This window comes from Phoenix dactylifera, unplaced genomic scaffold (assembly GCF_009389715.1).
Source record: "Phoenix dactylifera cultivar Barhee BC4 unplaced genomic scaffold, palm_55x_up_171113_PBpolish2nd_filt_p 001093F, whole genome shotgun sequence".
In the NCBI taxonomy this organism is placed as follows: domain Eukaryota; kingdom Viridiplantae; phylum Streptophyta; class Magnoliopsida; order Arecales; family Arecaceae; genus Phoenix; species Phoenix dactylifera.
The window spans coordinates 50,683-122,771 of NW_024068440.1; the positions used below are offsets into that span (position 1 = coordinate 50,683).

The 72,089-nt window shown below is 41.2% G+C and overlaps 1 protein-coding gene across 2 annotated transcripts; it reads right to left on the reverse strand.

Moving 5' to 3' along the window:
• Window positions 1-8,106: 8,106 nt before the first annotated feature.
• On the reverse strand, window positions 8,107-54,626 carry LOC120107961 (zinc finger CCCH domain-containing protein 14-like). 2 transcript variants are annotated; one of them, XM_039121488.1, is made up of 4 exons: window positions 54,209-54,626; window positions 9,486-9,555; window positions 9,333-9,411; window positions 8,107-8,945 (listed from the first exon to the last, which is right to left on the reverse strand). In XM_039121488.1, exons 3-4 carry the CDS (start codon window positions 9,389-9,391, stop codon window positions 8,444-8,446), a joined length of 561 nt encoding a protein of 186 aa, XP_038977416.1. In that variant the 5' UTR covers window positions 9,392-9,411; window positions 9,486-9,555; window positions 54,209-54,626; the 3' UTR covers window positions 8,107-8,443. The 2 variants fall into 2 exon arrangements, with proteins under 2 accessions (XP_038977416.1, XP_038977415.1); XM_039121487.1 differs by lacking the exon at window positions 9,333-9,411 and having other exon boundaries at window positions 54,209-54,625.
• Between the last annotated feature and the right edge of the window lie 17,463 nt (window positions 54,627-72,089).

Here is a 72,089-nt window from a genome sequence, read left to right on the forward strand (position 1 = left end):
TTTCATCGGATCGATCACCGTTCTTCATGATGATCCATCGATCAGGAGCAAATCAGAAATTAATCATCAATGACGCATGTTTTAAATTCTCAACTCTTGAGAATATGTGTCATCATCTTATTAATTCTTTGGACGATTCATGGACACATAATAACATGAATGATAAGAATGCCCAATTTTATTAATTAATAAAAGGTTAAGTACAAATTTATATCCCAGAACTAATACAATGTGTCTGCCAAATTGGCTTCTAGGGCATACTTCTAACAGAAGGAGAAGAAGAAAACGTATAAGCAGGAGAAGTAGAAAAAGAAGAAGATTAAGATGAAGAGAAGGAAGAAGAAGAAGAAGAAGCAGGAGAGGAAAAAGAAGTAATAGAAGAAGGTGAAGAAGAAGAAGAGAGAGAAGAAGGAGAAGAAGAAGCAGCAGAAGGAGGAGAAGTAGGAGAAGGAGGAGGAGGAGGAGGAGAAGTAGGAGAAGAAGAAGAAGAATAAGGAGGAGAAGTAGGAGAAGAGGAAGAAGGAGAAGAAGAGGAAGAAGGAGAAAAAGAAGAAGAAGAAAGAGAAGAAGAAGAAGAAGAAGAAGAAAGAGAAGAAGAAGAAGAAGAAAGAGAAGAAGAAAGAGAAGAAGAAGAAGAAGGAGAGGAAGGAGAAGAATAAGGAGAAGAAATAGAAAAAAATATATAGTTGAAGAAGAAGGAGAAGGAGAAGAGAAGAAGAAGAAGAAGCAGAAGGAGAAGAAGCTGACCCAGCCTCCCGACTCGATATAGGTGTTTCACCTCTAGTTCTCTTGCGCTTAGAGCTAGAAGAACTACGCAAGCTAGACTCCACATTTATGCCTCCATAGTGGATCTCTCAGCTAAGAGGCAATACTCATTGAGTCGACATAGCAAGAAACATCAATAAAAGTCTTAATATTGTCATTGTTGGTGAGGTTTACTTGCATGTGTCCCCAATAATTAGGTAGGAAGCAAATGACAGCCTGCACTTATGGCTCATCAGTCAACTCGTGGCCTACAGCTCTCATCTCATTAATCATATTTGATAGTGTTGTAGAATGCTGCCTAATGGAGTGGTCGTAGCATTAGAGTGAACTAGTGCAACCTAGTGGTGGAGGTCCCACTTTGGTGGATTTAACAGCATCACAAACTGCCATTGTCTATCAATGTCTCTCAAAACATAGCACGATATCATTTCTCATGTTGCTTATCAATAGGATACAAGCAAAACAATCATTTCCCTTTTAAGCTTCATATGCTTCCTGGTCATGCTTATGCTGCACTGTGGTCGCAAACTTTGGTTCTTGCATTGGCCTTGTTAATGCTTCCAGCATGTCCCGCTCCTCCAGGAAAAACTGAATCTTATGATGATAGACAACATAAGCTTTTTCATTCAATTTCTTATTCTGATTGAGGTAAGCAATAATGAGACAAGAAAATAATATAAAATTGATAACTAGCATAGAAAACTAACACTACAACAAAATTGGTTTTCGCCCACGCTTTTTACAAGTATCGGCATTTTTCTTTCTAGCGCCTAAAATGGCCGACGTTTTTAAAAAGCGTCGGCAATATACGATGCTAATTAGCGTCGTTGTATTATCTAACCTAAGACGACGCGTATTCGCGTCGTCGAAAATCTAATTCTAAACAAAACCCAGTGGCCACCCCCCTTCTCCCCCATCCTCAATCGATATCAAGCCCTAGCCGACCCTCCTCCCTCCTCCGCCTCCACGCTCTCCAAAACCTAGGGTTTCTAGGGTTTTCTGAGCACCGACCCTTGTCCCCTCTTCCTCCCTCCTCTCCGGCGGTGGTGCTCCAGCATTCGGCATCCTCCGCACACTGGCTCCCCTCTCTCTCCTCCAACCGCTTTTCCCAACGAATCTCTAGCCGAAGGTATGGAAGAAAAATTTCTTATTCCATTCTAATTTTGTAGTTTTGATCTCGTGATAGCATTCTAATCTCTAAATGTTTTGACTAACTTGGTGAAATATAGTTTTGATTATCTTTTATCTCCTCCTTCCGATTTTTGTACTTCTTTAGATCTTATTAGTTGGTGGAATTTCGTGCGTGAACACTATGTTCTGTACTCATCTTCTGGTTGGAGAGGGCACATACAATTTTTTCTTAAAGGTAGCAATGTTTGCTTAAAAAGAATGTACTAAGTGGATCTAATTTAGACCAATTAGAAGATGGCTTTTGGATGCACCGAAAGCCATTTCAAGCATTTCTTAGTTTATCAGGAGGAGGTGGTGGTGGTGTATGGAATTTTGGAAGTCATAAAAGAAGAGGAATCTTTTCCTTTTGTAGCTATTGACTGACAGTTCCTGATTACTTGCTTTAGTTTGATTAATTTTCTAGTGGGATGGGATAAAAGAATGGATGCTGCCAGTTTTCTTGAGGGGCATCTCCAAGTGACATAGACATCTCACACACATTACACAACTAATCTCTAGTTACGATATCTTCTCTGGCCCATGCAACATGTAATTTGGTATAAATTGTTTGAATTTGGCCAAGGGGACTTGATTACTTAGCTCAACCCTAGGTCAAGCATTCTCGCAATGTTCAATAGAATATAATAAAAAGCTATTGAATTTAGAATTTTATTAGATAAAGTAGTCTTGAGAACAAAATGGAAACTTTGCTCTCATCTTATGAATCACATCTCAAATCCTTTCAGAAGAGCTAAGAAAAGCAAAGCTAATTGGCATGGGTTTTGCATGAATTGAGAAAACAACATTGCAAAGCCAACTTTTTTGTTCCAGAAAAGGATGAGGAATCCTATTCATCCATGCCCCACTCCACTCACCGTTCCCAAAGCGCACACAGACACACACAAGGAAAAAGTTCAGGTTTTACCCAAGAACTCTTTTTTCATGGAAGATTTCTAGGGAAAGCTGAAAGTACTGTAATTCATCACAAATTATTGGCACAGGCACATTGTTATGTCTTACTTCACAGTGACTTAATATCCGAGTATCGTAAGTCAGTATGGTTATAAGAAATCACAATTTACTGTCATATCAGATATAATATTCAAAACAAATAAATTTTACTCGTGCAGAGAAATTTTAGTGGCTCAGCGAAGCGCCAACAATAACATTCATCCTACCCCAAGGATTGAGCAAAGATGGTTGGTTGAGTTATTTTCTGAATGGTCATTAAAACAAGTTAGACGTTGAATTCTATTAGGTCTTTTATTATATTCTACGATCGAAACTTTGAAAAATTAATTATTACTTCTATAATTTTTTTTAGGTACCAACCATGATGGAGAGACATTGTTCCAATGAATTAATAGTCCTTGCTCGAAGTCTGAACAATATTGTCAACAGATATGATGGGTTCTTTATAAATGGTTTTAAATTTCATACTAAAAAATGTGAGAAATTTAGAAAAACCTAAAATAGTAGGGTTATGGTTGAGGCGGACGGAAAAATTTATTATGGTGCTCTAACAGATGTTTATGAGTTTCACACTAGTAAATTTATTATGGCGGACGGAAACTTTAAGATAGTATTATTTCGATGTAATTGGGTGGATATAAACTCATCTAGAGGTTTGAGGCAAGATATAAATGGCTTCACACTAGTAAATTTTTCAAGGTTGATACATACTGGTGTGCTATTGAAAGATGACCCATGTTTTTCATCTCAAGCTCAATAAGTGTTCTTTGTGCAAGACTCGAAAGATAAAGATTGGTTCGTTGTTATTAAGACTAAACCTAGGAACTTGTATGATATGGAAAAAGGGTTAGAAGAGGAGGATGATGAGACTTATACTCAGTGTATGCCTTTTAATGTTGTGATGAACTGAATTCTACTAGTTTGGTTAGGATGGATGTTGAATGAGAGCTAGCTAGTTTCTTAATGATAAGAAAAACATTTCTTTTATACATTAAATTATTTTGCAATTTTTAAATTATTTCTATACTTTTAATATTTAACTGTTATTGATTCTTTTTTGTGCATGCTAGATTATAACATGCCGCGAGGAAAACGTTTCAGAGATATTGAGTTTCAGCACACATCTGTGGGATCTACTTCTGATCGTTCCCAGCAGCCCGACGAGCCCTAACAGCCCGATGAGCCCCATACTTAGCCCAAGTCCCAGTTTGAGCACGCGCCACCTGCAGATTGTCCAGACACAGATGACGTGGACGTCTAGGATAATTTGATTTATAGTTTATATATTAATTTCTCTTACAAGCTAATTATTTTAAATCATTTGCCTTTAATGAACTTCTTATTTTATAGATGGATTGAGGAGAGTGAGGAGAACACGAGGGCCCACTCGAGCACAGGATGTGTGGACCCTATGCGAGGATGAGAAGATTGTCGTCCATTGCAACGAACTGGGGCAGCCCATCAAGAAGGCTGGAAGCATTTTATCCACTTTTTTAGGATCGGTTGTGTGGAAGGGACAGTTGTATCCGCTCAACTATACGAAATGGAATGAAATACTTCCTTCGTATAAGGTTGAGCTTCTTACAGTTATTGAGGTAAAGAATTGAAGTTGCTTACTATCTTCAATTATTTTTTGATTTAACATTGATATAACATTTTTGACTTTAGTGTAGAAAAAGTTTGTCCTTCCTGCAAATAGCCATGATTGGGTGCTGAAGTCCGTCAACCGCAAATGGAAAGAATATAAGATGAAGCTAAAGGAGGATTGGAAGCACGAGGGCATGACTGAAGAGGAGGTGGCCCGTGTTTGTCCTTCAGATATAATCTCTCATCAGTGGAGGGAGCTTGTCCACTACTGGTTTTCCGAAAGAGCTCAGGTTGTGTATATTTTTTCAATACCTTAAATTGTATTTACTATTATTATAGATTAGAAATTTATACGTTGTATAAATTACATTGTTTATTATTTTTTGGGGAAGATATATTCCAACATTGGTAGAGCTGCTCGAGCATTACAGACTGTTTCTCACACTTCAGGCTTCATGAGTTATGCGAGGCGTAGAGCTGAATTCGTAAGTTTTTTTGAAACTCTTTAAGTTTATCTTAAATTGTTCTATGATATAGCATGTATACTTTTGAAATATACTTTTTGTTGCAAATGGATGACAATGGGAGGGAGCCTAGTAGGGTGGAGTTTTATAAAATGACTCACACCCACCGAGATGGCAGCTTTGTTCGGAAGGAGCAAGAGATATAGTTGTATGTATTCATCTTTGACTTGTACAACAATTTTTTTTTTGTTTTATTATTGGCATACATTAATTTGACCTTTTCTTTTGAGAGATATAGGATAGGGCAACAAATCTTATTTCAGAGTACGTCAGAGAGTCATCATCATCCGACGCGACCAGTCATATTGAAGTTCATGTGCTCGCTGAATTGATGGGTCCAGAGCATTATGGTCGAGTGAGGAGTTACGGAGTTGGAGTTACCCCCACTCAGTTGTCTTCAGTGGGCATGTATACAAAAAATACCGGAAAAGGTAATAACACTGTAGAAGTTCGTCATCTTCAAGCAACTATTAAAGAGCTGAAGCAGAACCAAGAAAATTTGCAGTCTCAGCTTGCGAATATTTCATCCATGTTACAACGATTTCTCCCTTCTCAGGTAAATAACTATATATATTTGAATACTTTACATATTATCAATTATGATATATGAGTTAATGTATCACATTATTCCTAACTTCTAAGGTTTCTCTTTTTTTTTTTGTAGATTCCTGATATTTCAAACGCTCGTAGAGATGATGATGATGGAACTGAATCCCGGCCCTAATGCCTTCTAGACTATTTTTTATGAAGTTTGATATGTATATGTTTTTTATTTTTCAAAGTACATTGTAATTCTAAACTTATTATGTAAATTTAATCAGATATGACAATATTCATATTTCGAATGATCTGAATGTTTGTATCAATATAATACAAGTTCATATTGTTATAATGTGTGTTTCATAATATGAATTGGTATTTTTATTTTTTAAAAAATACAATTTCTGATGCTTTTAAGCGTAGGTAAAAAACGTTGTGGCACAACCCCGGCACACCTATGCCGATGCTTCAAACACTTACATTAGCGTCGGCAAAAACAGGATTTACTGACGCTTTGAAGCGTCGAGAATTACCGACACTTTAAAGCGTCGGAGAAAACCAGGAGGAAAACCGTGAGGAATTTATCCGTCGGGTATTTGCCGACGCTTTATAAGCTTTGGCAAATCCCTGTTTTTGCCACTCCGGTATCGCCGATTTGGCGACGCTTCGCTTTGTGTCGACGGAACTTTAGCCGACGCGTATAAGCGTCGCTAAAGATCGAAAAAAGCGCTGGGATAGGTTGGTTTTCCTATAGTGTAATAACTTAATTTTGCAACAGTTTCATGAATCAAACATAATAATCTAACAATGACTTTGAATCTTACATATTCAATCACCTCCCATAAATAATATCTAATTTTTATTGATCAATTCAATTATGCACAAAACCTAAAAATTAGGTGAGAATTCCCCAATAATTCTATCAGCCCAAATCCTCTCTCTCAATATGGCATTTCAAATCATCTTATTATGCACGCTTGTATTATAGAATTATGCATGCATTTAATCACATGATAAGCATACTAAAATATCTATTTTCATTAATTGCCTCAAACTGCATAAATTGCATGACAATCATCCCAAATAATTATTACATATATAGCACAATATTCCAGAGAGATAAGCATGTTATATATGATGAAAAGACATATTTTCCCAATTTTTAGAAATTAAATATGACAAAAAATATGCAAATATCACGTCATTCATTATAACAGATCACTATTCTCTCAGTTGCCTGATAATTTACCTGATATTAGAAAAATTAAAAAAAAAATCATCTCTATTGGAGTTAGAATGATTTCTTTAGAATTTTGTAAAGTGAAATTTATGAAAACTAGGACATGACACACCAGTTGACAAATAACTTAAGCCCTGTGGTTCATCCAGTCACAGCTTGCCACCTCTGGTTTTGTGATTTTCTTGAGTACGTTCTCAGTATCATGGATGCATTGGAATTTTCCCTTAGGACTTGGAGGGGAAAAGTCCTGCACCTTCTGCCCTATATCCATCTCTCTAGGGCTGGTTGGAACTGGAATTGAACCCTCAAACCTTGCCCAAGTGACAAAATGTGATAACGATCCAGGAAAGTACTGGATGGCCTTGGAGGTAGGAGATTGGGTCCCTTTTTTTCCCCTGTGCCGTAGGGTGATGTTATATATTGGCCCGGATTAAAAGTTATCAAACGATTTTTACCAGATAGAATTCTCCCAGCCCATTGCCTAACTTTTTCAAAGGCAAACCATTAACTGCTTTATCAGAGTATGCTTCTTTTATTCTTTTACTTTTTTTTAAAAAAATTGTCAGACCGAGTTAAGTACAGACAATCTGCGAGTACCTTACTGATATCAGACCACCTTGATTTGTCCAATCCTTAAATGTTAATCTTCACCTGCTCCATCAGATCCGAATCCAATTTTGAAGTGTTTCCAACTAGTTATGAGAGAAAAAATTGAAGGTCCTGCAGAAAAAGCATAAGTTGAAGGATGATCTTCATTTGAATATCAACAGACGGTTTAGCAGAGACGACCATCTGTGCAATTATCAGAAGTGATGTTTATTTAGCTTGACTACTAAGGACACTGCTTCAGCTTCCGTTCTCATGAAAGGACGTGGTTTGGAGTGCATCTGATTCTCATAAGTCAGGGTGTGGGATCAAGTTGGGATGATTTGATTGATTATGGAGGGTAGGCTCAGTTCTAATAGAAACACCAAGGGAACAAACGGGAAAGGTCCATTACTGTAGTCACAAAAATTTGTGACAATGACTCGCATAGTTTCCACTTAGGTTTAGTTTGTGGTCTAACTTCCAGCCGCAAAGTAGAACTCCAGTCCCGTTTTAAACATCCAAATGGAGTTGATGGTCACTGCACTATTTCTATGTGCAAAAGTGCAGCAACCATCTTTAAATTCCAACAATGATTCTCATCAGCTGCCTGTACATGACGTGCTACTCCATGCAACAGGGCACGGTGCTTTGCTAATTCCGGAAATTTCATCATAAACTCTGCTGACACATGTTAATTACCAGCAGTGCGACACCATCAAATCAATTAGATTAACTAAATTAATGCAAAATAAATTGTACTTGAACAGATAATAACATTACAAAAATCTCCAAATTTAGGCCAGCAAAGCTATTTGTTGATAATGGCCCTATCAAAGGATCATTTAGCAACTCTTCCTTCGAAACTATTGTTCAAGAACTCGTCTCAGAAAAGGAAAAGATAGAGGTCTCATATAACTCTGAAGAACCACCAATGACATTAAAATGGAAGCTTTACAAGGCAGGCCATGCCTTATATTGATCTGCTGAAAATGCTCTTCTTCAAAAGCGACATTTAAAGGTAAAAGCAACCAGGGATACAACATTAGCATCTCTTTTACTAAAAAACTGGTACATTGCCATGCGGATAGGCAACAGAACCAGGGTTATTACCAGCAACACCAGGTTGATTTGCTTCCACATAGCCTTGGGCAGTGAGATTTGAAATTATTCCAGGTGGACCTGAATAACCAGTTGGATTAGCAAAATTATAGGAGCCTCCATTGCCGAATCCAGGTGCTGTACCCGTTGGCCCATTTGGAAGAGGTCGCTTGCTACCTCGAGAGACATTATTTGGTGAACGCAATTCACCCTCTCCATGAGCAAAGTGACACCTATCACCAAACTTACAGCCCTCGGCAGTGTTGAACCTGTTGCAGAGCTTTGTTTTGTAGCCATTAACCATGACACTTGGATCTCCTACTGGACATGTTGCTTTCTTCTGCAGGGCAGAAGCCAATGCAGCAGAGAGTGAGATCACAGGGGCTAGACCCAAAGAGCTGAGGCCCCCAGGTACATAATGTAGGAAGTGGCAAGATTCACCAAAAGGGCACCCAGATGTACTGCAAAAAAGGGACACATTATGCTAAAACAAAACCGATATATTAGGATCTTAGTTTAAGAGAAATACCTGACTTACAATACATGCAATCTGTTGACAATTAAAAAGATGCGTGAACTCCAACACTCCAAGCACTTACTTTTTTCTTTATTATAACAACAAATTAATCAAATCGTGTATGTGCATGAAGAGCAATATATATATTTTTGAACAAAGTTTATGTAAGAAGTATAACTGCATAGAAATTTAGCAGATAATTTTCCAGGGTACAAAATACAGTTTTTTTTACTTTATTTCTACTCAAAGCTTTTTAATTTCTACTTGAAAGGACACTGATGATCCACAGACAGCATTTTCCATTTGAAGTAGAAGACAAAAGGCGACCTACCAGTGAAATTCCTTTCTCGGTAGCAATGCTCTACATCGGACAAATGGCTCCAAGAACATTCAAGTTGCTAGTTTTGACTCTATCAAATAACTGTTAGGTTATCTGGCATGTGCCTTCTCTATGAGAGTAAATAGTGAAAATAGGTAAGCTCACCTGAAAAATTTCATGCAAGGCTTTGGCTTCCCTGCAGAAGAGAAGGATTGCTGCCCAACATATTTGCCATCTGCCATAAAAGAACAAAATGTCAATTTACTAAAGTTACATTAAGTATAAGGTAAGGTTGCTCCATTATGATCTTGGTGTCATAGGTTCAAATCACAGACATAGCCTCTCCACACATGGGGACAATACTGCATATAGATAACCCTCTCCAAACCCCACAGTGGTGAGAGCCTCGTATGCTGGGATGCTTATTTTCTTAATAAACTTGCATCAAGTGAGCCCCGTATCGAGAGGATGCTAAATGTCACTTAATTTTAGAAGTGAGAATCATAATAGCTAATAACTAAGTAAAGAAAACTTGGGATATAGAATGATGCAATCAAATGCCTTAAAACCTCTAAGTTATACATACCTGCCAATAGAACATATATGTAACTAAAAATGCAAGCTGTATTAAGCTATCAAGCTCTCCTATCCAAAAGAATCCAAGATTTCCCTAAGTTCCATCTTACCATCAATGACAACCATCAAGATAGTATCTGATTATGATTTTGAATAAGTTGAACATTTTAATCCATATTGACACACATGAAAGGTCTAAAGAAATTTGGCCTCACACAAAGGTTCTGAGAAAAGGCTTTTCATCTCTAGAGCTTTAGGTAAGCGTAAATTCCTTTACACCTCCTGTCATTTGGGTTCTGTAATAGTTGTACCCATGAACATTTAGCTGGCTTTGTGCAGCAACCTGACACTCAACAAGTTATGCATTTTGCATAGCAAAGAGGGAACTTTTAGTTTATCCTTAATGATCTACAAAGTTATTTCTTCCAAGTACCATTCATGATCCCAATAGAACTTTACATAAGCCTCTAATATTAAATTAGTGTCAATGAGATAAAACAAAAGGGATGAAACATTGCTTCAAGATTCATGGAAGTATAAGGATCTCTGAATGTGGTGCGCGACGAGGCATTCCGAGATCAACCATATGTTATTGAAAGTATGATATACCATTCTCTCCTCGCATTGCATAAAGCCCTGATTAAGCAATCCTTTCCTTCAACTGAAAGATAACAAATATCCAGGTTTTCCAATAGATGGATTATCAATATCATTGGACGGTGACAAAAGAAATAATTTTGAGCATAAAGGCACAAAGGATACAAAGAAGATGAGAAGTTAACTGTAGACAAAACATAATAATGCTTATAATTCCTATGCCACAGCTTGTGATGCATAAAAATGTCGATAGCAAATTCAAGATGGGGACCATGCAAGCTGCAGACACTGAGAACCTCTAATTCACCCAAGAACCTCTGCCATTAACAATTGTCAGCTATCAGCCACCTAAACAATTTCATCGAGAAATTGCAAGAGCTTGGTCCTTTCGTGATTCTAAAGGGAGAGAGAGGGAAGAGCAGATGAAATAAGAATAGAGCACCAAGACCGATATTAATCCAATTTCCTCCACCTGTTAAAAGTCATTCTAGAAAGCACAAAAAAATTAAAAAGAAAACAATAGGCAAAGCATTCAATCATATTAATCAAATTCTTGCATGTTGTCTTCAAATCATAAAAAAGACAAAAGAGTTCCTGCATTTAAAAAAAAGAAAGAATGGCTAACAAAATAAATATGGCTTCATCATGCTTTTATTGAAAAATCTTCTTATAGAAAATCAAAAGCTTATCAAACTGCTGCTAGTTTCCTCTGATATTAACAATTATCCTGATCATCTGGATCCTTCAACAAGAGGTGCAAAATGATCAAATGCTAGTCAAGACATCTGCCTACCTATGATCTGACTTAATCTCATGCTGCAAAAAGTACTCAATCTCTCTTGGACCTCTTAAAAACCAACTTCACCTGCTACTCCATGACTCAGTTCAGCTGTCCTTGCATTCTTGAAGAACAGCTCATCTGTTTAAACATTAAATTATCTCATGCTGACATCGTGCTTCACCATGTTCGTTTTGTCCTACCCTTTGAGCCGTCACACATTCCAATGAAGTGTCTTCATGATGAATTTTTTCTTCCCCCACTTGCTTCCTAGTAGTTATTTTCTGAAAGTGTAGTAATTCTACCGTCATATTTTATTTCATAGCATTTAATTCTCAAAGTTCCTTAGTGCTTGTCCCTGTTTTGCCATCACATTCCCTTCCCTAATCACTATTTAATAAAGGTTCTCCATTCTTTTTACTACTTCATACATTTACAACCATTTTTTTCATGCAAAATCTTTTTCAACTCATTAAAAAATCACCATTCTTGGTGTTAGACTGCAATGAGATACCAAAGAGGAGCATGGCTAATTGATTGCCATTATCATAATGGGACAGAGGTGCCCCTCCCCATCAATCCAGCAACATGAACCATTCCTACTAAAGGAAATGACTTTTGATGACCCTAATAGTACATAATAACAGCTTGAATGCAGAATGTAGTCTTAATTATTAGAGATCCCATATTTCTCAAGACTCTGAACCATGGAATGCTGTACCGGCCCGGTCCTAGACCGATACCGGAACCATAAGAAAACCGGTATTTTCCGGTTTTCTAGCCATACTGGCCGGTACGGAGCCCGTACCGGTCGGTACCGGCCGATACCGCTTGATACCGGCCTCGTACCTAAGAACCACAACGCCTCGCGCTGTGGTTTTTGAAACCACCGCGTACTGGCCGGTATGTACCGGACCGGTACCGTACCGGTCCGGCCGGCCACCGGTACGCCGACCGGTACCGGTACGGCGGACCTTGCTCTGGACCAATGCTCAACATCCTTGCTCAACCATCCGCAAAAGTTTTATTAGACTCATACTTGTGATCATTAATTCAACTACACTTTAAAGTCTGCCGAGCCGATACCGAAATCCATATCGGTCGGCGAATGGGTTAGTACGGTACGTACTAACACACGGTACCATTGGACGTGCCAGTTCCGTACCAGCACGCCCATTGATCGCATCAAAACTTAAATAAATTGACACTAAATTTTGCTGGAGAGTAGCTTACATGCCCCTAAATACTCTTCTAATTTCATATTTTTTTAATTTTATTTTTAATATTTTTTTCTTTTTTTATTTTTGAAAATATATTTTTAATTTTTAAAAATTATATATAATCAAAAAATTAAAAATTATATCATCTTGTAGATCATCTATAGATCTACAACATATAATAAAATCAATCCTAAATCAAAAATTTAGGTATGATCTCCCATTATTTTGCAAATTTCGAGCTATTGTTTCAAGCCCCCAAAAAAACTAAGGAAATGAGATAGGGGAGAAGAAGCACACCTTATTTAGGCTTGGATCTTCCTTCAATCGTGCTGAATCGGTGTGATTTTCGCCAGGAGGAGAAGGGCAAAAGTTGGAGAGCCTTCTAAGGATGTTGGGAAGGCCTTTAATCAGCAAACAAAGAAAAGGAAAGGGGTTCGGTTCAGAACCGAACAGTTCGCACCGAGTTCGAATGTAAGTCATATATACTCAGAATTAGCATGTGCAAGATCTAAACTCTTATAATAGTAAAATGGACTGAGAGATAGGATAATTTCAAATAAAGACAAATTCAAAGGTTGGGCCCCATAAAGCAACTTGAACTAATTCGCTCTGCAAAGACTGTAGACTAATTGATAAGTTGTCACCAAGACATTTTTCATATCATTTAAAGAAAATATGAAAGTGCATCCTTTGACTTGAAGAAACCTCACTAGATTGGAGGGAGAAATGTGGCAACCTGCCATAAATTAGCATTCTTCAGAAAAGGCCTTCAGTGACTAGGTTGGCCCTATAGCTTGATTACAAACCTACATAGAAATTTATATGTCCTACTCTGCTCCTTGTCTTATATCAATATTGTCCAATTAATTTTCATAACTAAGAACTCTTAAAATGTTCTGACCATGGTCCGCCATACCGGGTCCGGTAGGCATACCAATCGCCAACTGGACCAGTACGGTTTCGGTTCGTATCGGAACCGGGCGGTACGAATCGGCCAGCTCTTCTCCGCCGGAGCTGGGGAAGAAGAGGAGAGAGAGCATGGGGAAGAGAGGAAAAGAGAAGACCTGTGGCCGCCATCAAAGAGCCGCGGAGGGGCGGCGGAGCCCAGCGGGAGGCGGAGGAACCCGCGGCTCTCCGATGGCGGCCACAGGTCTCCTCCCTCCCTCTCTTCCCCATGCTCTCTCTCCTTCTCTTCATCTCCGACACAGAACCAGCCCGTATCGGTTTCCATGGCTCCGGTGTACCGATAGCTGGCCGGACCGGTTCGTACCGGCCCGTACTGGCCATACCTTGGTTCTAACCTTATGTCCTGTCAAGTTAGAGCGGCCCTCTAAGATGTCGCATTGGTGTATTGACAACAAGAGACTTCGACTATAAAAGGTATGGCAAACCTTGTAGAAGACAATACACTAGAACATTAAAATCACCTTAAGTAACAAGATCGAGTCATCTTCCACAAGTCCAATGGCCTTAATCCCCCTATTAATACATTGACCTCCTTAAGTTACTCACCCAACAACAGTTTTCATCAACCTCACCTACTAGCCCATTAAATGGCTACGAAAGCAAAAGGATCTAACACTATGTTTATAGATCAAATTGGTCATCCTAATTTTTGTCAAAATAGCTTTAATGATGAAATTAAAAATTCTAATATGAAAAGCTTTCAAAAACCAAAGTACACCAGAGTTTGAAATTGTGTATCTCCATTTTCATTTCTTATCCTCGTCTGCACGCATCAAAGCATGTATTTTGCTCACATAAATGAAGAAATATAGCAGAGATATATATGTCACACCTTACTTTGGATGTGCACTTCCAAAAAGGCGCAAAGAACCACATGAAGTCAAATAAATTATTAATATAACCACCCTCAACCAGCACATGGTCCCTTAAATAGTTCCTCTATCCCTTAAAGGCAAAAAATATAACGCATAAAATTCCCTCGAGGAAAATAGGGACATTGCTTGAACAAAGTCTCAATCCCCCGAAACCCCAACCCCTGCCAAACTAAAAAAGAAAAGAAGCAAACTTATTTCTAAACAAAATTCAAAGGAATAGATTAGCACATGCCAACAAACAACAAAAAATGATTAGGTATTTAGGTTAGCAAAATTTACATTACTTCTAGATATTCATCCATCCCAAAACATCCCAAAATGAAGCATCCCATATTTACTTAGCTGTCATTACCCTAATGGCATGATAAGCTTTCTATTTGAGCACCATAATATAACCATAATATAATATTCTCAACATTAACAGCACAAGACTGAATTTCTAGAAATAATCTATATTCATTGAAAGTAGCAAGGCCTCCCCACCCAGCCCTACAACTCCTTTATCTCTTAATCCATAATACTAGATGGATCCATTAGTTGCATAGCTTGGTTGTATAACACCTTATTTGAAATTTTTTGAATTATGCACAAGCTACAAAGTACTACACTAGGATTCAACAACGAAAGTTTTGAGATGACTAGAGAATGATTTAGTCAAACCTAAATATCAGGACACGCATCACAACTATTTTGTTTTATTTTTATTGGGTAAAGATAATGATTGATTTTTAAAATATTTACTATAGTTCTTAGCTTGCTACTTTTTGTTTCCTTTCTGATAAGGTTTGTAATTCAATTTTCATTTATAAAAAGAAAAATCCAGAGTAAATGCCTCCAATCAAGAGCCACAGAAATGCAAGCTGAAGACCTCCCAGAAGTAGTTTCTTCCTCTTTTTCTTTTCTCTTTTTTAAAAGGGTACAACTACTGTGCAGCAAACAAAGGACTGAATACACAACTACATATCAAAGAATTGAAAGCAGGTAGAGAGTCTAAACATGCAAAGATAAATGGGTAATTAGCACAATGACCAGCTCTCACAAACATTCTTGGATTTGTTTGAGAATAAATGAGAGATTAATCTGTACTCAGTTGACAATGGAAATCATTTTTCAATAAAAATCCCTCAAATACCACAAGCAACATTTTTTGGTGGGCAGGTCTTTCAGCAACCCTAAAATTGAAAAATAGAAGGCATCTCCATGAATGAAATTGTGGTTTCGCATGATATTGGTAATCTTGTTATGAATTGAGGAGAGAACCAAAGATGACCTATACATATTGATGGGATATTGCAGAAAAGTTTTTCCATTAATTAATTGTAGGAAAGAGATTATAAGAAAATCTCTTGCATTATACAATATCAAGCCCTAAATATTCTTATGTGTCTTATCTACACATATGAGAGAGTTTTAATTTGAGAATATTCTTTCCTAGATTATATCAGTCAAATATTCTTCCAAAATTATCCTTAAAACTTTATTTTTATTTATATATTCCATATATAAATCCTCCTCGAATTTAGATGTTTGCATCGATCCTGATTTATCTCCCAATTCTTTCACACACTCAATTCTTGAGCATGTTCCCCACCTCACACGCCCTTTCACATGCCCCCCTTCTCTCTCTCTCCCCCCTCTCCCCCCGCAATTGGCCCCCTCACTCTTCCCTCCCAACCTAACCCACTCCCTCTCTCTCTCTCCCTCCTCCCTCTCTCTCATTCCACATGCCCCTCTCTCTCTCAATCCCCTTTCTTATCTCTTCTCTCCCTTAGTCCACCACCTTCCCTCTCTCTATTTTTTTTTGGTAAAAAGCGGCAATTCATATAGCTCTAACGTGAGTACATCCTGCCAAGTCAGAAGAAAGTAAAAAGTACAAAGAGGGCGGAAGCTTAACTGTGAGCATCCACAAGAACTCCCCTGAATGACGAGCAACATAGGAGGCAACCCAGTCTGCTGCCCTGTTTGCCTTCCGAAAAACATGAGCTACCTGGTGCACACCCCACTCCACTACCAGCCTCCGTGTCTCACGAATAAGTGGATGTCCATCTCCATACCTATCCGCGCCCCGAATTCACTCGATCACCATAGATGAGTCCCTCTCGATGTACACCCGCTCGTCACCGAACACCCGCCTCGCATATGATATCCCCTCCCAGGCTGCTCGAAGCTCTGCCCCAGCTACGGTAAGGCCTGGCGTGCGTCTACCCCCTGCTGCAACCAGACTGCCATGGTGGTCTCTGATCACAAATCCAACACCTCCGGACCTTCCATCTTCCGACACGCTACCATCGAAGTTCACCTTGAGAAAACTAGGAGGTGGGGGTACCCAAGAAACGAGAGCGAACCTGGGCGCTGTAACAGCGAAGCGAGTACCCCAGATGTCCCCAGCCATCCCAAGAGAATACATAGCAGCGCATGATGCCACCTCCTCGGCCTGAAGCACTGCTCTAACTGCTACCCACCTCGGAGACGCCCTTCTCCCCTCAAACACGCCTGCATTCCTGTCCAACTAAATATGGTAAGCCAGATATGCTTTAAGTACCCCTGCCTCAACAGATCTAGGGGTCCGACATGAGTCTCTCAGCAACTGCAGCAGATCCTGTACCAACACCACCGACTGGGGGAGAGGGACTGGTGACCTCCTCCATATCTTCCTGGCCCTGGAATACTGCAGAAGGGCATGCTTAATAATCTCCTCAGAGTCCGTACACACCTCACAGCGCAGAGGGATCCGCAAGCCCCGCCTAACTAGCACACTCCTAGTGGGAAGGCAACCCCAAGCCACCTTTCAGAAGAAGAGCGCCACCCGCGGATGAATCCGCATCCTTCAAATCCATCCTCCCTTAATCTGCCGCACTGGCTCCTCTCTGAACAAAAACTGTAGATCCCTCGCACGCACCTGCAATCGCCCCGTCGACGCCCACACTAACCCGTCAGGCTCCCCCTGAAAAGGCACCGGTAGAGCCAAAACCATCTCCGCTAAGTGCTTCCCAAACACCTCCCGAATCAACCCCTCCCTCCATCGACCCTCCTCTGCAACCATCAGATCACTAACCGTGTGACCCACCAGTCGACCCGAGTCCACCATGGTTAGCAGATGACTGAGCGGCTGCGCAGTCACCCAACAATCCTCCAACACATCAATGGACTGGCCATCACCGATGGCCCATCTAATCTCTGGAAGGACCACCGTAGCTCTAGCACACATCTTCCTCCACAGTGGTGAGTGGCGGCGGCCAGCCCTCGCTCCAGGCACCAACACCCCATACTTCGCCCTCATCAACGAGGACCACAAACAGTCGGGCTCCAGTAGAAATCTCGCGACGTGCCGGGCTGCTAACACCTCCCTCCTCTCCAACAAAGACTGCACCCCCAAACCCCTAGCCTGGTAGGCTGGCACACCACCGCCCAAGCTAACATATGAATACCTCCCCTGCCTCCATGCCTTCCCCAGATGAAGTTTCTGAATAGCTGCTCAAGAAACCTCAAAACCGACACCGGGATGAAGGAATTGGAGAGTAAGTAAATAGGAATCGAAGAGAGAACTGACCGAACCATGGTGATCCTGCCCATCATAGACAGTGAATGCATCTGCCAGCCCTCCAACATCCACCTGATGCTGAGCTCAAGAGGAGAGCAGTCCCTGCCACGCAACCGCCGACCTGAGATCGGGACTTCCAGGTATCTCATAGTGCCCTCCTGCTCGCCCACCCCCAAAATCTCCAGTATAGAATGCCTCACCTCCTGTCTGGTCTTCGGACTAAAACAAATAGCTGACTTCGAAAAGTTGACCCGCTGCCCTGATGCTACACTATAGTCCCGAAGAATCCTGCAAATAACTTGGGCATCCTGCCGTGACGACCGAGCTAACAACAAGCAATCATCAGCAAAAAGTAGATGGGATATCAGGTTAGCTCCCACTGCCGGCCTGTAAGCCTCCAACTCTATGCTATCGTACATGTGCAAAGAAAACACTTTCTTACCTTTTACATTCATTTATCTTTTGAATTTCCTTTTATTATCTTTAATTAGTTTATTAACTTTTAGATATGATTTTATTTTTATTTTCTAACTATTTATGTTTGATATAATTCAACAATTCATAGTCATATTTTTACATTTTAGTTCTTTTCGAACTTGCATTGCATGTGCCTGAATTGCTAGTAGAGATAAAATGTGTAGAATACATATCATATATATGTTAAAGTGGGGTTATCTGAATATCAATGTCATCAAGGTGCTCTTCTTGCATGAATATGTTGTACAACACACATTTTGTTTGGTAACAAAGAGAATGCATCAGTTTGTTGCCACCTCATATTAAATGATACAGTTGATGAAAGTTGAGTAAAACCTACCTGAACCTGCCTAGAAAGAACCAACTGGTGGTATATCTGGTCTTGTTTCAATTGTCAATGAGGGCAAGGATTTTTAGTACTAGATGCATGCTAGTCTATACAGGTCGTATTGAGTTGTATAAAAGGTGCTAACATGCCCCACAAGATCTGCACCTCTATCTTGCTGTCCTAACATCAAAAGCAGGTATTTTGTGTGGATATAGTATCATAACCTACCAGTTCATACTAGTCACAATGTAATAACACGGGTAGAGGTACTGATACTTTACACCTTTAAGAGAATATATTTGGACCTCTAGCTAAATGGTAATGTGGCCTTGTTCACATTATTAATGAAAATATATATGGATCCTTGGCCAAGTGGTATATGTGACTCAGGGATATCATTGGCCTCATTAAGTTGACCAGAAGCATGTACGCAGCATCATGTGCATTAGCACTGGAGATTTATGTGACCTTGAGGGTATAACTGAACCTTTGGAAGACAATGTGAAGCTATATGATTAGAGTTCTGAAATTCAAAATGTTTTTGGTCATTTCATAATATCTCACTCCTTATTAAAGAAATTTTTTTTTGGTAATATCACAAACCATAACCAGATAGTTCCATTGAACTCTTCTTCAACTTTTGAATAGGTATTAGATTTATCATTTGAATATCTTATGTGAATTATCTGAGCTTTCTTCTAGATTAACGTTTTCTAAACATTTCATGACATCTGATGTTCTGAAAATCAGAATATGAGGCTGTATATGCAAAGGCAGTCCATAGAATATACTGCATATTGGTTATATAGTAACCATATGTGCTAAGCAACATGTTGGGCAATGTGGGCAATCTGTGGCCTTGGCATGCAAGCCATGTGATATAGGGCAAGTTTAAACAGGTCATGGTGGGTTTAAGCAAGTCAGAGTGGGTCACATGCAAGTTCAAGCAGAAGTATAGAGATAGAAGTATTAAGTGAGGTTGTGTATATTAAATTTTATTATCTAAATTTTACTAATTCTACTTTTTGAAAAAAATCTATGCTTATATATTTTATTTATTTAAATTTTATTAATATTTGAAAATGTGACCTGTATATGCTCCCACAAATTCGCCCTGCATATCTTATAGGCGGTGACCTAATATGTGCATACCCCAGCCTTATTTAAATTTTAATTTCGATATTTCACTATAAAATGGATTAGATGACTTTCATTTGAATAATTAAAAGATAATTTGATTTTCCTTACGTTTTAAAGGTTCTCTGATTTCAAGAAAAATTCATTAAACATAGTTGAAGTTTACTTGCTGAGATGCATAGTTCACTTCATCTATTATACAATCTTTTCGGCTTGATAAACAATGGTTCTAGGGGACCCTTCAAAGTATAAAGACTCTATGTTCTAAAGTTGTTTTCAGTTCTGGTGATTGTTGAAGTCAAATAGGCATTATAGTAATTTGTATGTTTGAAGATAATGTTTATGTGAAATACCAAATATATTAAGGAAGAGCTTAGTGAAGGAAATAACAATAAAGCTTGAATATCAGAGATTTTGCCACGATGTCAGAAGAAAAAGAGGTGACATATAGTGCCAATTCATCAAAAGAAGGCCCTTTGGATGCTGAATTTCCTCAAGGAAAAGTCAAATATAGTAAACTTCGACGACAGTAGATCAGTGGATGGTGTGACTGGAAGGGTTGGATTTGTGATTAGGGACCACCTTGGTAGGATGATAGCAACAGGAGGGCAGCGCACGCCAAGGTTTACAATAGTCGGGGCAGAGCTGCGGGCAGCCTGGAAGGGTATATCCTATGCAAGGCAGGTACTTGGTGTTGAGCGGGTGTACCTCGAGGGAGACTCGTCTATGGTGATCGATTGGATCCGGAGGGCGGATAGGTATGATGATGGTCATCCCCTTATTCGGGAGAATCGCAGGATGGCTCAGATGATGGGCGAATTTCAGGTAGCACACGTGTTTAGGGAGGCAAACAGGGCAGTAGACTGGATCGCCTCCTTTATCGCTCGGCATTCCAGAGATTTTCTTTGGACGTCTGCATCAGACGTTCCTCCTTTGTATTTTTAACTTTCTCGTGATTTGGCAGGATATACTCACGCTAGAGTTATATGAAATGAGTAGCCGCTTTTACCAAAATTAAAAAAAAAAGAAGTCAAATATAGTCTCAAATGCAGTCCCCTTCAAATTAATGTGATTAAGTAAGAAAAAAATAAAAAAAACCTAAATAAAATAAGTTCTCAGATCTAATATTCATATATTTTGCTATATATTAGAAGCAAAGAGTAGCTTCTTGAACAAATAGAAGAGATAAAGAATCAAAGAAACCGGTAGAGGTAGAGAAAGCCGAGCCGGAGAAAAAAGGAGGAATACACGAGGCTGGTGCCTCTTTCTAATTTTTTCTGAAAACCAACTATGATAAAATCATGAGTTGCTTTCATGGTCTGTCGTAGCGATTCCCCTCCTTAGGCCAGCTATTCTTCCTAGACAGCCCTTAAAGCAATTTTAACAACTAATGACTTAAGCCATATAAAGAATTAAAGAAAAACAACAAATAAGGAAATATTTCCATATTCCTAACTGCAAAAATGCTGCCCAGATAATATAAATTCCTAATCAACTTAGGACTCTAAGGCTGTGTTTGGTAGTGGAATAAGAGAGTAAAATTTAATTAACCCAATAATTCCACCCTTTTTCAGTCAAACGCACAATGGAGCACTTAAATAAAACCACTTTTTCTGAAGAGAAAAAATGATATATTTTCAAAATGTTGGTACACAACATTTTGCCCTCCATACAAATTTACCCCACTTAATCCAGGATTCAACAGGTAGCGTGGAGTAATTTGTTTTCGGAGTAAAGAGGAGAAGCAAGTTAAACCATTTACTCCAAGTTAACTTATTCCACTTACAAATGCAGCCTTAATCATATCTTCAAGTATCTAATATCTGATCTTCTGGGTCCCATATACTGAACCATTCAGAACTGTCATGGGCTTTCTTTAGGGCCTAGCGAGAACTGATTCTTGTCCATCTTACTTGGGTAGGCCAGGCCTATTTTGGGCTGTACCAAAGTCAAAGAAGTTGGGAAGCTTGCTCCTCAAGATCTTGCAGAACTTAAAGAACAAGCTCACCCACAAGATCCACCAATATTTGAAGAAATTGTCACATCAAATAAATCAGTGTTGATACCATTTATGCCTAACAATATGATATCTTGGCAGGCAAAATTAATATGCAAACTAATGAAATCTAGACTGATTCAAAGAAATTCAATATTTATTCTAATCAAGCATAGTTATGTCTAATAGGATCATGCATCAACTACAATTTAAGCTTTATTCAGAGCATAACATGAAATCTAGCGTTCAGCATTCACCATCAGTTAAGCATCAAGCAGAAGATCGATTAATGCAGCTTTAATATAGAAAAACTCAAGGCAAGTTCCTAGACAATGGAAACAAATGATGGAGATCCAAGATTGCGCCATCAAAGGGTTGTGGAACTTAGGGATTCTTATTAGTTTTAATCAAGGTTTTGAATCCCATGGGACAGAGGTATCCCAATTTCTCCATAGAACAGGATGCCTTGTTATCCTACGCCATCCCGGCAGGAGTTTTGGTCATGCATCCGGTAGAATCCTCCGTCTCTCTCCCCTTCTTCTTTCCTTTATTTCTTTCTTTCTTTCTTTTTTCTTCTTTCTTTCCTTCCTTCTTTTCTTTTTTTTTCTTCTACCTTCCTTTCCTTTTTCTCTCTTATCCCTTCCTTTTTCTTCTTCTTTCTCTTTTCTGTCTTCCTTTCTTTTCTTCCTTTCTTTACTTTTCTTCTCCCTTCCTTTCTTGCATTTCTTTTTTCTTATTCTTCTTTCCTTTCACTTTTTCTTTTTCTTCATCCTTCCTTCCTTTCTTTCTTTCCACTTTCTTCTTCTCTCCCTGCATGGATGGTTTCAGAATCCCGACCCCATCCCAATCCTGTTTTCTCATAGGAACGGGATGGGATAGCCGAGACACCTCCCATCCCGCCGAAACTTAAAACCTTGGATTTAATTTTTAATTGTTTCCTTCTATCTATGGTTATTTTTAATTTTTGGTGGGTTATGTTGAATAAAGGTCAAGACTAAACAATCTTAGATTTTATTGACAACTTATTAGGTTAGTTATTATGGTAGTACTATTCATGGGGTACTTTGTATGCTTAGTTACCATTAAAATTAACCACACATAATGGTGGCTAGTTTGGCGAGTAAGAAAAATTTTTAAGGTTTTCCTTTTTGTTTCAATAGGGGTACGAGTTTATGTAACCAGATTTTATGAAGGAGCCTCTAGCTTTACTCTTGTGCTATGATTCTGCAATGGATGTGTCAGAACTTCGAACCCTAGGTAAGATTCCAAGATCTAGGAGTGAGTCTCGTACCATCTTTCCTCTTTCCTTTACTTCCAAAATTCTATATGTTAATCCTGTCACCTTCTTCTTTTCTTTGCTTTTGTTGTTGCTTCCATTTCCTCTTTCTTGTTTCTCTCTTTTTGATCTTTATTTTAGTTTCTCTTTGCTGTCTTGAAACATAGAACTCAAGTCCTTCCTCCTTGTTCCGTTGCTTCCAAGAAAATTCCAGCAAGTACATGGTTTTAGTTACTGCTTCATAGAAGCCCTTAAAAGACCAATTTAGGTCCTAGGATCTAAACCCTAGGTTAGATAATAATCACCTATTACCTATTCTCTTCAAGAACATTACCTTTTTAGTTCATTTTTCTAATAACTCAAATCTAAACCTAAAATCCAGCAAAACATTATAAAAGCCTTAGCATTCTAAAACCTTATCAACATTAATCCTTCCTTCCCCAAAGTTGTCCTACATCACAAATAATATATCCTAAGTCCATGGTTCTTAACAAATAAAGTGGCAAAGCACTTGCACACAAACTAATTCCAAACTTTCATTAAAAAGTCATCTCAATCCTCAAACAACGTGAAGGACATTCCATAAGATGACTTAATCCTTGCAGACGCTGTAAAATCTATCACAATAGCCCATATCCAAACTGTCTCCTTTCCCACCAGTGTCACCTTGCCACATTCAATCTTCCAAACATTTTCAATGCAACAACAAAGTGCTTAAAACAATGAAAGGCTTTGGTCGCTCAATCAAGAACATTCAAGGCCCATTTGGATACTCCTGCAGGAATTGAGCCTGTGGACCTATTAATCTGCAGGAAGAAAAAAAAGACTCGTGGAGGTCTTTTTCACTTCCCATAGGATTCAGGCATGGGGGCGTTTGGTTGATACGGGCCATGCTCAAATGGGTCATACATACTATCACGCCCCAAAGTCATTGCCCGGGTCGACGACATGACATGGCCACATGAATCCTAGAACGATGCCTAGAGATCATGCAAGGTTTAAGATGAACAAATTCCAATAATTTCACAATTTTAAGATAACAATTAATAACTAATTAGTCCAACTAAACAAATTCACCATGATCAATTAACCAACATGTTCAATTACAATATTTTCATATGTTCATCGGTATCAGAAAGTAAACAATCTAACTAACTAGTACTCTGAATCTCGAACTTCATGCCCCACTCGTCCATAACTACGTACCAAATGTCTTTGAAAAAAATCTAAGAGATAAATATGAGCTTTTCTAGCCCAGTAAGAATTCCCACATATCCACACCCTATAATAATAAATGAGAAAAATAACAAATAATTTTATAGAAATTTCATACCACAATATACCATAATTACAAAATGACCATGAAACACATTTTTCATATGCAACAAATCACATCAAACAATTTTCTCAAAATAGCTTATATCGAATCCGCTAACATCTAAGGTTCACAACTTTGGACTACCACAACCATATTTCCGGCCCGAGACGAGACATCAACAGTACCACATTTTCGGCCCGTGGCAGGGCATCAGCAATACTACATTTTCAGCCCAAGGCGAGGCATCAACAACATGACTAGTCTAGAGCACCACAACCAACCATGCAAATATACAATTCAATAACATGATTATTATGTGAATATAAGTCAACATCATACTCTTGCACAAAGTTCGATACACACAAGTATCAAGGTCTACAAACAAAATCAGAAATACATGATGCATTCTTTCACATAGATCCCAATATACTTGACAAATAAGTATATAATAAGCAGCCACCATACAAAGCACAACACCGATGCACAAAATAATTATATAAAAATAATGGTGATTAACATCTAGGAATTCTTACCTCAACTTCTAACAAACTCACAGAATCTACACCTCGTTTAGAAACCGTAGTGTCAAGAGCACTACCCAACATTCCCCTGTCCTACAGATCATTCACCTACAATGCCAACTAAAATAAACACCATAAACTGAAAATCAACTACCCAAAATCCCCTACTGGGGTTCACCATGGGTCTACCATCGCGTCCCCTAATCCCTCATCCACATCTCTTTAGCCCATTAGAGAGAGGAGAGAGATGTAGAAAGAGGAGAGAGAGAAGAAAGAGAGAGGGTCTTCTTGTTAGATGTATGCCCTAGAAGCCAATCTGGCGGACACATTATTAATTCTAGGACATAAATTTGTACTTGACTTTATTATTATTGAATAATAAATGGGCATCTTTTTCATTCATATTGTTTATGTGTCTATGAATCGTCCAAGAAATTAATAAGATGATGATACATATTCTCAAGAGTTGAGAATTTGAGCCATGTATCATTGGTGATTAATTTCTAAATGCTCCTGATCAATGGATCATCACGAGGACGGTGATCGATCCGATCAGTGCACAGATCACTTTTCTTCTGGATGGACGAGACTCGAGTCCACAGTGTAAGGACACTGAAGTGATAGTGCAGGTGCTTGTTAGAGAACAAGGGTACTGAGCGTGACCAAGACAAGAAGTCACTTGGATGTCTATCCACTCGTCAGTGACTTGCTCGATGTTGCAGTAATATGACTGGTCCTTTGACCTGCGGTGCTTCGGCTACTCACAGTGAGGTTATTGTAGTTTGACTACACGTATACATGGTCTATAGCCATATGGGTCCTTGTAGTGTAGATTGGCTGCAGTAAGTTCACTGTAGGAGTAGGGTATGCACTTACATGGAATCTATCGACCTTGATAGAAGAGGAGTGATCCTATGTGATTTGTTAGACTGAGTTCTAAGACCTTGGCCAGGACAGAAATATAAAGTGGAGAAAGAGTTTTTCACTAACGAACTCAAGTCAAATAAATCTAGACATATGACAGACGACGGAATTTGACGAGTTTTCCATGACCTCCGATCTGTAGGGATCCACGATAGAAGGACTGTATCATATGATAACTGCACCTAGAGGTTCATCATTCTATTCTGCTGGGTGGCCACTACAAACTGCTAGGTGTCACTGGTGGATGGTGAGACTCACAGGGATCATCTCGATGGTCGATAATCCCTGGTGAGTTGAGTTGAAATTGTTTCAACCCATTGAAAGGAGTTTTCAATGATATTGTGATAGAGATCATAATATATCTCACTACCAGTTAGAATAGAACCTATGGGGTCACACACATTAGAGGTATTGACCGATCCAATGGTTGAATGTGATTAGGAATCACAAATAATCAATTAGATTGATAAATGAAAACCCGCTAAGAGTTAGTGGCTAGAAGAAGGAATAATTGCAATCGGATTATAATTTAATTTAATTAATTGGATTTAATTAATTGGACTTGATCATGAGTCCTACTTGGAGTGGGAATTCATGGAGTCCTAATTGGATTAGGTTCAAATTAAATTAGAGTCCTACTTGGAATAGGATTTCTAATGTCCTAATTGTCTTAGGGCTGAAATTTGAACAAGTCCTGATTAGATTAGGATTTTCTTAAGTCCTAATTAATTTTAAATTTAATCTAATTAATTTCATGACTCCTAATTGGATTAGGATTGAAGAGTTCAATAGAGTCATGGTTCAATTAAGTCCTAATTAGATTAGGATTGGGAGGAAATTGAAATAGGTCCATACAAGTCCTATTTTGACTAGGATTGGACTCATGCACTAGACCCAAATTAAATCACCCATTAATTTGATTAAGTGGCAGATTTAAATGGATAAGAGGGAGGGGAATATGCCCCTCCCTTTGAGCCATGCGTGGAAGAAAAAGGAGGGGCGCATGCCCCTCCTAGGTGGCATGAAATAGAGATAAGGATGAGCTCCTAAAAAATAGGAGCTCATCTTTATCCCTTTGCAATTAAAAAGGGAGCATGGAATTTCGGCCAAAAAGAAGGTTTTTCTCCTCATTCCAGCCGTGAGCACCCTCCTCCATCTTCCTCCTTTGAGCCACAATCAAGAGAAGAAAAAGAAAAGCTTGGGACGCCCTCTTCCTTCTTCATCTTGGTTCCAAAAAGGAACAAAAAGAGAAAGGCTGCGGGTCTTGTTTTCTTCTTCCTAAATCCATCCTTCTTCTTCTTCCTCTCAAGCCAATCAAAGGTTGATTCAAAGGAGAGGACTTCAGCCATCCATAGCCATCTCTGCAAGGGAGCTAGCACCCCGGTGAGATCCAAAGGCTTCGATCGAGTCAGTACTTCGTGTGGATACCTGTAGAGGCCGGACGCGTGTGCGGCTTCCACTGAGCCTTGATCAAATACCACGTAAATCAGATTTGCGGAGACCATCTACCCGCACAAGATGAAGATCTGATCTTCTTAATGATTTTAAAATGGTTTAAAATAATTTAATTCTAATCTATCTACAAACGAAAGGTTTTAAAACACGTTCATGCGATGAACGGATCCCGCATATGTTTTTCCGCTGCAATCTGAAAATTATTTCGAAATTTTCATGGCATATGTGGGATGCTAACAGTGGTATCAGAGCCATGGTTATGTAGATTAAGATTAGAATTAAATTTTTCAAGGCATTTTAGATCTGAAATTTAAGGGATTAGGCTTGCTGAAATTTATGTATGCAGAATTTTCAGCTTGCTGATTTTTCTGCATACTAATTTTTAGATGCTTAGATTAATGATTCTAAAGCTTTGATAATGTGATTACAAATATTTAGAGTCAAATCTAGCATGATCAGCAAGTCATGAGATGGAATAATCAATTAAATTACAGATCTGAAAATAATTTTTTATGCATGTGATGCGTATGGTGATGATCATGGATGGACCCTTTGAATGTGTTGAAATGTTCTGCGATGTTCTGTGATGCATGTAATTTTAATTTTCAGGTGCCTGCGTGCATCTTAAATTTATGTATTAGAGACCTGCGTGTCTCAATGAAAAGGGTTGTAATTTTATTTTTATTTTTATTTAATTTTTAAAGCAATCTAGGATGTAATCTGTGATGTGTGTTGCACGTCGATGGTTGATCGATATGTACATCAACAAGCTCAACATGCGCGGATCAAGATCAAGGATTGATTGAAGATGGATCAAGGAGTTGATCACAATTGGACCTAGAGGATCAAGATCGAGTCAAGAGTTGAAGACGATCAAACCAATTGACGTGCATGTGCTTGTAAAATGACCCCATCCTGGATCCATGATCATCACCATTTAATTTTATTTTTGATAAATGCCTGGATGTTTAATGCTTATGATTATGCGGGTAGACTTATATTTGCATGAGATGTGAATACGCGATCGAGTGAGACCTAAATCGAAACCTCCCTAATCAGTCGAGGGTGAACCAACATGAGTTAGTCATATTAGATTAATTGCTCTAATTGGTGTCTAGGCAAGCCTATAAGGTGGTTACTTAATTAGGACCTTACTCTCTGAGTAAGGGGAGCCTCCCACCTGCTTACCTGGCCAATTGTTCGATTACCTCTTATGAAGAACTCAAGTTGCAAACACTAAGACTTGATTATGCAATATTAAGTCCATAGGTCTTCCACCGTAGTAAAGCTGCTAAGGTCTTTTCAGTGTTGATTTGTCTCGGCTGGACACAGTGGGCAAGTTGCATCGGAGGACTGGACCTCTCTATTAGACATGAGATGTTGTGGGGTAAAGGTGGGGTTGGGCACCAATAACTGTTAGGTGAGGACCCAATGACAACTTTATTTCTGCGGTTATATGGTGGGTCTGACTTAACTAAGTAATGGGGCCAATAACTGTTAGGTGAGGTCTTCATCACTTAGAGACTAAGTACCACTGCAATTTGCTTGAGAAGCATTGTACAAGAGTTGTACACTCATCCATTTATATGTCACCAATAACTGTTAGGTGAGGCGGCATGTAAATCGGTGAGACCGCAGTACCCACTAAAAATCCTAGTCGCGTAGGATTTTCGTTTCTCCATCAGGGGAGTATGAGGGATTCGAGAAAATAGTGGGAGCATATTTGTTTTAAAAGTCCTAGAACAAATTAAGTTCAAGTACAAAGTCTAACTAGAATCTTTACTCTCTACAGATCACAATGTCAGCTTCAAACCCTTTGACCCGAATCCTTGAGACCAACAGACTGACCGGAACCAACTATAAAGACTGGCTTAGGAACCTGAAAATTGTTCTGAATTGTGAGAAAATAGGGTATGTGCTCGAGAATGATATTCCTAGGCTACCAGCACGTCCTACTGATGATCAGCGTGAGACGCATCAGAAGTGGACTGATGACGACATTAGGGTCAAGTGCTATATCATGGCATCCATGACTAACGAACTTCAATGCCAGCATGAGAACATAAAGACTGCTAGGAAATACTGGCTCACCTGCAAGAGTTGTATGGTGAGCAGAGCCGCACTGCACGCTTTGAAGTGTCCAAGAGGCTCTTCAAGGCAAAGATGCGCGAGGGGCAGTCTGTCCATGATCATTGTCTGACTATGATCAAGGACCTCGAGGAGCTTGAGAAGCTCAGTATGTCCATGCATAAGGAACTGCAGATAGATCTGATCCTGCAATCCCTTCCTGATTCATTTGGTCAGTTTATAGTAAACTACCATATGAATAAAATTGAATGCACGAAGACCGAGTTGTTGAACATGTTGGTAACTGCTGAAGGAGCCTTGAAAGGTTCAAGGGGCTCTGTTCTGGCTGCTGAGCTGACTTCTGGTTCCAAGAGAAAGTCTACTTGGAAGAAAAAGAAGCCTGCTAAGAAGCAAAAGAAAGACAAGAAGCCTAAGAAGGAAGTTCACAAGAAAAGGGCTAATGACAAGGGAAAATGTTTCCACTGCAACGTCGACGGCCACTGGAAAAGGAACTGCCCTTCATACCTCGAGAGCCTGAAGAACAAAAAGGCAGACACACCTTCTGAAGGTATGTTAGATTTGCTCGTAATTGAAACTAATCTTACGGTTTCTTCTACTTCTAGTTGGGTTATAGATTCTGGTTCTAGTGCTCATTTGTGCACTACTATGCAGGGTCTAAAGGAAAGTAGGAGGCTGGCGGAAGGTGCAGTGACCCTTCGGGTTGGCAACGGGGCAAGAGTTGCTGCTGTGGCTGTAGGCACCTACCCTCTGCGATTACCGTCTGGATTTAGTTTATTGCTCAAAGACTGTTATTATGTCCCTGCTGCTAGCAGGAATTTGATTTCTGTTTCATGTTTAGCACAGGATGGTCATGTTTTGTCATTTGACAAAGACTGCTGTTCTATTTATTTCAGAAATAAATTAGTTGCACGTGGTTTCATGATTGACAGTCTTTATCACTTGCATATTGATGTATCTGTGAATGTGTCTGAGCAAGTAGTGGATGCCATAGGATCTAAAAGATCGAGAGATGAGATAAACCAGAAGTATTTGTGGCACCTCAGGCTTAGCCATATTGGAGAGGACAGAATGAACAAATTGGAGAAAGATGGGCTTCTCGGCCCATTGACTTCTGAGTCATATCCAGTTTGTGAGTCCTGTCTTCAAGAAAAAATGGCTAGATTACCTTTTGTAGGACATGGGGAGAGGACCACTGAAATACTTACCCTGGTTCATACTGATGTATGTGGCCCATTTGATGTGTCAGCCAGGGGTCGTTATTCATACTTCATTACCTTTACCGATGACTATTCACGATATGGGTATGTGTATCTTATGAGAAACAAATCTGAGTCTTTTGAAAAGTTCAAAGAGTTCAGAAATGAAGTAGAAAAACAGTTGGAAAAAACCCTTAAGGTTCTTCGATCAGATCGAGGAGGAGAATACCTTAGTGGGGAATTCCGGGACTATCTCAAGGAGAATGGCATAGTCTCACAATGGACACCTCCGGGTACACCTCAACTCAACGGGGTGTCAGAAAGGAGGAATCAGACTCTATTGGATATGGTCCGATCCATGATGAGCTTCACAGAACTGCCTATGTTTCTTTGGGGAGATGCCTTATTATCCGCGATTTATTTATTGAATAGAGTTCCCTCTAAATCCGTTCCTACCACACCGTATGAGATATGGCATGGTAAGAAGCCGAGTCTTGGTCATCTCAAGATTTGGGGATGTCCGGCCCATGTCAAAAGAATGCAGGCGGACAAGTTAGAGCTTAGGACCATAAGTGCTCGTTTCATTGGATATCCTAAAGAGTCATTAGGATACAATTTTTACGTCTCAGAGGATCACAATGTGTTTGTGAGCCGACATGCCGTCTTCTTGGAAAAACAGTTTATCCTTGATAGAGGCAGTGGGAGGAAAATTGAGCTTGAAGAGAGAGTCTCTGAAAAGCAACAAGTAATGGATCCTATAGAACCTATTCACATAGAGCCAGTACACGTTGTACCTCCTCCACCTCGTAGATCAAGTAGGGTCTCCCATCCTCCCGATAGATACTTAGGTATACTAGTAGAGGATACAGAGGAAATGTTCCTCATGGGAGATAGGGAATATATACAAGATCCCAATACCTACAACGAGGCGATATCTGATATCGATTCCGAGAAATGGCTGGAAGCCATGAAGTCAGAGATAGACTCCATGTATTCCAACCAAGTTTGGACCTTAGTAGATCCACCAGAAGGTATAGTACCTATTGGATGTAAATGGATCTATAAAAGGAAGATAGGTTCGGATGGAAAGGTAGAGACCTATAAGGCAAGGCTAGTAGCGAAAGGGTATAGTCAGCGCGAAGGCATTGACTATCAGGAGACCTTTTCACCTATAGCCATGCTGAAATCCATTCGAACATTGCTTGCCATTGCAGCATTTCATGATTATGAAATATGGCAGATGGATGTGAAAACTGCTTTCCTGAATGGATATCTTGATGAAGATATCTATATGGAGCAGCCTTTGGGTTTCACTTCCAGTGATGGTGATCACAAGGTCTGCAAGCTGCAAAGGTCCATTTATGGACTAAAGCAAGCATCTCGGAGTTGGAACACTCGTTTTAATGATGCGATCAAATCGTTTGAGTTCATCAAGAACGAAGAGGAACCATGTGTTTACAAGAAGGTTAGTGGGAGTGCTGTCGTGTTCCTCGTACTGTACGTGGATGACATCCTCCTGATAGGAAATGATATTCCTATGCTAACCTCGGTCAAGGTCTGGTTATCAAAAGAGTTCTCCATGAAAGACCTTGGGGAAGCATCCTACATTTTGGGGATAAAGGTCTATAGGGATAGATCTAAAAGGATGCTTGGCCTATCACAGAAGATGTACATAGAGGAGGTACTGAAGAGGTTCAGTATGGAAAACTCCAAGAGGGGTCTATTACCCCTAAGACATGGGATTCATCTCTCCAAAAAGATGTGCCCCAACACATCTGAAGAGATTCAACGCATGAGCAGGATTCCTTATGCTTCTGCAATAGGGAAGCCTCATGTATGCCATGCTATGTACACGACCTGATATAGCCCTTGCTGTGAGTGTCACTAGCAGATATCAGTCGAATCCAGGCGAAGAGCACTGGACAGCTGTGAAGAACATTCTTAAGTACTTAAGAAGAACTAAAGATTTGTTCTTGGTCTTTGGAGGAGCATCGGAGTTAAAGGTAGAAGGATACACAGATTCAGACTTTATGACTGATATTGATGATAGAAAGTCTACATCTGGATATGTGTTCTTGTGCAATGGTGGTACGGTAAATTGGAAGAGTTTCAAACAACCGATCATTGCTGATTCTACCATGGAAGCTGAGTATATCGCCGCCTCTGAAGCTGCAAAGGAAGCCTTCTGGTTCAAGAAATTCATTGCAGAGCTAGATGTAATGCCATCAGATGCCATCACACTCTACTGCGATAATAATGGCGCCATAGCTCTCGCTAAGGAGCCAAGGTCTCATCAGAAGTCCAAGCACATAGAGCGGCATTTCCACCTCATACGCGAACTACTTCGAGAAGAAATATGTCGAGGTGCAGAGAGTAGACTCCGCGGACAACGTGGCAGACCCGCTCACTAAGCAGTTAAATCAGCAGAAGACAGAAGCCCACCTTGAGAAGATGGGACTTAGATATATGTCTGATTGGCTTTAGTGCAAGTGGGAGATTGTTAGATGTATGCCCTAGAAGCCAATCTGGCGGACACATTATTAATTCTAGGACATAAATTTGTACTTGACTTTATTATTATTGAATAATAAATGGGCATCTTTTTCATTCATATTGTTTATGTGTCTATGAATCGTCCAAGAAATTAATAAGATGATGATACATATTCTCAAGAGTTGAGAATTTGAGCCATGTATCATTGGTGATTAATTTCTAAATGCTCCTGATCAATGGATCATCACGAGGACGGTGATCGATCCGATCAGTGCACAGATCACTTTTCTTCTGGATGGACGAGACTCGAGTCCACAGTGTAGGGACACTGAAGTGATAGTGCAGGTGCTTGTTAGAGAACAAGGGTACTGAGCATGACCAAGACAAGAAGTCACTTGGATGTCTATCCACTCGTCAGTGACTTGCTTGATGTTGCAGTAGTATGACTGGTCCTTTGACCTGCGGTGCTTCGGCTACTCACAGTGAGGTTATTGTAGTTTGACTACACGTATACATGGTCTCTAGCCATATGGGTCCTTGTAGTGTAGATTGGCTGCAGTAAGTTCACTGTAGGAGTAGGGTATGCACTTACATGGAATCTATCGACCTTGATAGAAGAGGAGTGATCCTATGTGATTTGTTAGACTGAGTTCTAAGACCTTGGCCAGGGCAGAAATATAAAGTGGAGAAAGAGTTTTTCACTATCGAACTCAAGTCAAATAAATCTAGACATATGACAGACGACGGAGTTTGACGAGTTTTCCATGACCTCCGATCTGTAGGGATCCACGATAGAAGGACTGTATCATACGATAACTGCACCTAGAGGTTCATCATTCTATTCTGCTGGGTGGCCACTACATACTGCTAGGTGTCACTGGTGGATGGTGAGACTCACAGGGATCATCTCGATGGTCGATAATCCCTGGTGAGTTGAGTTGAAATTGTTTCAACCCATTGAAAGGAGTTTTCAATGATATTGTGATAGAGATCATAATATATCTCACTACCAGTCAGAATGGAACCTATGGGGTCACACACATTAGAGGTATTGACCGATCCAATGGTTGAATGTGATTAGGAATCACAAATAATCAATTAGATTGATAAATGGAAAACCCGCTAAGAGTTAGTGGCTAGAAGAAGGAATAATTGCAATCGGATTGTAATTTAATTTAATTAATTGGATTTAATTAATTGGACTTGATCATGAGTCCTACTTGGAGTGGGAATCATGGAGTCCTAATTGGATTAGGATTTCAAATTAAATTAGAGTCCTACTTGGAATAGGATTTCTAATGTCCTAATTGTCTTAGGGCTGAAATTTGAACAAGTCCTGATTAGATTAGGATTTTCTTAAGTCCTAATTAATTTTAAATTTAATCTAATTAATTTCATGACTCCTAATTGGATTAGGATTGAAGAGTTCAATAGAGTCATGGTTCAATTAAGTCCTAATTAGATTAGGATTGGGAGGAAATTGAAATAGGTCCATACAAGTCCTATTTTGACTAGGATTGTACTCATGCACTAGACCCAAATTAAATCACCCATTAATTTGATTAAGTGGCAGATTTAAATGGATAAGAGGGAGGGGAATATGCCCCTCCCTTTGAGCCATGCGTGGGAGAAAAAGGAGGGGCGCATGCCCCTCCTAGGTGGCATGAAATAGAGATAAGGATGAGCTCCTAAAAAATAGGAGCTCATCTTTATCCCTTTGCAATTAAAAAGGGAGCATGGAATTTCGGCCAAAAAGAAGGTTTTTCTCCTCATTCCAGCCGTGAGCACCCTCCTCCATCTTCCTCCTTTGAGCCACAATCAAGAGAAGAAAAAGAAAAGCTTGGGACGCCCTCTTCCTTCTTCATCTTGGTTCCAAAAAGGAACAAAAAGAGAAAGGCTGCGGGTCTTGTTTTCTTCTTCCTAAATCCATCCTTCTTCTTCCTCTCAAGCCAATCAAAGGTTGATTCAAAGGAGAGGACTTCAGCCATCCATAGCCATCTCTGCAAGGGAGCTAGCACCCCGGTGAGATCCAAAGGCTTCGATCGAGTCAGTACTTCGTGTGGATACCTGTAGAGGCCGGACGCGTGTGCGGCTTCCACTGAGCCTTGATCAAATACCACGTAAATCAGATTTGCGGAGACCATCTACCCGCACAAGGTGAAGATCTGATCTTCTTAATGATTTTAAAATGGTTTAAAATAATTTAATTCTAATCTATCTACAAACGAAAGGTTTTAAAACACGTTCATGCGATGAACGGATCCCGCATATGTTTTTCCGCTGCAATCTAAAAATTATTTCGAAATTTTCATGGCATATGTGGGATGCTAACACTTCTCTCCTCAAACAGGGGAGACATCTCTCCCCCTCCCTCTCAACCAAGCCTAGAGGAGCCAATGGGCGGCGGCTCACAGCATCCTTTCCACCTGACGGCAACGGCGGCAATCCCGAGCCTGAGCCATGGCCTGTGGCGGTTGGCAACCCAAGAAAAAGAGAAGCAAACAGGGACAGCCTTGTTTCATGCTTGTCCAGCTGCTTGCCAGCCCAAATCAAGCAGCAACCGGCCATTGAGCCAAGAATCAAGAGGAAGACGTTCGACCCCTTACCTCAGTCCGCGAAGTTCCGATGACCTTTCCCGGCGGATGCCGAAGGAAAACTCGACAAAAAGGCTAAGTAATTGGAGGTGATTGCTTGCGATTCGAGTGGTGGATCTCATAAGAGGAGAGAGGCTTATTTATAGATGGAATCCTAGGGCCTTTGTCGGTCTTTGGATCGCGATAAAACTCACAGTCTCAGATGCGATTGGAAAGGAAGAAGACTCCCAACTGGAGTCTTCCTTCCAGCCCCCCTCATATGCAATGCACATTTAAGAGCCCAAGGGCCTAGGCCTCTTCAGGCCAGCCCACTAGGTCAGGAAAATTCTGGGCTATCACATATATAAGGTATGAGAAAGGTAGAGGGTTAATTTTGACTTATGAGTTGTATTAATATGAGGTTAATCATGAAAAAGGAAGTGGATTCTCTTAGCTCCCTCTCTCACTCTCTTGCTACCATGATCCATACTAGTCAGGTACTCATGCAATAATAAGGTACCATACCATACCGATACACGGTGCACAGTAGCATACTGGTCAGATGCTAATTCAACAAAAATACAGATTTTTTATTTTTTAAATTGTATTGGTTTCTAAGATCTCTTTAACATGTTTGACATTCGAATTTTGACTTTTAGGCTACTTTTGTTATAATTTTTTTTTCGGATTATGATGTTTCTAGGTAAACATTGTTTAGACGTGAATCGGTTTCCCCTACACTCTCCCTATTGCAACACCACCATACAACTAGCAAGTATTATGATCAATTGGACCAGGTCAAGCCTCGCAAGAGATAAAGAATTTGCGGCCAATAACTTCAACAACTCAAAACTCATATCAAGGATTATTGTGATGATACCAAGGCCTATACCGGTTGTCCAGTGGCATAGTTCGATACGCCGTTGTGCTGTTCTGGGCCGGACCCATATCGACACAGCAGAGAGGGCGGGGAGAGGGGGAGAGGGAGAATGGGAGAGAGCACAAGAGAGAAAGGGAGAAGGTTGCGGAGGCTAGAGAAGCACAACCCTCACGGTAAAGAGGGTGGGGGAGAGGGAGAACAGGAGAGAGGAGAAAAGAGAGGGGGGAGGGAGAGGGAGGAAAGGAAGGAGAGAGACGGAGGGTAATGGATGGCTAGTGGAGGCGGCGGAGGGCCAGGAAGGGGCGTGGAGGGGCTCTGCCTTCTAGTTCCCCTATTTCAAAATAAAAAAGGGCCCCCCTCCGAGACCCCTACTTCAAACGAAACACGAAAAACGGAGGGAGAAGCCCTTCCTCCGTCCCTCCGCACCCCTCTTCATTCCTCTGTAGCCCACTGTCGGCCATCTGCCATCCTCCCTCTCTCTTCCTCCCTCTCCCCCTTCCTCCCTTCCCCTCTCTCTCTTTTCTTCTTTTTCCTTCTCCCTCCCCCCTCCTTCGTCGGTTTCTCGATTTGAAGACCAAAACCATCCCAGTCTGCTGCCAATATGGCATGGTGCGCACCGAGCTGAGCGGTTTGGGATGATTCCGTCGACGTTAAGTGATATAGACTTTCCATTAGAGTTGGTATTAGTTTCTGCCAGATTTTCATATTCCTGTTGTCAAATAACTATAGGATTGGAAAGAAGAAAAAGAAAGAAAAGAGGAGAAATCATGTCTCAGGCTTAATTTCAGCATGAATCAGGCTCCCTAGCATTGCCTCTCTCTCTTCCTCTTTCTCCCATCTTGTAAACCACTAAACATGAGAGGAGAAAGGTTTGGAGACCCCTTTCTCCTTCTTCTTGTCATTTCTTAGGCACAACCGGGTAGTGCAAGTTCGAAGTAACCGAATTCTAGTCAAACCAATTAGTTCCAAAAAATACAAAGCGAAATGACCTCTACCCCTATAGGAGGCCTTAGCATCATGAGTCGGTATGGTACACCTCAACGTGGGAAATTCAGAACAATTCAATCAACCTTGCTAGTCTGTTCTTTTTCCACTCTATCCCTTCTTATTTCTCTTATATTGATCTCTATCAAGGTCCGTCGAACTGGTATTGGAACCCGTACTGGTTGGTGGCCAGTACGGTTCGCTACCGATTTGGTACCGTACCAAGCCTGATACGGATACATAACCGGCACGCCCAAATTTTTTTTTGAGTTTTCAAGAATATTTAATTGGTAATCACTCTTTTTGAACTTTTTCAATGATTTTAAGTCTAATTTGATATTTTTTTAGTATTTTCTTGATGTTTTTTTGATTTTTTTTATGTTCCTATGATACCGGTTTAACCTAAATGGTGCATCTTATTGTTTTAAAATGATACAAATCATAAAATGATTAGTAAGATGTTGCATGCTCCAAGGAACAACATAAAATATCCTCAAATCAAGTAGTGACATAAAAATTATAAAATAATACAATCAATTACATATATTTAAAGTACAATATACATACCGATATCTAAAATTGGATCGAGTAGCGATGGCTATCGTAGATATCTGGATCATCTGTATAGTTAGAAGACAAATCAACTCACCTCTCGAACCAAGCGGCATTGTAGTCTTGTATATTCATTCCATAAGAAACATGCGTCAAATTATAAGCGCTTTCGGATCTCTCGCTGAAACTCTGTCTCTGAGAGATGTCCTCTGACTGATAATACGGCTGTAGAAAGGCCCATCCGAATATGCCAGCAGCAAAATCTGACTCGTAAGATACTCCAGACTACGTAGGATAGTGGCTACCAGAACATGCCTCAGACGCACCAATCTATATCCGTATCCATATGGGTTATAGGCTGCTTGTGGCTGATCAACTGGAAGAATGCATGGAATATTGCGCTCAGCCCATTACCCTGCATCGACCCTAGCCTCTTTGGCTACGAAACTGGCCGGTCATGGAAGTGATCCTCACTCATCAAGCTGCGGCTCTTGCTGCTGGTCCACAAGTTATCCAATCATAGGATCATCCTCATCATCAACAAAAGTACTATGGATCTAAATATTTAAATATTAATACTTAAACAATAATATTTAAAAAATTAATTTCAGCTCGGATCTATGTAGAACCCAATAAGGAATGCTACATATATTTTTCTAAACCCTTGGGCATGCATCAAAAGCTACTTATTTCTTAATTTTTTTCTAAATTTAAGCCTAGGCCACTATGCGCATAATCACATCGAAACGTGAATGAATAGACACAAAATTTTTATGAAGAATAGGTAGTGTTGGGGGAAATACAAGTCCCCCCCAAAGCACGTGAGCACATCACCAGCACGTGATCGGAAGCGCCCTACCTCGGACGCCCGACCGGGTGCCCGACCTCGGACGCTCGACCTCAAAACGCCCAACCAGGTACCCGACCTGGGAGCTCTCGACCTCGGAAGCCCGACCTCACCATCCACCCTCCGCAGTCACATCTTTCTGCAGCTCGCCCAGAGACCATCCCCTGCCACCGCCGCTAACAATTAATGCGCATGGTCTCTGCAGACCTTCGGCTCACTCAACAATTAATGCGTATGGTCTCTGCAGACCTCCAGCTTACTCAACAATTAATGTGCATGGTCTCTGCAGACCTCCGGCTCACTCAACAATTAATGCATATGGTCTCTGCAGACCTCCGGCTTACTCAACGATTAATACGCATGACCCCTGCTATCTACGGATCTCAAGCCCTCCACGGCAAATCTGCTCGGCTGCGCCTGATCAGCCATGACAACTCCTTGGCCCCGGCCTAATCTCCTACGGCAAGGCATTAATTCACACGATCCTGCATTAACTCATGCGACATGCTCAATCATACGGCAGCTCCGCCACGTCACATCATAGGTAATCCGGTACCACTCTATAAAAAGAGAAACCCTCCCACCTTAGAGGAGGCTGGACGCTGAAACTCTGGACATATTTTTCTCCATATATCTTTGCCCCCTCTGACTTAGGCATCGGAGGGTCGGCGTCGGAAATACCGGCCACCGGCTTTTTGCAGGCCCCATGGAGAACGCCGCCTGCCGACGGAACGCCACCCTCCACCTTCTCAGCCGACAGCCACCCCCGGGTCTAATTTCCAGCAATAGTTGGCACTAGAGGAAGGGCCCGAGTTGTGGCCATGAAGTTGAGAAGTAAAGGAGCCTCTAATGCCTCCCGGCGTCTCCCACCAAGTCCTGGACGCTCTGTCCAGAACTCGCCGTCTCCGGCTGCTTCGGTTCCCCAAGTCCAGCCGGAACAGTTCGATGTCTTGGTGCAGCAGGTTCAAGCCTTGGCCGCAGCCGTCCAAGGCCTGCAACGTGGGGGAGCCACGCCTGTGCCGCCTCCGCAGGCCCAGGTTCAGCCAGTGCACCCTCCAAACGGGCCGGTGCCCCAGGGCCAGAATCTCCACGGCTCCTCAAGGGCTAATAATGAAAAACGATGCTGTCACCAAGGCTCAGCCCGGACGTCTCCCCGGAGAGAAATGCCGGAGAGGAGCATAGACCGAAGGCCGCAGCCTTCGGAAGCTGAGTCAGCTCCAGACCGCCACGAGCCGGAGCAGACTACTGTGATAATCCCCCAGGCTGGGGAGCTCGACAGGAAGGTCGAGAACCAGGAGCGCCAGATTGAAGCGCTTCATAGAAGGAAGGCGAGGCGCGAGGGTGACTTTGAGTTCACCACCAAGTCCCCCTTTTCCTGCCAGATCGAGGGCGAGCCGGTCCCACCGAGGTTCAAAATACCCCAAGTGGAGCCCTACAACGGAACTGTCGACCCCCTCGACCACTTGGAGAGTTACCGAACCCTCATGGCACTGCAAGGGTCCTCGGAGGCCGTGCTCTGCAAGGCCTTCCCAGCTACCCTTCGGAGAACCGCTCGGCTTTGGTTCTTTGGATTGAAGCCGAACTCGGTATCTTCTTTCGAGCAGCTCGGCAGGCAGTTCGCCACCAACTTCGGTGCCAGCCGGCGCCAGCGGCGAACATCGGATTCCCTTCTGGACGTCAAGCAGAAGGAAGGGGAATCCCTCAGAGAATACCTCGACCGCTTTACTGCTGTAACCTGGGAGGTTCGCGAGCTCGACCAGTCAATAGCCATGTCGGCACTAAAGACTGGGGGCTCGCTCCTACAGATTCCTCTTCTCCATTGAGAAGAGCTTTCCCGTTGACTTCACCGAAATGCTGGCCCGAGCTCGGAAATATGCGAAGGCCGAGGAGGCTATCGCCTCTAGGCGGGGCGCGACCGAGCCGGCCTCAAAGAAGCAAAGGAAGCGCCGCGAGAAGCGCGGCCGCCCGAGAAGCCGATCTCCTCGCCGGGATAGGAACCTGCCTCGGCTGAGGAGCCCGCCTCGACAGCAGGGACGGCTTCGACCAAGGTCCCTGCCTCGACCGAGATCCTCGCCACGACCTCGAATCCACTCGGGGAGGTACGAGAACTCCACTCCCATCAACGCACCTCGGGCCGAGATCCTAATGGAGATCGAAGGTCGGGACTTCTTCCGGCCCCCGCCCCCGATGCGGGATGTAGGAGTCCCGCGCAACCCTAGGAAGTATTGCCGCTTCCACCGGGACCACGGCTACGACACGGAGGATGGTTTCCAGCTCCGAGACGAGATCGAGGTGCTTATCCGCCGCGGGGTACTCAACCGATTTGTGCGGAACCGACGTAAGGAAAGAAGGCCAGCGGAAAATGCCGCACAGTCCAAAAATCCAAATGACAACAGGCCTATCGTCGGCACCATCAATGCCATTGTTGGAGGAAGCTCGGCTGAAGAGCCAACCGAGGAAAGGACCCCTCCGAAACGCCCACGCACCTCCGAAGCTATCTCATTCTCGGATGAGGACATGGAAGGAGTTGAAACTCCTCACGATGACGCTGTGGTCATCTCCATGATTGTAAATAAGTTTGATGTAAAGCGTATCTTAGTTGATATGGAAGCTCGGCAAATGTTTTGTACTACCATGCCTACCAAAAAATGGGGTTGACAGAAAGCCGGCTTCGGAAAATGAACGCTCCGCTGGTCGGATTTACTGGAGACTCGGTCCCGGTTGAGGGGCGAGGCCAGTTTTTTCGTCACAGTTGGGCTCGCCCCCCGAGAAAGTACTGTGAGGACGGACTTCCTTGTGGTCCGTCTGCCTTCGGCCTACAACGCCATTCTTGGGCGACCAGGGCTTAACACCCTCCGAGCTGTGGTCTCGACTTACCACTTGCTCGTGGCGGTTCCCCACCGACCGAGGAGTAGGCGAAGTCCGTGGGAACCAGCAGATAGCTAAGCAGTGCTATATGGCAACCCATGAAGCAAAGCAACCGGCTAAAGCCTCGAGCCAGAACGAGCAAGCGGCCGAGGTGCCAACCCAAGCGTCGGACCAGGCGCTGCCCATTGAAACCCTGGAGGTGCGGGACGACCCCTACAAGGAACGGGTAGAGCCCGGTGAGCTTCTTACCCAAGTTCCATTAAGATGAAACTGCCCAGAGCTAACTGTGCAGGTCGGCTCCGACCTGAGCTCCCTCGAAAGGGACTGCCTGATCGAGTTCCTTCAGTCCAACATTAACGTCTTCGCCTGGTCGCCCGCCGACATGCCTGGGATCGACCCTGAGGTCATGGTTCACCGACTCCAGGTGAAGCCGACCTGTAGGCCCGTGCGACAGAAGAAACGGGGCTCCGCCCCGGAACGACAGCGAGCAGCGGCCGAGGAAGTAGACAAACTCCTCAAAGCCGGCTTCATCCGGGAGGTCTCCTATCTAGACTGGCTCGCCAACGTAGTCCTCGTGAAGAAATCCAACGAGAAGTGGCGCATGTTCGTGGACTACACCGATTTGAACAAAGCTTGCCCAAAGAACAGCTTTCCACTTCCCAGCATTGACCAGCTTGTCGACTCCACCTCGGGACACCAGTTGCTGACCTTTATGGATGCCTTCTTGGGATATAACCAAATCTGAATGGCGCCAGAAGACAAGGAGAAGACGGCTTTCATCACCGACAAGGGCCTCTATTGCTATAAAGTAATGCCGTTCGGGTTAAAGAATGCTGGAGCAACATATCAAAGACTGATCAGCCAAATCTTCAAAAATCAAATAGGCCGAAACATGAAAGTCTATGTGGACGACATGCTGGTAAAGAGCCGGACGGCCGAGGACCATGTGGCTGACCTCAATGAGACATTCTCTACACTTAGAAAGTATCGGATGAAGCTCAACCTTGCTAAGTGCGCATTCGGAGTCACCTCGGGCAAATTTTTTGGTTTCATAGTCACCCAGCATGGAATCGAAGCAAATCCCGAGAAGATCCGAGCGCTGCAAGAGATAGTACCACCAAAGACGGTCAAGAAGGTACAGCGGCTCACAGGCCGGGTCGCAGCTCTGGAAAGATTCGTCTCCAGGTCAGCCGAGCGGTGCCTCCCATTCTTCAAAATCCTCAAGCAACCGAAAGACTTTCTATGGTCGGAAGAATACCAGCAAGCTTTTGAAGAGCTTAGGCACCTTCTTGCTTCCCCGCCGCTACTCACCAAACCCCAGCAGGGTGAGCTCATCTATCTGTACCTGGCCGTCTCCCCGGTCGCGGTGAGCTCGGTCCTGGTCCGAGAAGAGAACAAGCTCCAAAGACCAGTGTACTACGCCAGCCGGGTCCTGAGGAATGCTGAGATAAGATACTCTAAACTGGAGAAAACAATTTTTGCCCTGGTCGCCTCTGCTCGGAGGCTCCGACCTTACTTCCAGGCCCACACTGTGGCCATACTGACCGACCAGTCTATGAAGCAAATTTTGCAGCAGACAGATCACGCCGGAAGGATAGCGAAGTAGGCAGTCGAGCTCGAGGAGTTCGACCTTGAATACCGTCCGAGGCCAGCAATCAAAGCCCAGGCGCTCGCTGACTTCATTGTGGAGTGTACCTTGCCGGATAATCCTGAGCTTGCACCCGCGCCAGCAATGGAAACCCCGAGGCAACCATGGACTCTACATGTGGATGGCTCCTCGACCTCGGAGGGTAGCGGAGCAGGCCTCATCCTCACCAGCCCGGACGGGGTGGTCGCAGAGCAGGCTTTACGCCTCGAATTTTCTGCCTCAAACAATGCGGCAGAATACGAGGCGCTCGTCGCTGGGCTCAAACTGGCGAAGGAGCTGAACGTGGAGGACCTAAGGATCTTCAGTGACTCCCAGCTGGTCGTCAGCCAGGTCTTGGAAGATTTTGAGGCCAGAGAACCAACAATGCAGAAATACCTCCAAAAGGTGCGGGACTTCATATCTGCCCTGGGCTCCTTCAACATCCAACATATCCCCAGAACGGAGAACTCAAGGGCAGACCAACTGTCAAAGCTGGCGACCTCCCGCATGAGCGAGCTTCCTAAGGCAACAATGCTCGAATATCTCCAAACGCCCAGCACTGAGGCGCCTGAGCCGACCCTCTGCATCGAAATTGAACCGAGCTGGAGAGACGAGCTCGTCAACTATCTACAAAATGAAGTCCTCCCCAATGATGAACTCGAGGCTCGGCGAGTCAGGCGTTTAGCCTTCCGATACATATTATATGAAGGCAAACTCTACCGGAAATCTTTCGCCTCTCCTCTCCAATGATGCCTCTGCCTGTCAGAGGCGGACTATGCCATGCGAGAGGTCCACAAAGGAATAAGCGGAAACCATTTGGGAGGCCGAGCACTGGCTCATAAAATCTTGCGCCAAAGATACTTTTGGCCCACACTCCAAAAGGACGCAACAGACTTCGTCCGAAGGTGCGACTGATACCAGCAGAACGCCAATATCCAGCGACGGCCCTCGGCCCCGCTGACCTCGATCAGTGCCCCCTGGCTATTCGCCCAATGGGGGATCGACATCCTGGGGCCATTCCCCCTAACTACAGGGCAGAGAAAATTTCTGGTCATCTCCATCGACTACTTCACCAAATGGGTCGAAGCCGAACCTGTGGCCCGGATCACCGAGCAGAAGATGCGGAACTTTGTTTGGAAGTCGATAATCTGCAGATTCGGACTCCCCCGCATCCTCATATCTAACAACGACCGTCAGTTTGACAACGTCCGCTTCAGAGAATTCTGCTCCGAGCTCGACATCGATCACCGTTTCACCTCGGTGGCCCATCCACAGACGAATGAATAGATCGAGGTGACGAACCGCACCATTCTTCAGGGGTTCAAGACCAGGCTCGACCGATCCAAGGGGCAATGGGTCGAAGACCTCTACAACATCCTCTAAGCCTACAGAACCACATTCCGACTTCCTACCAGCGAGACCCCCTTCAACCTGGCATATGGAACGGAAGCTGTCATCCCTCTGGAAATCGAACCCCCTCACCAAGAGTGGAACACTACGACACAGCCTCCAACTCATCCCAACCCAGGGGCACCCTGGACCTCATCGAAGAGACAAGGGAGGCAGCCCGTGTTCGCATGGTGAGATATTAACAAAAAAGGGCACAGTACTACAACTCCAGAGTAAAAGCTAAGCTCTTCAAGGCAGGAGATCTTGTCCTCAGAAGAGCTGAAGCTTCTCAGCCCACCGAGTGCGGAAAGCTTGCCCCGAATTGGGAAGGACCATACCGAATTGCCCGAGTGCAGCGGCCCGGGGCATACAAGTTGGAGTCTCTCGATGGGACCCTCATCCCACGAAGTTGGAACTCCGAGAACCTCCGGATATACTATCAGTAGCTCCCCCCAGGGGGTCCACAACACTTGAAAACGCAACTCTTGTCTCTTTCTCCTGACAATTTATTCATAACTCTCCTTAATTGTTTCGTGCTTCTCCTGATATTGGGATATTTGTGATCTTCAGAAAACCCGACTGAGTTCGGATGCCTGACCAAGCTCGGATGCCCGACCGAGTTCGGATGCCCAGCCAAGTCTGGAACACCTCGCCACGACGACGTCGAGCTTGGACTCGATCTCCCTCAAAAACCTCGACCAAGGTCGGGATGCCGTGAGTCGACCATGGATCAGGGGCCCATCGACCCCGTGCACGCTCTCCCCATTTGTGATCTCCATTTTAGCCTATACAGACCCCTCCGAATGAGGGCTCGGCCAAGCCCAAACATCGAAAAGTCGACGCCAGTCTGCAATGACGACCTCGACCATTGGTACTCTGGTCGAGCTCGAAAGGGCCAAGGCACTCACCATAGGTTCCGATTCTACTCGTCGGAACCTCGACCAAGCCCGAGGCCAACAGCCACGAAGGCCCCAACGGCAACTCGACTTTGGTCCACGGTCTCCTCGGAGACCGACCCCAAAACTTTTTGTAACCTACGTCCAAAAAAGCCGAGCTCAAAAACTTGGCCGAATATTCTAGAAGATGAATCTGAAGGCCTAACAAACCCCTCCGGGGTCCTAGGGCCCGAGCTCAGTGCCTTAGAAATTCGAAGGCCAAGCTCAAGGGCCTGGCAAGATTTGAATCCAAGCTTGAAAACTTGGTGAACTTTCCTAAAGTCTAAGCTTGGAGCCTTCCCTAGCGAACGCGATCGAAACCTAAATCTACGGAATCCAAGTCTACGAACTTAGCCGAGTCCCAAGACTTAGAGAAATTCACTGAAGAGAATTTGACTTAGCGAACGTGGTTGGAATTCAAGCCTGCGGAACTCAAGTCTACGAACCTGGCCGAGCTCAAAGACTTGGTGAATTTTCCTAAGATCTGAGCTCGGTGCCCAAATGCCATCCCTATCGGACCTAAGCTTGATAGCTTAGTAAACACGATCCGAACCTAGGTCTATGAGCCTACCGAGCTCGAACACTTAGAGGAATTCGCCGGAAAGAATTCAACTCAGATGATTAAAGTAAAGGCTTATCCATTACGCGAGAAAGAGAAAAGTAGACATGAATTTACAAAGGGAGTTCTTTCATTGATAAAAGCCCGAAGGCCCGAAGTACAAAATTAAAGATCGGCCCTGCAACAGGTTTGGAGGCCGACCTCGCTTAAAAAAAAAAAAGAAGAGAGAACAAAAGGAAAGGGCAAAAAAGATGACAAAATCTCAGGAGGCTGCGGCTTCATCGGTGTCGGGGTCGTCCACGACGATCACTTCGGGGCCCTCGACGGGACTCGGCTCGGAAACCTTCCACGGCAGGCTCGGTCGAAACTCCGCCAGCATCTCGAAAACTCCCCCGGCGACCTCCCCGGCGGGAGCTACTGGAGCGATTAATCGGCCTCGGCGGCCTCGGTCTCGGCGACCTGCCCTCCGACCTCAGCCTCGGCAACTTCTCCCTCGACCTCGGTCCTCGGCGGCCTCCCCCTGGTCCTCAAGTGCCGAGGGCAGGTCGAACTCGCTCTCCGCGCCGAACCCCGATCTTGGACGGATCCCCGAAAGGTCGAGCTGGGGGCAGTATCGCGCCATTTGCCTCCGAAAATTCTCGAAGCCTCGGAGGAACCCGTCCACGGTCTCCTCCTCCAGCATGTCGCGGAACTCTTCCGACTCCTTGAAGAGCTCCACGCATTCTTGGCTCGCTCGAGTGCCCTCTTTTCTCGGGCCTCAAGCTGCTCGACTTCAGGCAGAGAACTCTGCCCCTCGTACTTGTGGCCGGCGGCTTCAGAGCGAGCCTCAGCCAGCCGCGCCTCGGAGGCGCGCAGCTCTGATCTCGCCAGAGTGTGGGCGGCCCTTTCCTCTTCGAGCTCGTCGACGATCACTCGCCGCCCGGCCTCAGTGGCCTCCCTCCGCGCGATGGCTTCCGCCAACGCGGCCTCCGACTCTGCAAGCCTCTTCTCGGCTGACTCCAGTTGTCTTTGGAATCGCCGAGACTCGTTCTGGCATTCCGAGGCAATGAATACCAGAGTATCGATTTCGTGACATGCGCAGGAAAAATAACGATAAGTAAAATGAAGGGAATACCGATAGCTAAAAAACAAAATGAGAAGGCAGCTTACCCGAACAGTGTTACAGTATGTCTAATCGACAACCTCCTCGAGCCCGAGGGTTCTGAACTCGGCCCGGTCGGCCGAGAGCATCGCGCGCGAATACTGCGCGGCGCGACATCGGCATCCCGGAAGGCCGAGCTACCCTCGCAGATCGAGGACTCGGAGTCGGCCGACTCCCTTCCAAAACGTCCTCCGGCCCCCCCGAAGAACTTGGGCCCGCCTAAGCTCGTGGCAACGTGACGGGACGCGCCCGAGACCCCGGGGCCCTGCTCGCTCGGGCCCCGAGCGCCGCAGACGAACGACCGGCCGGCCCGCTCGTTGAGAGATGGGGGCGGGACATGGCGCCGAGTCCGACGCCCCCCAGAACCCCAGCTTGTACGCTCGGTGGCTGGGGTCCTCTCCCGGCAGACCCCGATATTCCGGCCCCAGAGCCCCTCACCTCGGCAGGGGCGGAAGTAGCAGCCGGCCTGGCCTTCTTTCAGGGCTCGGGAAGAGCCCCACCAGCCTCGGCTGCCCTCCTCTTCAGACGAGAGAAGAAGATTGTTGCTGGTCGGCATGTGAGGAATATCTGAAACAAAAAAGAAGAAAAACTCTAAGTAAGGAAAGGAAGAAACAAGATAAGACAGAAAGCAAAGCAATACGACTGCTCTTACCCTCGGAGCGCGCCGAACTCAGGCCGACTTCACCAAGGCCTCCCTCTTAGAGGTCGGTCAGGCTGATATCCTTTCCGAGGCCCCGCAGAGCGTCAAGAACCTCTGCTCGTCCGCCGTGAGCTCGGAGAGCTTGTTGAGGGCCTTCAGCCGGGGGTGCCCCACCTCGGGTCGAATCTCCACGACACCTCGGACGCAAGAAAGAAAAATCTCCCCTTCCACTCATGAATAGAGGAAGGGGCACCTCGAAAAAGTGACATACCGCCCCGAAAGGCGAAGTACAGCCACTCTCCGTCCGCCGGGTTTGTCTTCAATAAGAAACACCGACGGAAGACGCTCACCAAAGTCGGATCCCATGCGCAACGCAAAGGGACAAAAATCCGACAATAGTCCTCACGAGAGAAGCTGTGTTGGGACGAGTTGGTACTCACCAGCAAGTCGTTCACGAACTCATGGAGGGGGAACCGCAGGCCGGCCCAGAGCGTCTCGACATGCACTCCGATCCAACCTAGGGGTGGTCGCGTCACCCTGTCCTTCGGCCCCGCAGTTTCGATATGAAACCCGGGCCGGAAAAAGAACCGGGTGCGGACCAGCTCCAGTTCCTCCCCCGACAGACTGGACCCGACCTCACCCGGACCAAAACCCATTTTAGAAGGAAGAAAAACAACAAAAGAAGAAGAAGAAGAAGAGAGAAAACCCCTAACTAATGTGGGGACGTGACCTACGACGGGGATCGCCGGGAATCGCTCTGGGCACCGTCGGAGAAGCTCTGTTGCGACTGAGAAAGAAGAACAAGAGAATAGAAACGGCGGAAAAGAGGGAAGCAGCCAAGCGAGACCTTTTTAAGGCCAGATTGAGGGGTTTATATAGACCCTTCCAATGGCCAGATCGGCAGGGCTGGATTCTGCCTCCCGTCCAGATCGCGCCACATGTCGGCCCCGAAAGCCGAAGCAGCGCATTTATTCTGGGCTGGTGCCTCGAGTACAGAATCGAGGCAGTGTCCCGTCGGATCCCGGAGCCCCATCATGAGCTCACTACACGAAGCGACCTCGAAGGACGAAAGGGCGTCGCCCCTCTCCTCTCATTAAAAGCACCACGAAACGCGCGGAGCGCCGGCACAATTTAAGTCTCCCTGGCCCCCACCACTGCAATAAAAGCAACTACTTCCCACGTCCGAGCTCGCGAGCAGCCCGAACTCGGAAGTCGGAGGGTAGTGTTGGGGGAAATACAAGTCCCCCCAAAGCACATGAGCACATCACCAGCACGTGATCGGAAGCGCCCGACCTCGGACGCCCGACCGGGCGCCCGACCTCGGACGCTCGACCTCAAAACGCCCAACCAGGTACCGACCTGGGAGCTCTCGACCTCGGAAGCCCGACCTCACATCCACGCCGCGGTCACATCTTTCTGCAGCTCGCCCAGAGACCATCCCTGCCACCGCCGCTAACAATTAATGCGTATGGTCTCCGCAGACCTCTAGCTCACTCAACAATTAATGCGTATGGTCTCTGCAGACCTCCGACTTACTCAACAATTAATGCGCATGGTCTCTGCAGACCTCCGGCTCACTCAACAATTAATGCGTATGGTCTCTGCAGACCTCCGGTTACTCAACGATTAATACGCATGACCCCTGCTATTTACGGATCTCAAGCCTCCACGGCAAATCTGCTCGGCTGCGCTGATCAGACAACTCCTTGGCCCCGGCCTAATCTCCTACGGCGAGGCATTAATTCACACGATCCTGCATTAACTCATGCGACATGCTCAATCATACGGTAGCTCGCCGTCACATCACAGGTAATCCAGTACCCCTCTATAAAAAGGAAAACCCTCCCACCTTAGAGGGGGCTGGACGCTAAAACTGGACATATTTTTCTCCATATATCTTTGCCCGTCTGACTTAGGCATCGGAGGGTCGGCGCCGAAAATTCGGCCCGGTTTTTGCAGGCCCCATGGAGGACGCCGCCCGCCGACGGAACGCCACCCACTGACTCGCCGGAGCTCCACCTTCTCAGCCGACGGCCACCCCCGGTCCAATTTCCAGCAACAGGTAGATCAACTAAATACGTTTCTAATTTTATATTTTTTATTTTTATTAATTTTAAAAAATTAATATATTTTTAACCAAAAATATATTTTTAATTTTTAAAAATATATATAACTAAAATTAAAAAATTTTATGTCATCGTGTAGATCGTTCATAGATCTACAACATATAATAAATTAAGCCCAACTGAAAATTTAGCATGAACTCTTATTTTATAATTTTCGAGCTATTTTTTCAAGCCCTAAAAAAATTGAGAAATGAGATAGGAGAGAGGAAGCACACCTGATTTAGACTTGGGATCTTCCTTCTAAGCTGCTGGATCGGCAATTTTTTTGATTATTTGGGAAGAGAACGGTGGTGAGAGCGGCCGCAATTATCTGCTATTGGAAGGCATTCTCAGGCTTCCCAACAACCACCTAATGCTTTAAAACATCAGGTGGCCCAAATAACAAGCCGGTTGGAACCGGGTTGACTCAGGGCAAACCGCCTGTTCCACCGAGCCTGCATCGAACCGATCGATTTCGACCGGTTCGGACACTTACCGGCCGGTTCCGATCGGTAAGGGACTAGTTCCAGCCAGCCCATAGGGGTTTCCGACGTATGGGGCTGGAATCGAATTCATAAGGCGAAGATCTGGTTCATACTAAGTCGGCTCGACACTATCCGAACCGAGTGGTTTGGCCCAATTGGCAAACATTGATCTCTATCATTCTCTTTCTATCTACCTTTTGGAACCAATTATTTCCAAACCCTATTGTAACCTGTGATTTGTCTACAGGTCAACAATTTACCAATTAAGGGTCGAAATCGAATTCATAAGGCGAACTAACCCGGTTTCACACTGGGTTGGCTCGGCACTACTCGAATCGGGCCAAACACTGGGTCGGCTCGACATTGCCCAAACCGGACGATTCGCCCAGTTCAGCAGACATTGATCTCATCATTCTCTTTGACTATTACTCTTTGGAACCCAATTATTCTCAAACCCTCTTATTGTGACTGTGATTTGTCTACAGGTCAACTTTGTACCAAATTAGACCTTTTACAACCTCTAGAGTGAATCTCTAACATCCTTAGGAGGCTTATAAACTAATTGGCAGGACTAGAAACTCTTTAAGTTATTCATGCTCATTAATACTTCATTTTTTCCCTGTTCTCTGTGATCAACATGAAGTACTAAACTGGCCTATTCCCTAATTTCCCTCACCCTTAAGCCTATATGCTATTACAAGCCATCCTAAATGATCTACATAATTCCCTAAATAGAGAATTAATACTTCTTTAACCACATTAGATTCCCTAATTTTGATGACATTATTTTCTTATTCCTAAGTATAGAGAAAAGTGTACATATTTTCAATTTCCTCCAATAATTTAAACTATTTGAAAATGTTTATAGAGAGAGAATTTAGAACTCTTCAAGTTCCTAGTATCCAGAAAAGGGTACGCCATCCAACATTGGATGGAATGAGATCTCTTTTGATTCACTAGGATACCTCTTTTTATTTTTTATTCTTTTCATCTGTTTGTTACTATCAACAATTTTTAGATGTATCTAAGACTTGCTAGGAAAAATAGTTTCTTTTACTTAAAAATGTTCTTTAGATAGTCTTTCAGCCGATGATTTGGGTTTTGTATTGATACTTCAAGCATCATGGTTTGAAAATCTCAAAAGTAACAATAAATTTAAATAGAACACTACTTATCAATAATATCATGAACAAGAATGAGGCTCACATTCATAAATCATATCTAAATTAATTTGATGTTATTCATAATTTTCAAAGTCTATAGGATTATTTTGAAAAATATAAATTGGTGAAAATGAGATGGATGTCCATTGCATGCACTTCTCTCCTTTCTTCCTCTCTTTCCTTCTTCTTCTATTGTGTGTGTCTTGTATTTAGACTCCTTTCTTCCACTCTTTCCTTCTCTTATCGTGTTGTGTCTTGTATTTAGATGATGTCCAACATAGGGCATCTTCTCAGGCCTTAGCCCATGGATTAAGATAAACCCCAAGCTCTATATCCTCAAAAAAAAATTCCTAATCCTAAATAAACAATCATACAAAGCCTCCAAACAAACATTGAAAAGAGCAAAATGATAAGAAAGAATAGCATCATAGTGAATTATTGGATTCCAAGCCATCCCAAGATAGAGATGGTGGATATCAACCATCCCAGTCACCATTTAGATGTGCCCAGTTGGGACGAATAGGACAACCTCGTTTTATTTCTGAGAGTCATAGGCCCATCCCAAGACCACGGACATCACAAATCAGTCAAAGGCAACCAAGAAAAGTCGAGACAAACTGAGTCTTCAATCCTTGTTCTAGAAAAATACATGTAGCAAATCCTAATGACATAATACCCTACTCATACAACTATATACCATGCCTAAAATAATGGAATCACTATGAACGACCTCCAAGACTGAGAACTAAATAGTAAACTAGAAAGTCAAGACATGACAATCATAGTAAATATTTACTATACAAGCTAAATGTTCAAGCATCAAAATCATCAAGTAGTAAAAGCCAACATATGCATCACCTTGTGAAATTTAACCTAATCAATCAAAATAGCATTATCTAATAAAAAGAAGAGCAACATGATCCGATCCTAATCAAAGATTGCCGTAGTAGAAAAGGAGCAAGATGTGCTACAAGATTCCTAATCTTTACCTATTGACTACACAATCTCCACCATCCATCAATCAAATACAAATTTAATCTCAATCATGACCCACAAAAGCTAATGAACTCACAACAATATGGAGCAATCTAGGATAACTTAAAAGTTTTCAACTTATCAAATTCCACTTTTCCTCATAAAACTCAACCTCTGCGACCTTGGCTTGATAAGACTAAAGGAAGCCTCCAGATATTCTTAGATTATCTTACCTGTTACTATTCATATCTCTATCATCTCAATAAATCATTCATTAATAAAAACCAAGTACAATAGCTTGACAGTGAACTTTAAATTTCAAGAAAATTAGTTAAATATCTTCTAAGAACATCAAAATACCTATCTTCATAACCAAGTCAAATACACAACTAGTACTTGGCAATCACAGCATAGGACCCTTTAATGGGATTAAGGACCTTGAACCAAGAGGATAAACAACTAATTGCCCCAACCATAAGTAGAGTGAAATCTCGGCTCTCCTCTCTCTTCCCCTCTCTCTCACACACACAAGTTACTATTCAATATTCACAAGCATACACTCTCTTTCATACAAAACATCTTTTGGACAATGGTTTGTTCTCTAAACTCATTAGCCTATGCAACCAAGGAACCTAACTATTCGTTGTATGTAGCAGAAGCCATCTTAGGTTGAGATATGATGGTTTCCAAGGCCTCATTCCATCCTAAAATGCTTGGTGGGACTCCACTAAACTATCCCTTGGGATAGGATACCCACCTCAAAATTGAAGATACTTATACAAACAGGCTGTCATACTAAACTTCTATGAGCTATTCTTTGTGGTCATTTGTATCATGATTCCTTCATAGAGGCACCAGAGGAAATAAAGCCCTGGCCCTTCCTTCAAGTTCTATATTATTTTCTTTAACTCAACATAGTAGATTTGCTCTTTCATGAGAACAAAACCACAAGTATCTTGGAAAGCAAAAACTCATCTGCAAAGATGTGAATTGACAATTAATTACAAGAGCTGCAAAGGGAAGCCCACGTGTGAGTTTGCAAGTAACAGAGTAATATTAGTTTTTCATGAAAAGCACATAAAGCATACAATGATTTTGCTTATTCATGGTTACCTCAAAGTAAAGCATTATGAAATCTTAACTGTTTGTAAGCCATCAGACACTCACACACCAGTTAAATATGTGGCTATGATTTTTTTGAGAGATCTACATCGAACTCCTAATTACTTTCAGATCTGCACATTATTAAGCATAAGCAGGTGTCGTTTTAGCTAACAAAGAAGGAAAATTAACTTCCATGGGCACTTAATATAATCGTCTCCCAAGTGCTTCCATCCAAATCACTGACAACCGCACAAGCACAATCAAATTCTCCACATAGAGAAGGAAAGAAGAAGACTCACTGACGATAACATGGCGGAACCGGCACCAGAGCCATAGGGGCATCCGGGTGTTGAAGTGCCGGCATTCATGCTCGCAGCCGCCGCTCCTTGCCGGAAAGCCTCCCCAATCTTGCGTTTGCTGCGCGATCCGGGAACCAAGGGTTCAGCACCGCGGCATCGAACTCGGAACGGGGTCTCTTGGGGAGAGGCTCCATGGAGAGATCTTATAGAGAATCGAACGCAGATTTGGATTCAAGATTATGGTTCCCTTCTGAAGTCTTCGGGGTAGGGTTTGGAGGGGTGGAGGGGTCGAATTGGAGTCGCGAGAAAGATCGGAGGAGGCGAAGAATGGAGGTATCTCGTTGATCCCGGGCGATAAGAGAGGGAGAATTTGTGCCTACGTTATTTCGCTCCTTCCCCTCTGGTCTTAAGGAGAATGGCCTACATTAATAGGGAGCGTTTGGTAACCCCAACAGGATCACACCGTGATTTAAGATCCCGATGATTCAAATGCTAGAAAATTTAATCTCCAGTAATCTAAAATTAATATATTTAGTAGGTCATGGTTCAGTAATTAAAATTTTCAGGTATTCATGAATAATTTGCTTGGTATGGTACAGAATCCAAGATCACCGACCACATAATACTACAAATACCTTAATATATCTTAGATGAATTTTTATGTATTTTAAATTCTCATGAATAAAAAATATAATCAATATTCTAATTTCTATAATAGCTCTATAATTTTGTCACATATTCTACTTTTAGTAGTCATCATATTTATTAATCATATAAAATAATTTTAATAAAAATTAATATATTATCAATATATTAATTATAATATATTCTATAAAAATATATTTATTACTTTATAAATTATTAATCTTATAAAATTGTTATTTTTCATTATAGAATTAATATTTATTTAACTTATAATAGATTTTTAATACTAATAATTATTTTGATTAAAAAATAAGGTAAATAGGTGTAATATATTAAATATTTATTATATAAATATAAAATATTAATATTTCTATTATAATTTAAAATTATCAATAATAATATGAATAAAATGATTAGTAAAATATTATAATATAATATATATCATTAATAAATATATAATATCAACATAATATATATATATAACATTGACATAATATATCGATGTATCAATTTTTCTGCTAAATTGAGGTATTTTTGTCTTTAACTTTAACCCAGGATCACTGCTCTGGGGTGATCTTGGATTTCCGACCTCAAGGACAGTACCCCATCACCAGGTTGGGCGATGATTTGAGGAGTGGAGGTATTTAGGATCACCGTTACGTAGAACACCCTGGTGCAACCAAAAGCGTGATCTCATCATCTCCACCCGCATCACCCTTGATCCTGGGACGATCATCCCATACCAAATGCCCCATAACGGCCGTTACGATATAACCACGGCCATTGTGATAACCGTTTTGCAAGGGGTCTGTTATCGTTAGGGGCGCAACGAGCAAAGCATCTTGGAGCTTGATAATCACCAAGCTTGTTTCGAAATTAATTTCAAGCTTGATTCATTCATTATTATTGGACGTTCAGATGCTTCTTAATTTTGAACCAAACAACGTTCCTAATTAAACAGCTTGATAATTTTAAGATTTTTTTAAAATAATAATTTTTAGAAAATATTTAAGAGAACAATCTTTCTCTATTTTTATTTAAAAACTACCCTCTTTAGCAATGCGGAGCTAGGATTCAACTCGAGGGAGAGAAGCAGACAATATTTCAAAAAAATGAAAATTAATAATTTTCAGTAATTACTTTTGTTGATCGAGGAATTGATTTTGATGATATAACATAATTAAATAAGTTACTAATAATTATATATTTTGAAGCAGTTTATTAATAGGAGGGATCATGCTAGATCTCCACATGATGTAGAAGACACTTTTGAATAATGTGAAGATTGTTTGATACACAAGAGAATGCTATGGAGAAGGACATGTGGCAGAAAGTGGAAAACTCAAATGAATCAGAAGATATCCAAGAAGGTTGTTGAAGATAGAAATAATGCTTTAGTAAAAGTGTAGTATTTGGTTAGTAATCAAAACTATAATTACGAAATTTCTAGTTGCAAGTATCGAGGAGGTGATGATAGTGTTGACCCTAAAGAGTTGATTTGATGATGCAAGATAGTTAAGTAAAATGTTGACTAATCTATTTTTTGAGTTTAATTGGGAAAACAGAGAAGAAAACCTTCAGTTACTCTCAAAAGAAGATAATCTATCTAAAACTCCACATCAAGAAGCTAAACTCCAAAAGGCCGTAAAAATATTCCTTAGAAGCTCACATACAAGCATAGAAAATTTCATCCTGACATACCTCAAAAGTCGACTCCAAGCTTGCAGTGAGTCGACCCTGGCATAATGTTGCTATTTGACACACCTTCACGAGCCAACTCCAGCAAATCATGAGTCGACCCTAGATCAATCTTAGAGAGATAGATAGAAAGCCATAAAATTCAACAAAATGGTGAGTCAACCCATGAATAACACGAGTCGACTCCAACTAGCAAGAGTCGACCCTAGTGAAAAGCGAGTCGACCCCTAAATAGCCACAAGAGAGATAAAGCTGAAAGATTTATAGCATTGGCAAGTTGACCTATGAAAATCATGAGCCAACTCTAGATAAACAAGAGTCGACCCAAAAAAAACAATGAGTCGACCCCTAAAACGCCACAATAAAAGATAGAAAGTAGTGAAATTTAGTCCGTTGAAGTGTCAACCGCTAAAAGTAATCAGTCGACCCCATTCATCTGATGAGTCGACTTCCAAACTAAGAGAGTCGACTCCACAATGGCTATAATAAAAGGACAGAGCACAACAAAAGCTACAACAAGTTTGAGACACTCTTGAAGATCACGAGTCGACTTCTAAAAATTTCGAGTCAAACCTAGAAAATGGCGAGTCAACCCCCTGCGTCTACAATAGAAGGCTCGTTTTTCCGTAAATCAGAACAGCTGTTTTTATCTCATAATAAATCTATTGCTATCTAATGGCTAGGAGAGTATTCCAACTATCTCCAAAGAGTATAAATGCATGGAACAGTAAAGAAAAATAAAAGCTCAAGCAGTAAGAGAGAAATCCATGAAAGCAAGAAAGAGAAAGCAAAAGAGAGAGCATGAAAAAGAAATATCATTCAAGAGCTTTATGTAGTTGAAAGATCACATCTTCAATGTCAATCCTAAAGGATGAATTTTGTTGATTACAAACACTTGAGATAATGTGTGTACTAATGATGTTGGCTTAATTGTGAAGTTTTATAAGTCATAAAAAATCAGAAGAATGAAGCACTGCAAAATCATTAGTTCTTCACAAACACTTTATTCGATATGTTCTAAAAGGAAAATGATCTTAATCTAATCCATCAAGATCAAAGATGAAGTTTAAAGTTTTCTGTATGAAAAATTTGAGTCGACCCCTAAGCAAAAAGGACAAGTTTGAGTTGACTCTGGCATATTTTCTTCAAGTAGCACAGTCAATGAGTCGACCTCCACAAAATATGAGTCGACCTTATGTAGTTCAAATTAAACAGAGAGCTTTTACCGCCTGAGATAAAGTTGAAGAGTCGATCCTTGTTCCAAATGAGTCGACCCCCGAAATTGAAGAGTCGACCCTTGCGTTTGAAGAGTCGACCCCAGTCAATCTCAGCGTCAGGCAGAAAAACTATTGATGAGTCAACCCTTGTGTTAAAGAGGTGACTCCTTAAGAAAATTTTTGAGTCGACCTTTAAGGATAAAGAGTCGACCCTTTGAAGTTATCACAGCAAGAGCCATCTCAATATCTTGAAGTGCCGATCTAGGATAATCATGAGTCAACCCCTGAGTACATGAGTCGACCCCTTACTGCTGGAACCACAACGGGAAGCTTGCAACAAACTTTGTCTTCTTCTGTAATAGAAAAGATTTCCATCAAACGGAAAGAAAGTAATTCAAATACCTCTGAAGAACTCGTCTATAAATTCAAGGAAACCTTAGAAGGAAAAAAACAAAGGAAAAGAAAAAAATATTCTGTCAAAGAAAGAAAGTTTCCACAAAAGAAAGGAGAAAAAAAAGCTAAAAAGTTCATTCATCCTCACCGGCATTCATCTAAAACTTGCTACTGTAAGAAAATCAGTCGAAGCTTCTCATCACATCAAGAAGACTGGTGTTCGAGCATGTGGACACTCTTCCACAGCCAACCTCTTCATCATCGGGCTTCAACTTTTATTTTTTACTGATTCATTCTATATTCTCTAAAGCTTTAAGTTTCTGATTACAGCATTTATTTATTTGAATTATTTGTTGGCTGTAGCAGTTTCACTATCCGAAACTTGTAAAGGCTCTTCCAAGCCTTGATTGGAAGTTGCTGAATCAGGAGTATTCAGCAAGAAAAATTTTTTTTGGTTAGTTTGTCTAAAAATCAACTGGATTGTTTGTGAGTCCGGAAAAAACAAACAGTGTAAAGTTTTGGTTAGTTTGTCTGAAAACTAACTGGGTTGTTTGTGAGCCCGGAAAAACAAACGGTGATAGATTTTCGATTGGTTGCTTGGAAAATCCAACTATATTTTTAATTGTGAGCCTGGAAAACAATCAGGCTATAATCTGCTGGATTATAGTGAAATCTCAAGCTAGGCTTGGGGAGTGGATGTAGGTGTTAGGAGTGCACCGAACCACTATAAATTTGGTATTTGTGTGTGATTTATCTCTCTTCTTCCACTGCATATTCTAACTGCTTTCCTCATCTTATTTACTGTTTTATTTGTGCAACTTTAATTCCGCTACTTAAGTCTACAAGTTACTAGAAGATAACTGTAACTCAGTCACTTTGACGCTATTAATTTTAAAAGACCCAATTCACCCCCCTCTTGGGCTGCACCTCTAGGCAACAAGTGGTATCAGAGCCTGGTACTCACAGTAACTTTTTGATCTAACAATCAAGAGTTAAATGTCATGGCATCCACCATAGGATCCTCTATTGCCGAAGGGCAATCTACCAAACAAACCACCTTTTTTCGGATGGCACAAACTTTACTTATTGGAAAGCTCGTATGCGTATTTTTATTCAAGCACTTGACTATGATTTATGGACTGTTATTGTTAATGGACCTCACACACCCAACTAAGATTATAGATGGCATCACCTTATTCAAACCTGAAATTGAATGGGGATGACCATGAATAAAAGAATAGCTCAGCTGAATGCAAAGCCATGATGTTTTTTACTATTCTTTAGATGCAAATGAAGGCACTAACCAGGGTCAAAGAATCTAAATCAGTATGCTAGTGCATAAATATAAATTATTTAAAATAAAAAACAGTGAGTCTATAACTGAAATGTTTACTAGATTTACTGATATTATAAACGCTTGAAAAGTCTTTGTAAATCTTACTCTAACAGTAATCTTGTTCAAAAAATTCTTAGGTCTCTTCCTAGAGCATGGAAGCAAAGGTCACTGCCATCCAAGAAGCCAAAGATCTCAACTCTCTCCCACTGAAAGAACTGCTGGGTTCCTTAATGACTCATGAGCTTTCAATGAAATAGAACCTTAAGGAGGCGAATCCAAGAAGCGCAAAACCATTGCTCTTAAGTCCACTCTACATGAAGAATGAGAGCGAGGATTCTGAATCCGATAACAGTGAGGAAATGGCCCGATAACAAGAAGGTTCAGAAAATTTTTCAGAAAGAAATAGAGAAAACTTCAAGAAAAGGCCTGTAATCAAGGGGGATCAAAGCAAAGAAAATAATCATAAGGAGCAATATGTTTGCTATGAGTGCAAAAAAGCGAGGACACTTCAATAACTGACTGTCCTTTATTTAAAAAAGGCTTCGAAAAGGTTAAGGAAGAAAGCTATGCTGGGCTACTTGGAGTGACAGTGATGACTCCCAGCTCTGGAGAAGAAGAACATCAATAAGAAGCTGTAAATCTATGTCTAATGGCATAGGTGAAATGAGGTATATTTGAAATACTGAATATGATTTCACTTTTGATGAACTTCAGGATGCTTTTACTCAGCTATGATTGAATATAAAAAAGCTTAGTTTAAAGAATAAGGAGCTGAAGATTAAGAACCAATCATTGGAAAAAGAAAATGCTCTGCTTCTGAATAATGAAAAGAAACTGCATGAAGAAAATCAGAAGTCAGCTAAAGAAATTGGAAAACTGAAACCTATAGTAGACAAATTCACTCTAAGTTCTGAAAAATTAAATCTAATTCTTGAAAGTCAGAAAGCTGTCTATGATAAAGGCTGGATTAGGATATAATCCTTGAAGAAAACAGAAATCATTGAAAAACATATTTGTAAAACCAACTTATGCTCAACCAAAATCTGCACTATTTAAGTTAGGACAAACTGAAACAGAAATACACTGTACGCAATCCTATAAGCCAAAATCTTATGAGCAATGTTTCAATTAAGAAGATATGGATTCCAAAAGAAAGTATCATTGCTAACCTGCAAGGGCCCAAAAGAGCTTGGGTATCTAAAATGAAAGCCTAATTTCTATTTTGCAGGTGTTGTCTAGCATCCCAAGTATCAAACAGGAAAATGGTATTTGGATAGTGGGTGCTCTAGAGGCATGACAGGGGATGAATCCCCAATTTATGTCCCTCAAAAAGAAAGATGGAGGAATCATTACCTTGGTGATAATGGCAAAGGCAAAATCATTAGTATTGGTAACATTCGGATCACTCCAAACAACTTTTATTAAAAATATTTTATAGTAGATAGATTAAAATATTAATTTACTGAGAATTAGTCAATTCTGTGATAAAGGATATGTTGTGACTTTTGAATCATCTATGTGCTTAGTTTAAAAGTATTAATGACAGTGGTATAATATTTACTGGACATATAATAGACATGGAAATGTGTATTTGGTTGACTTAGATCAAATACTCATGAAAAATATGGATTGTTTTGGTAGCTATGAAAACAAAAAATAGTGAGACTAGTTGGTTATGGCATCAAAAATTAGCTCATGCAAGCATGGATTTAATTTCAAAGCTCATCCGAAAAGAACTTATTTTCGGCTTACCTAAATTACATTTGAAAAAGATAAAATTTGGCTCATACATGTCAATTAGGAAAAATAAACCAGAGCTTTTTTCAAATCTAAAAATGTTGTCTCCACAACTAGACCTTTAGAGCTTCTGCACATGGACTGATTTGAACCAACTAGAACTGCAAGCCTAGGTGGAAAACTTTATGGCTTTGTTATTGTAGATGATTTTCTAGATATACATGGGTTTTATTTTTGGCGCACAAAAATAAAGCATTTTCAGCTTTCCACTAAACTGTATAAAAAGATTTCAAATGAACATGGACTGCAAACCATCATGATTAGAAGTGATCATGGAACTGAATTTGGAAAATCATGACTTTGAAAATTTTTGCACTGAAAATGGTATTGATCATAACTTTTCTACACCAAGAACACCCTAACAAAATGGAGTTGTAGAGAGAAAGAATAGAACTCTTACTGAAATGGCTAGGACAATGTTATGTAAAAGTAACTTACCTAAGTATTTTTGGGCTGAAACTATAAATGCAGCTTGTCATGTTCTTAATAAAGTTACTATTAGATCTATTCTAAAGAAAATCCCTTATGAGCTTATGAAAAATAAGAAACCAAATCTTTCATATTTTCATGTTTTGGTTGCAATTGTTTTGTTCTAAATAATGGTTAAAGACAACTTGGAAAAGTTTGATTCTAAATCAGATGAAGCTATTTTCTTGGATATTCTTCATCAAGCAAAGCATATAGAATATTCAACAAGAGAAATCTAGTCGTAGAAGAATCAATACATGTTATTTTTGATGAATCTAATGACCTTTCTTCAAGAAAGAATGTAGATCTCGATGATGATGCAGGAGAACTCAACAAGCAAATCAAAGAGTTAACCCTAAAGGATGTTTCTGCATCTAAAAATTCAGAACATGATGAAAATCAAAAAGAGGAAGATCAAATGCTTAAAGGTAAAACTAGTCTACCAAAAGAATGGAGGTATGCACATAGTCATCCTAGAGACTTAATAATTGGTGATCCTTCACATGGCATTAGGACTAGATCTTCTATTAGAGATGTTGTAATCACCTTGTATTTGTTTCTCAAATAGAACCAAAATTTTTTGAAGAAGCTGAAAAAGATAACAATTGGTTAATGGCTATGCAAGAAGAACTAAATCAATTTGAAAGAAATAATGTTTGGAATTTGGTTAGAAGGCCTGAAAATATTTCTGTAATTCGGACAAAATGGGTTTTTCGAAAATAAATTAAATGAAGATAAAATTATAATTAGAAATAAGGCTAGATTAGTTGCTAAAGGATATAATCAAGATGAAAGAATTGATTTTGATGAAACTTTTGCACCTGTAGCTAGACTTGAAGCTATTAGGCTATTACTTGCATTTGCATGCTTTATGGATTTTAAATTATTTCAGATGGATGTCAAAAGTGCATTTCTAAATGGTTTCATAACTGAAGAAGTTTATGTAGAACTGCTACCCAAATTTGAAAATCATAAACTTCCAGATCATGTTTTTAAATTTGAACAAAGCACTTTATGGCTTGAAGCAAGCTCCTAGAGCTTGGTATGATAGATTAAGCAACTTTTTAATAAAGAATAATTTTTTAAGAGAAAATATTGATAAAACTCTATTTATTATATTAAAAAAATCCTGATATTCTGATTATTCAAATATATGTTGATGATATTATATTTGGTGCTACTAATAAAAGTTTATGTGAAGAATTTGCTAAGCTCATGCAAAGTGAGTTCGAGATGAGTTTGATGGATGAACTCAACTTCTTCCTTGGACTCCAAATCAAGCAAACAAGAGATGGAATCTTCATCTGCCAAAGCAAATACACAAAGAAAATCTTAAAGAAGTTTGGTATGGAAGATTCAAAACCATTAGGTACTCCTATGAGCCTCTCTTGTAAATTAGAAAAAGATGAGCATGGTAAATCCTTTGATTCAAAGCTGTATAAAGGAATGATTGGATCTTTACTTTATCTTACAGCAAGTAGACCTGATATAATGCATAATATTTGTATGTGTGCAAGATATCAAGTAAATCCTAAATAATCATACTTAATTGCTGTTAAAAGGATATTAAGATACTTAAAAGAAACTCAACATTTAGGTTTATGGTATTCTAAGACATCTACAATTGACTTAATTGGATATTCAGATGCTGATTTTGCTGGTTGTAGATTAGACAGAAAAAGTACAAGTAGAACTTGTCAATTTTTTGGAACAAATTTAATCTCTTGGTTGAGCAAGAAGCAAAATTCCGTAGCACTATCTACAACTGAGGCTGAATATATTGCTGCAGGAAGTTGCTGTGCCCAAATCCTATAGATTAAGCAACAACTCGAGGACTATGGCATAAAATAAAATAAATTTCTAGAAGGTTGTGACAACACTAGTGCCATAAATCTGACTAAAAATTCCATACAACACTCAAGATTTAAACATATAGAAATCAGACATCATTTCATAAGAGATCATACTCAAAATGGGGATATAAAATGGAATTTATAAATACTGATAAACAAATTACAGATATTTTCACTAAACCCCTTAATGAAGAAGTCTTTTGTAAATTTAGAGGGTGAATTATGCATTTATGATCCATTTTGATGACTGATTATGAATGTTAAATTACATATTTTGATTGACTATTATTGGTTGAATTTTATTTGATTTGATATGTGGTTTGCAATCAATTTTTAAATCTTATTTAAAAATATTTTTGTCTCTTGAACTGTTTGAGAAGACGACTTATGTAAATGAGGAGTCAACTCATGTAGTAAGGGACGACTCTTAAGTTAAAAGAGTCGACCCCTAACCTACAAGAGACGATTTCCTAAGTTAAAAGAGTCGACTCCTAATCTATAGAAGATGACTCATAAGTTGAATGAGTCGACTAAAGTGGAACTATTTGAAATGGATTCTAAGAACGGTAAATGTTGAATCTGAAACGTTTTATACCCCTTAGAACATTTTCAGTCTTCAAACACCCTTTCAAACAAAAATCTCCAAAATCCTAGAAAATCTTTTCTGAGGTCCCGATTGATCTTCCAGTGGGTAAGAAGAAAGCAACTTACATCCGGGACCAAAGAGGAAGAGTATCACTCCGCAAACTGAGAGGAGAACAAAAGCTAGGGCAGAGAAAGCCGTTGAATCCACAAAGACAAGAAATGCCGCCATCTCAGCCCTATTCGGCCCCTCTGTCACTTCCGTCCTCGGTTTCAAAGCAAGGTCCCCTCTCCATAAGGAATGTCTACACCGAAAGAAGAGTGGATTTCGAGTTTCTGAAGAAGGAGAACTTCCCTAGGTCAAAATCTTAAGAAAATGGGTTGGGAATATTTGTGTTCACTGAATGTGCCGACCTATCCAGACTTGGTACGAGAGTTCTACAACAATGCCAGATTTGGGCAAGGTCAGATCTCATCCAAGGTTAAAGATATTCCTATCTTGATTACAGAAGAGATTCTCAGAGATGCTCTTCGGATTCCAAATGATGGAGAGAATAGAGATCATTTAGAAGATAGAAAAGAAGGGATAAGTGCCATTCTGAATAGAGAAATCACAGAAGACTGGACTGAAGTCAGCGCCAATCAACTGAAGGCCGAGATGCGACTGCTGCACACATGATTAACAAAATAATATTTCCAAAGACAGGAAAATTTGATCATGTCTCAGAAAGAGACATACTAGTAATGCATCATGTTATTCAAGGACTACCACTGAACCTACCCTGCTTAATGATTAGATACATGGAAGCTCAAGGACAAAAGGAGAGACCAAGAAAGAACTTCTGTACTCAGATGTCTACAATGACAAATCACTGAAGAGGATGAGATTTGTCAAAACTGAGGGCAAATGGATTCATAAAGGGAAAGAAATTCGGGATGAAAGTGGTCAAGACACTCCAACACCACTTAAAGGCAAAAAAATCCCTACTCAAGCACCTCCAAAAGAGCCTCCAGTCAGTAAACCTCCACCAATACAAAGACCATCAGGTCATCCACTAAGACTTGAGAAGTGGTAGTTAAAATTTATTGGAGATAACATCATCAAAGCACTGTTCAATTCTGGACTCTGCTGGAATTCAGTAATTGATCTCATTGACTTGGTAAAAGAAGTAAAAGCTGAATTGCAAGGATTGAGGCAACTGGCAGCTAATCAGCAAAGAAGAATTGCTGCAATTGAAGAACAACTAAGGACTCAGAGAAATTCTGTTCAAGGCTCTATACAAGAACTGAAAGAAGAACACACTCAGCTTACTGGCTCTATCTCTACACTGAACAACAAGATGGATAAGCTGATGGAAGAGAAAAGGAAGATCAGTCTGGACCTTCATCTTCAAAACCTTAAACCTAGACTAAACCTAGATTGAACTTAGACTGAACCCCAAGTTTTCAAAACATAACTTTTGTATTGAGCTTTGTTTCATATCTTTTTGGCACACTTGTGTGCTGACTGATACCAATTGATACCAATTGTATCTTTTTGATTTATCAAGTGTACTTCATTTATCAATTGCAATGAATACTTACCTTTCTTGAAATATATATTTTCTTAAATTGTATGTTGCTCTAATACATTAAAAATATATTGAGTCTGATACCCTCTCTCCTTAACACAACTGTTAATTAATCCTTGATGTTTAAGATCAAAGAAGAAGGAAATTGAAATTATCTTTTTTTCTTTCCTTTTGTTGATGATAAAAAGGGGGAGAAATGAGAAAAGAATTCCAATCTCTATACTAATGGCAATATATAGGGGAAGATTTAAATGGTAATATAGATATATGGAATGAATGGTAATGGTACTGCACTACTAAGAAAAACCTTAAGAAAAGAAGAAGAAAAAGAACTCTGCAAAATTTAAATGTTTGTAACTGATAGGGGAAGATTTTTTCCTCAACTTGTTGAAATTATGCATATGTCTTTGAATGTCATATTTGCTTTGAACTTCATTACAAAATTCTTATAATTGCTCTGAAATTTATTGCAAATTTTTTTTAGACTCAATGATTTTGTCATCATCAAAAAGGAGAGATTGTCAACCCTAAAGGATGAATTTTGATGATTACAAAATACTTGAGATAGTGTTGTGTACTAATGATGTTGGCTTAATTGTGAAGTTTTATAAGTCAAAAAAAATCAGAATAAATAAAGCACTGCAAAATTATTAGTTCTTCACAAACATTTTATTAGATATGTTTTGAAAGAAAAATGATCTTAATCTAATCCATGGAGATCAAAGATGAAGTCTAAAATTTTCTGTTTGAAAAACTTGAGTCGACCCCTAAGCAAAAAGGACAAGTTTGAGTGAGTTGACTCTGGTATATTTTCTTCAAGTGGCACAGTCAATGAGTCGACCCTCGCAAAACATGAGTCGACCCTTATGTAATTCAAATTAAACAAAGAGCTTTTACTGCCCGAGATAAAGTTTGAAGAGTCGACCCTTGTTTCAAATGAGTCGACCCCCAAAATTGAAGAGTCGACCCTTGTGTTTGAAGAGTCGACCCCAGTTCAATCTCAGCATCAGACAGAAAAACTATTGGATGAGTCGACCCTTGTATTTAAAGAGGCAACTCTTGAAGAAGATGAGTCAACCCTTAAGGATAAAGAGTCGACCCTTTGAAGTTATCACAGCAAGAGCCGTCTCAATATCTTGAAGTGCCGACCTAGGATAAACATGAGTCGACCCCTATGCTGTTGGGACCACAACGAGAAGCTTGCAACAACTTTTGTCTTTTTCTGTAACAGAAAAGATTTCCATTAGAACGGAAAGAAAGTAATTCAAATTCCTCTGAAGAACTCGTCTATAAATTCAAGGAAACCTTAGAAGGAAAAAAACAAGAAAAAGAGAGAAATATTCTGTCAAAGAAAGAAAAGTTTCCACAAAAGAAAGGAGAAAAAAAAGCTAAAAAATTCATTATCCTCATCAGCATTCATCTAAAACTTGGTACCGGGAGGAAATCAGTCGAAGCTTCTCATCACATCAAGAAGAGCTGGTGTTCGAGCATTGGGACACTCTTCCACAGCCAACCTCTTCACCGGCTTCAGCTTTTATTTTTAATTAATTCATTCTATATTCTCTGAAGCTTTCAGTTTTCTGGTTACAGCATTCATTTATTTGGATTATTTGTTGCTGTAACAGTTTCACTGTCTGAAACTTGTAAAGGCTCTTCCAAGCCTTGATTGGAAGTTGCTGAATCGGGAGTATTCAGCAAGGGAAAAAGTTTTTGGTTGGTTTGTCTGAAAACCAACTGAGTTGTTTGTGAGCCCGGAAAAACAAACAGTGTAAAGTTTTTGGTTGGTTTATTTGAAAACTAACTAGGTTGTTTGTAAGCCCGGAAAAATAAATGATGATAGGTTTTCGGTTGGTTGCCTGGAAAAACCAACTGGATTTTTGATTTTGAGCCCGAAAAATAATTAGGCTGTAATTTGCTAGGTTATAGTGAAATCTCAAGCTAGGCTTGGGGACTGGATATAGGTGCCGGGAGTGCACCGAACCACTATAAATTCTGGTGTTTGTGTGTGGTTTATCTCTCTTCTTCCACTGCATATTTCTAACTGCTTTCCTCATCTTATTCACTGCTTTATTTGTACAACTTTAATTCTGCTGCTAAGTCTACAAGTTACTAGAAGATAACTATAACTCAGTCACTTCAGGCTATTAATTTTAAAAGATCCAATTCATCCCCCCTCTTGGGCTGCACCTCTGGGCAACATTCAACATCTGAGAATTGGTGAAGCACCTTAAAGAGCAATCAAAACTAACTAATAGAGTCTAGCTCCATTTATTATTTTGTATTTATTGTCTTGGAGCTATATTCATTGTATCTGCACTTAATTCTTTCTACATATTGTTGTAAGAAGTTTTAGGAATTGAAACTTGGAAAAAAAGGTCCATCCAAACCTAAAATTAGACTGCAAAGGTTTTGGTTGATTACCTGAAAAATCAACTAGGTTGATTGTGATCCCATGTAAAATAATTGGTTGAAGGTTTTGGTTGATTGCATGAAAAAATCAACTGGGTTTGGTTGTGAACATAGAAAACAACCGTATTGTAATCTGGATTAGAGATTGTAGTGAAATTCTCAAAAAAAAAAAAAAAATGGAGAGTGGACATAGGTGCAAGGTTGGCATCGAACTGATAGTCAACTTTAAAGACCACGCAATAGCACGTATCTGGTAGGATAGTGATTACGGATATCGATCCACAGGGATTGGGGTATAGTTATTTTTCTTTAAAAATATTTGAAAAAGGAAATTTGTGATGAAAATTAAACTAAGAAATTTGATAAAAAAAATGCAATTAAAATGATATCAGTTTGAGGGAATCTAGGGCAAGGAATTCACCACTAACATCAGAACAAGGATTAATTATATTTTAATTTATTCTTGGATAAACATGCAAATTGGCTACAAGCCTAATAAGCATTTAAATAGAAATTCACAAAAGTAATTTAGGCATAATCCATCTTTAGTTAGCATGAAATGTCTACCCTAATCTAAGATGGCAGCACATCGCATCTTCCTTAAGCATGGACTATCTTATATTTACCTAGTGATCATGAAGAACAATTGTATAACGTCATATTTAAAATCACAGAAATTAAATATGAGATGAAATAAAATATTCATTAGAAGCAAAATAAGGTTTATACAACTCCAAGAATAGAAATCAAAATATAAAACCCTTGGCCCTTTATCAGGGCTACATCCGGCCCTAGTGAGAAGATCAGTCCTGCATGGAGTTGGAGACGGCAGCAGCAGCACAGCAGCGGGCTCCCATCTCTCCCTCTTGCGATTCCCTTGAGAACGGCTCCTTTTTAACTCTTATGGGAAGTCATTCCCAAAATAACCAAAAATCTTCTCTCCCTTCTTTGTTTCTTTCTTCCCGTGAGAACTCCTCTCAGTGAACCCGAGCTCTTCTTCTCTCGGTCGTCAATGAATCCTCCTCTGTTCACCCTGGGGCCTTTTATAGGCTGCCACTCCCCTCCTCTGTTTCGAATGTAGATAAGGATGAACCCTTTGCCGTTGGGATCAAGCGACTGCTGTGGTTCGGATCAAAGGAGAAGACGCGTGAAGCCGGACGCGTGGGAAGATGAGCTGAGACGTTAGCGATTTCATGGGATCGAACTGGAAGAGAAGCTGGGATTTGAGTTTATCCCATGGATATGCAGACGCTGGGAGTAAAACGGAATGAAGGTGCTTAGATATGGCTCGGTTCGATGTTTGATTTCCTTTGGCTGGGAAGAATCCCTTGCTAGTGGACGTGGAAGAAGCCTGGTCGTGGAGAAACAGGGGATGTTTGGATGCCGTGAAACTCGCAAGGATGGAGCTGGAATCAAATGGATGCAGCTGGGAGATGAGTGGATCACGGGAGGATGAACTCAATTTGGTTGGGAACAGAGGAGATGTTCCATGGGATTCGGCAGCTTGGGTGTTGGATAAAGATAGAAGTTTGCTTGGCAAGCATCGCGGGAGGAGCTGTTTCGTGGGATATTGGGACTTGATTCTGAAACAGGGGAAAAACATGGATTCGGTTGACAGTTTTGATGAAGCTTCCGTGAAGCTTGGGAACGGCTGGCCATGCGTGAAACAGGGGAGAAGATCACATACGGGTCTGTTCCTTGGGATAAGGGTGCTCTGTTATGCATTTGGTTCGGATTTGTGGATGAGAAGAAGTCAGAAGAAGATGGAATGCTCATCCGGAAGATGCTGGGTGCTGTTCACGGCTTAGATGAGGTGCCGGAAGAATCGGGAGGATGAAGCTGCCGTCGTACTCTGTTCGTGGAGGTTTGGATTTGTTCTTTGGACTGCCGAAGATGTGGGCACTTGGAGTTGGGATCTCGAGAGGATGAAACAGCTGGGATTTCGAAACAGAGAATCTTTGGATTTAGTTGTTAGTAATGGAATGGGAAGAGGATGGAACTTATCCGGAGCAGGGGATGAAGGTTGGATGGATCCTTCGGCTGGAAACAAGATGATGGAATGAATCCGTAGATGATGGAATGCTGGGATTTGTTCCGAAGAAGGGATAAGGAAACAAATCTATGAGCTGGGAGGATGTTGGATCCTGGCTGACCGTGGGCTAAGAAGGAAAGTTGGATCGGGTTTGTGAAAGGAAGTTGTTCAGGATGTGAGGAAGAAATGGATGCAGAGGGAACGTGGGAGAGCTGGGATGTTGGGTGATGCAAGATTAATGGCTGAGATGGGATGAAGCTTTGGGATCCGTGCAACTAAGATGGTATGCTTTGAGATTTGAGAAACAAATAATTGAAGGGATTTTATTAAAATAGGAGAATTGGATCATGTGGAAAAAGAGTTAGGTGACTGAATCAGAGGGTCTTGATTTGCGGGGTGCATATGATTTGGGTTCAGGGATCATCCCAAATAAGTTTGACTTGACCTGCATTCATTAGGCTTAATCATTAAATAATTAAATCAACTCGAATTATCTTTGATAATTATTAAAATGCAATGATGATGGTAACACATATTTTATGGTTAAATTTACGAAATATGTGAATTAAAATAATGATAAGTGCTATGAATAAAAGGTTAATTCATGCATTATTTGGCACTTATCACACCCCCCAACTTACATTTTGCTAGTCCTCAAGCAAAATAAAAACTAACTCACTTTCGCAGGAATCGCGATTGCATTTACCGTATGCAATAAGGCTTTAAACCCCTAGGTGGCCCTAGTGGACGAGTTTTGTCTCGTGAGGGTTTCCGACTCAGATACCCACAAACTGCTGTCCCTACCTAAAGAATTTATTTCATAAAATCTAATTTCAAATGCATAAGTGCTAAAATTTCAAGAGCACACAAAGTTTTAATTACTAAGTCAGCCCAAATCCTAGGTCAGTATGCAATTCAAGTTGAGGTCATTAAGCTTCCGTTAGGGAGTTGTAAGACTTTTTATACATGGGTGCTCGGTGAAATCTGGACCATACACAAGCTAAGGCTTTAGATCCTCCAAAATACTGATAAAGCTAGTAGTTTCCAAGAATTGGTCAGATAAGACCTATTCACTGATTCAAAATCATCCTATCTTGCAGGATTTCGAGAATTGTGGATGTTTACTTTAATACCTCATGGGCTTTATCTGTAATATTCTAGTTTACTCGAATTTTTACAACGACGGCTTTCACACTATCGTCTTTTTCAAGGTCAAATATTATTTTCTCTTTCTCTATTTTTTTTTCTTTTATTTATTTTGTATTTATAAATAAATTATGCACTTTTACTCTTGTAATGATTCCTCCGTGTAGCGAGCATTCAGTCAACAACTCTCACGCCAGATGGCATAAGGTGTTGGGCATCAAGACTCCCCTACGAACCTATGCTCGGGTTCTTCATACAAGCCCGCTGACCTTTGACAATAGGTAGCCCTTTTCGATGTACCTGACTAAATTCACCTCTTTTTTTTTTTATAATAGTGAATTAGATAGGTATGATTCATCAGGACTCAAGGTTGCTACCAGACTTAACAACATCATGTTGAACCTAACCCTTAGAAGTGCAGGCCATGTGTGTTGTGAAATTCCAAAGTAAAAATTATCTTACAACTCACTAAAAGAACTTTTAATAAAAAGAACTCAAATTGACTTACTCCTGACTAGTCATTGGGCTTATTAGATGTTATATACTTTGTGTGTTTATCATGTCAGCACTAAGGCACATAAATTAGTTTTTTTTTTTTGAGATAAACTTATTTAAAAATTTTGAGATAAACTTATTTAAAAATACGAAAATGTGAAAAATTTCTTCAAAATTTCGAATCCTATACCCCCCAACTTAGATCAGACATTGTCCTCAATATTTATGTATTTATTTAT

Excerpts from the sequence above, each read along its gene's own strand:
- LOC120107961 (XM_039121487.1), bottom strand. The coding sequence starts at position 54,251 with ATGCCCCTATGGCTCTGGTGCCGGTTCCGCCATGTTATCGTCA. Across the intron at positions 9,556-54,208 it reads GTTCCGCCATGTTATCGTCA|ATGGCAAATATGTTGGGCAG; the intron begins GTGAGTCTTCTT and ends CTTTTATGGCAG. Across the intron at positions 8,946-9,485 it reads CCTTGCATGAAATTTTTCAG|TACATCTGGGTGCCCTTTTG; the intron begins GTGAGCTTACCT and ends CCTTTTTTGCAG.